The 72089-nt window shown below is 41.3% G+C and overlaps 1 protein-coding gene and 1 pseudogene across 1 annotated transcript; both read right to left on the reverse strand.

Annotated features, from left to right (window-relative positions):
• Positions 1 to 37625: 37625 nt before the first annotated feature.
• Positions 37626 to 54622, reverse strand: LOC107826417 (fatty acyl-CoA reductase 3-like; annotated as a pseudogene).
• LOC107819278 (fatty acyl-CoA reductase 3-like) lies at positions 46244 to 48630 on the reverse strand. The gene is made up of 6 exons (XM_075238676.1): positions 47909 to 48630; positions 47663 to 47824; positions 47489 to 47570; positions 47095 to 47364; positions 46805 to 46932; positions 46244 to 46686 (listed from the first exon to the last, which is right to left on the reverse strand). The coding sequence occupies exons 1-6, from the start codon at positions 47929 to 47931 to the stop codon at positions 46539 to 46541; spliced, it is 813 nt and encodes a 270-aa protein (XP_075094777.1). The 5' UTR covers positions 47932 to 48630; the 3' UTR covers positions 46244 to 46538.
• Positions 54623 to 72089: the final 17467 nt, after the last annotated feature.

Genomic DNA, 72089 nt, shown 5'->3' on the forward strand with positions numbered 1-72089 from the left:
CACCTGGTCCTGACTGAGTATAGTGGTCATACCCGTAACCCTGTAACTGAGGTGGCGGAGGCCTAGGTGGCCGTCCGAAGTACTGGGTCCTATAACTACCCTGAGATTGCTCCTGAGACCTGGGAAATCTCATCCTCTTACGTTGCCCTTGCTCAGCCCTCTCTGTACCCTGCTGCCGACGCCTACCCCTTTCTATATTCTGGGCGAATGCCTGAATCTGGGAGATATCCATACTATCCTGTAATGCAGCGGTGGCACATGCCTCGGTTAACTCTGGGGCTAACCCTGCTATAAACCTGTGAATCCTGTCCCGCATAGTAGAAACTATGGATGGTGCATATCTGGCCAATGAGTCAAAACGGAGACTATACTCTCGAACACTCATATTACCCTGCTTGAGGGCTAGAAACTAATCGACTCGAGCCTGTCGGATCTCCCGCGGTAAGTACTGGTCAAGGAAAGCATCTGAAAAATTCTCCCAAATAGCTGGAGGTGTATCACGTCCCCTGGACCTCTCCCATCCCTCATACCAAAGGATGGCTATATCTCGGAGTCGAAAAGCTGCTAGCTCAACTGCCTCTTTCTCTGTGGCATGCATAACATGAAAGATCCTGTGAAGCTGATCTATGAAATCCTGCGGGTCCTCCCTCTGATCTGTCCCCGTGAACTCTGGGGGACTCAAAGCAATAAACTCTCGGACCCTTGAACTCCCAGACCCCTCAGAAGTTCCTGCACTAGCTGATGCCCTAGCATGTTGCTGGGTAGCTACCAACTGTGTCAACAAATGCACCGCACTCCTTAAGTCCTGATCTGATGGAAGTGGAGGGGGAACTGGATGTGCGGTTTCCCTAGGAATCTCCGTAGTTGGTGGAGGAGCCGGTAATGGCTGAGTAGGGGTCTCCCCTTGAGCCTCAGACTGGGCCCCATCTACTGGGGGTACCCTGTTGGTCCCCTCACCTACTACTGTATCTCTCCTCTGGCTAGCCGTAGTCTTCCTAGTCACCGTCATCTGTGCATGCAAACACCAACACATAAGTTTAATTCAAATTTCCTATAACTCAGTTCTATAGCACGATTTAGATTTCAAAGAAGTGTAACCAACTCCTAAATGCCCTGTAGTTCCTTGCTTATATAATGTGGTGCACAACACATCTATAAACAAGACCCTACTAGACACGGCTTGTAGACTCCCTAGGACAGAACTGCTCTGATACCAAGTTTGTCACGCCCCGAACCTAGGAGCGAGACAAGCACCCCGTGCCTCACCTAACCTGGCGTACCAAATTGCGACTAAGGGACTCTGAACACATAATGTCATACTTTGGCCATGGGGCCACCTTGCAAGACAATTTGCGAAGCAAAATATAAAACTGAATGGAAACTAGCACTAACTAAATATCAATATAAAGCTAGGCCGACAAGGCCGTCATAGCTACTACAGCTGACAAACCACCAATTTATACAAACCCAACATAATGCACTAACCAACAGGATATGCCTACAAGCCTCTACTGATAGATGTACTGTGATCGGAACAGGGCCCCGACCTACCCATAACATATATACAGATATACATAAGATGTACACAAAACTCTAGTCCTGGCAACTCCGAAAGACGTGGAGCTTACCGATCAGGCGGAACTCGGAAAACACCTACTGAGGAGGTCTACCCGTCTGTTTGTCTGAACCTGCACGCATGAAATGCAGCGCCCCCAAAAAAGGGACGTCAGTACGAAATAATGTACCGAGTATGTAAGGCAATAAAATAACTGAAATCTGAAACTTAACTGATAATATGATAACTGAAATTAACTGGGAGTCAAAGATGATCTGGAGATATACTTACCTGCTGATACTGACTCAACTCCTTCAATATAGTAAGTAAAATAATTGTACGGCCTTATAAGGCTCGGTATATATAACTGCTCTGCCATAGTAGGCTCGTTTATAGGCGCTCGGCCATACTAGGCTATGTATCTCGACCATGCTGGGCTCGCTCATAGGCGCTCGGCCACAGTAGGCTCGGTATATAACTTTCCATCTGATCAGAGGTTGCCCAATAGGGGCCTGCCCATCGATTATAGCTCGATGGTAATGAAAATACTGTAATATTGTATATATAGGCTTGCTGCTCTCTTGACTGGAAGAAGACAATACTAAAATTGAATATAGAGTCTCGATAAGGAATAATATTGTAACTTATGAGACTAGAATAGTGTGAATAAATTCATGAATATGAACTTCTCTTTTGTCTCATTACTAACACATGTAGCTACGAGATCATGCCAAAATGAAGGAAGGCTTAGCCTTAACATACCTTATCACAATCTTTTCAATCACCAAGTTGAACTCACCTCTTCGCACCTTAATCTACAAGAATGATAATAATACTATCGTTAAGTTACGAAAGGTACAACTATCGCACAACGAACGACAAACCTATTTTGTATTAAAACGGGCAGCATCTCCCCTATAATATGCCCTTCCTCCAACTTCAAGATAACACCAACAATACAAGGACAGAACAATAACAACATATATACATCATTTTCCAGCCATATATACACCATCAAATACTACAAAACAGCCCAACACACCCCAATCTCTTCGTACACAAAACGACCACCGTAGTAGTGTCAAACGACCCGAAAATGTTATGACGAACGACCAGCCAACCACCCTACATTTATATGGTGTTTATAAACCCCCTTCCTCCTCCAAAACTCCACAAAATAGTAATAAAACACGCAGCCCAACAGCAACACAAAACAGTCCACAAAACAGTCCGCTACAAGTGAATAACTCGAACTCACGGCTTCCGATCACCATCCCGTGAGTTCTTACAAGTATAGAACGACTTACCATGAATTTACAGAAGAAAAAATGGATGAAAGAGAGCAGTAAACTCACCTTATTTGTTGGATAACTCAGCTCCTATCTTGGTTCTTCAAACTCTAAGTTTTACCTCCAATTGGAACTTGAAAGGGAGAGAAAATCAATTAGGGTTTGTGGGAAATTTTTGGGAGGATTCTTTGCAGAGCTTATGTCTGGTTATTATGCTCTATTTTAAGTCTAATATATGAAGAAAATAGGCCCTTAAAAGGCCTCTTTGGACGACCCGAAATGGCCCATTTTTGGGCTTTCATTTAAGCAAGTAGGTGACACACCTACTTGTCACCTAGCAGCTTGCGCAGTATCGCAAAAATGCACATATCTCTCTACTCCAATGTCGTATTGACAAATGGTTTAATGCGTTGGAAAATAGACTCATAGATCTTTAATTTGATGTGTGGAACACACCATAACTCTAAGTATATTGGGAGAAAATTGCAGTTACATTTGACCCAAAGTTTCAGTAAAACTTATGAATGTAACTTGTGATGACTTTCATCGACTTTTGTTCCACAACTCGCTTGACTTAAAAACATAACACACGGATGTAATACGACTAATATAAATCATAACATAATCTCTTTATCATGTTAATCACCCTAGTCTCACCCCAAAGGTACATGTTATAACATTCCCAACTTGTCGACTTTCGATGAAACATTGTTTTATTTAATTGCTTTAGCTTCTGGACTGTCCAACCCTCTTTGTACTTGTTGTTCATGATCTTCAATATTTGTAACCTCAGAGGTAACATGATTAACTTACTTTATATACTTTTAAATATTATCTCATTTTTTTGTCCTACATTAGTTTGCTTACGACGCATTTTTACATACGAAAATATAGGGTGTAACAGTTAGATCGTTTGGGCTGCTGAGGTTATTGGGCAAGGGGTCTATTTGGACCTTAATGGTCTGAAATTAATCCTAATTTTGGGCCAGATTTTTTTAAAATAGGAAATTAAGGGAAAATAATTTAATAAAAATAGTGAAATAAATTATAAAAATGATATTTATGCCAATTAATACTTTAAAACAATAGTAGAATATTATAAAAATATAAGATATTATTGTGACCTTGAATAAAATGACGAATGCAATAAAATTGCAAGATACAGGCTATAATTGCAAGATTATGCAAATGGCCTAAAAATACTAATGTAATTATAAAGAATAGAGTAAAATATCTGAAGCAAGTATTATATATGCAAAATAATAATTTTATGTAATTAAGTCATCACCAAAATAATTTAAAGGAGTAATTAATAAATATTCAAGTAATTTAAATGCAGAAAAATTAATTTTATAGCTCTGAAAATTATGGAAAATTATAGAAAAATGCTTGTATGGATTTGTAGCTAAATAATGATGCGAAAAAATGATGTTTTGAAAGTATATATATTATTTGAGAAAACTATGAGGGCAAAATTGGGTAACAACAACTGCCCCTCTTTACCCGGGAATGATGAAAGAATTATCGGGTAAAGAAAATGATGACCAATTTTGGCCGAATAGAATGAGGAATGACGTGATTTGAAAAAATGGAGGCCGTACCCTGGTTCCTGAGTTGCCTACATATCCCTGGTGTTACAGGAATCAGGCCATGTGTAGTTCCGGAGCCAACGACGAACGAAACCGATGGAGTTGTTATAAGAATGGTCGTATGTTTCGGAAAGGGTTCCCTTGGATAAGATAGTATCAGATGAATTGTACGGAGTCATGAGTGTGAATATGAAACGTTAAGAATGTATCACAGAGCGAGTATCTGAAAAGTCAAAGAGTAAAAGGTGGGCAATTGCCAGTGGTCGGTTACGTTTAAAATAATTGAAGGATGTGAACGTTGTGACCAGAAACTAGAGCAAAGATTGCTCCCGTTTGGAAGAATGGTTACTTCCCGAGTTACCTGCAAAATTTAAAACACGGTGCATGCGAATATATATATGGATTATTGTGAAAATTTAAACATGATGCAAATTTTCTTCGGACCATGAAGGTTGTCTTTGGACGGTGAGGATGATATACTTAGACCATGACATCCTGGGCCATGAAGCGTGTGATAAGGGATTCGTAGGCCATGAAATGATGTCCTCGGGCTATGAGGATGGTGCCTCTGGACTATGACGCCTTTTAATAATGGTGTGCAATTTTGAGAGATCCTCAGGCCATGGAATGGTCTCTCCCGGCTATGAGGATGATGCCTTCGGACTATGACGCCTTTGGACAAAATGGCGATGTTTCAGCCCATGAAATGCAAAGATATGATGCTTGGTCATATGCGAGGTCGAGATAAGACAAGTCTTGCGTAATATGAGGGCAGCGCTTAGCCCTAGGTAAACAAAGAGATAGCGTTGTGGAGATAGTATTTAATGTTATGCAAGGAAAAGGTAATGCTTAGTCTTATGCCAAAAAGGGGGGACCAATGCTTAGTCTCGTGCGGGGAACGGCAATACTTGGCCTTACACAATTGGGGAGGTAATGTTTAGCATTATATGAGAAGAGGAGACAATGTTAGTCTCATGGAGGAAAGGCAATGCTTAGCCTTATGCGATTAGGGAGGCAATGCTTAGCCTCCTGTGATAAGAGAAGACAATGCTTAGTCTCATGCAGGAAAGGCAATGCTTAGCCTTATGCAATTAGGAAGGCAATGCTTAGCCTCATGCAATAAGAGGAGACAAGTCTTAGTCTCATGCAGGAAAGGCAGTGCTTAGCCTTATGCAAGAAGAGGAGACAATGCTTAGTCTTATGCAAGAAGAGGAGACATTGCTTAGTCTCATGCAGGAAAGGCGGTGCTTAGCTTTATGCAATTAGGGAGGCAATTCTTAGCCTCATGCAAGAAGAGGAGACAACGCTTAGTCTCATGCAGAAAAGGCAGTGCTTAGCCTTATGCAATTAGGGAGGAAATGCTTAGCCTCATGCAAGAAGAGGAGAAAGGCTTAGTCTCACGTAGGAAAGGCAGTGCTTAGCCTTATGCAATTAGGGAGGCAATGTTTAGCCTCATACAAGAAAGGAGGTAGAGCTTAATCTCAAGCAAATGATGAGAAGGCGGTGAGAACGTAAAGTATTTCTTAGCTGGAGGTGTTTGCGTTAGGTAATTTGTCGTCATGAAGGTAGTGACTTGATTTATATACGGATAATGTTGTTTTATCGTGCCTACATCCAAAGAAAAATTGTGAGTTTTGTGGGTGGGAAGGTTGGTTCGTGCTTTTATCTTCTTGCTCGGCCTTTTCTCCTGTCTTGGGATCCTCTTTGAGTTACCCTGGGTGACATCTGGCTGTCATAGAAACAAAATTTTCAAAAAATATGCAAAATATAGTAGTATGCGACATCAAATAATTTAGATGAACCGGTGACTGTGACACATTTTAGAGACATTACGACCTCCTTGACTTAGTTTTTAAATGCATACATCTCACAATACTTTTGGTTGTTCCGCATATGACGAAGTTGGCTGAACTTGCGATCTTGCCCTAGTTTTTTATCGTAGGGAAAATGAAGATTTTATTAAGATGTGACCGAACCCACAGTGATGCCTACGTATCCCCTTTTAAACAGGAATCAGGTCAAGCGTAGTTCAGTTACATCAAATGAAGAAATGTAAACAATCCTAAACATAGTATCTCTTGACTGCGTCTGAGTTGCTAGATTTTGGCCAAATCTCTCCGTCCATTTCTGCAAGTATGAGTGCTCCTCCTGTTAGTACTCGATGGACCATGTAGGGACCTTGCCAGTTGGGTGAGAACTTCCCCTTGGCTTAGTCCTGATGTGGGAAGATCTGCTTTAGCACTAACTATCTCGTTGTGAATTGTCTTGGTCTAACATTTTTGTTGAAAGCTCTTGCCATTCTATTCTGGTAGAGTTGACTGTGACATACCGCATTCATTCTTTTTCCATCGATGAGAGCCAGTTGTTCATATTGGCTCTGTACCCATTCTGCGACGCTGAGCTCAGCTTCTTGTATGATTCTTAGAGAAGGAATTTCTACTTCGGCAGGGATAACCGCTTCCGTACCGTAGACCAACAGGTAAGGGGTTGCCCAGTTGTTGTGCGAACCGTGGTACGATACCCGAGCATTTTCCCTAGTATTTTCTTAATGTTTTGTTGGCGGCTTCTACAGCTCCATTCATCTGCGGCATGTATGTCGTGGAATTCTTATGCTTGATCATGAAAGTTTTACACATGGCCTTCATTAAATAACTGTTGAGATTGGCGGCAATGTCGGTGATGATTGACTCTGGTACTCTGAATCGACAAACAATGCCATCCCGAACAAAATCTGCGACGACCTTCTTAGTTACAGCTTTGTAAGATGTGGCTTCAACCCACTTTGTGAAATAGTCTATGGCCACTAGAATGAACCTATGCCCATTTGAAGCAGCGGGTTCGATTGGACCGATGACATCCATGCCCCAAGCGGAGAAAGGCCAGGGTGTTCTTGTTAGATTGAGTTCATTGGGTGGCACTTGTATCATATCAGTATGTATCTGGCATTGGTGACACTTCTGGACATACTTGATGCAGTCTGTTTCCATATTCATACAGAAATATCCTACTCTTAGTATTTTCTTGGCTACGACAAAGCCATTCATGTGTGGTCCGCAGGTTCCGGCATGTATTTTCTCGAGCAATCTGGATGCTTCCTTGGCATCAATACACCGTAATAATCCTAGGTCTAGAGTCCTTCTGTACAAAATTCCTCCACTTTGAAATAAATGGTTGGCTAACCTTCGGAGTGTGCACTTCTGGGTATGAGTTGCGTGCTCTGGGTACTCTCCCTTTTCCAAGTATTCTTTGATGTCATGGAACCACAGATTTCCGTCACTTTCTTCTTCAACATGAGCACGATAAGCCGGTTGTTTATGAATTCCTATTGGGATAGGGTCGATGAAATTCTTGTTTGGGTGTTGTATCATGGAAGATAAAGTGGCCAATGCATCTGCGAACTCATTTTGGATCCTCGGAACATGTTTGAACTCTATCTTCGTAAACCTCTTGATCAGCTCTTGTACATAGTACATATATGGTAATATTTTGGTGTTTTTGGTAGCCCATTCTCCTAAAACCTGTTGCACCAAATGATCGGAATCTCCAATCACCAGCAACTCCTGAACATTCATGTCAATGTCCAACCTGAGTCCCAAGATGCAAGCCTCATATTCTACCATAGTGTTGGTACATGGAAACCTGAGTTTTGCAGATACCGGATAGTGTTGGCCAGTTTCTGATACTAATACAGCTCCGATACCCACTTTTTTGAAGTTTGCAGCTCTGTCGAAGAGCATTCTCCAATCATCATATGCTTCAGTGATATCTTCTCCTACGAATGATACCTCTTCATCAGGGGAATACGTTTTCAACGATTCGTATTTTCCGACTACAGGATTTTTTGCCAAATGATCTGCCAACGCTTACCCTTTGACCACCTTCTGAGTTACATAGATGTTGTCGAATTCGCTTAGCAATATCTACCATTTTGCTAATTTTCCCGTAGGCATGGGTTTCTGGAAGATGTATTTCATCGGATCCATCCTTGATATGAGATATGTGGTGTATGCACATAAATAATACCTCCACTTTTGAGTTATCCATGTCAAAGTGCAGCAGGTGTGCTCCAGCAAAGAGTACCGGGCATCGTAAGGTGTGAATTTCTTACTCAGATAATATATTTCTTTCTCCTTTCTTCTAGTCTCATTATGTTGTCCCCAGAACGCAACCAAAAGCTCCATCTAGTATGGACAAATAAAGTAGCAAAAGTCTTCCTGGTTCTGGTGGGACCAGAACAGGTGGTTTAGACAAATAATCCTTGATTTTGTCGAAGGCTTTCTGACATTCCTCAGTCCAGCTTGTTGCAACATCTTTCTTCAGCATTTTGAAGATCGGCTCATAGATCACGGTTGATTGTGCTATGAAACAAATGATGTAGTTGAGTCGCCCTAAGAAGCTCATCACATCTTTCTTATTCTTTGGCGGTGGCAAGTCCTGGATAGCTTTGACAGGTCCAATTCAATCCCTCGACGACTGACGATGAATCCTAGCAATTTTCTGGCAGGGACTCCGAAGGCACACTTTGCACGATTCAGTTTCAGATTGTACCTACGAAGCCGATCAAAGAATTTCCTCAAGTCTGCTATATGATCTGTGCTTCTTTTGGATTTGATGATGACGTCATCCACGTACACCTCTATTTCCTTGTGTATCATGTCGTAGAAAATGGTTGTCGTAGCTCTTATGTAAGTGGCTCCAGCATTCTTCAAACCAAACGACATCATTTTATAGCATTATATTCCCCATGGTGTGATAGAGGCTATCTTTTTGGCATCCTCTTCATCCATACAGATCTGATGATACCCCGTAAAGTAATCCACAAAGGACTGGCGTTCATGCTTGGCACAGTTGTCGATCAGTATGTGTATATTGGGCAATGTGAAATCATCTTTGGGACTCGCCCTGTTTAGATCTTAGTAATCAACACACACTCTGACTTTCCCATCTTTCTTCGGAACCGGCACAATGTTGGCCAACCAAGTCAGATATTCAACCACTCTGAGAACCTTGGCTTTGATTTGCTTGGTGACCTCCTCTTTTATCTTCAAACTCATATTCGGCTTGAATTTTTTGAGCTTCTGTTTTACTGGTGGACACATGGGATCGGTAGGTTGCTTGTGAGACACTATGGACGTGCTCAAACCAGTCATATCATCGTAGGACCATGCAAAGATATCTGCATACTCTTTTAGGAATCGTACATACTCTTCTTTCTCTGATGGTGATAGGTGAATGCTTATACGTGTTTCCTTGACCATTTCAGAGTCTCCTAAGTTAACTGTCTCAGTCTCGTCAAAATTAAATTTAGGCTTGTTTTCAAAGTTTTCCACTTCTTTGATAATTTCCTTAGGTATTATGTCGTCTTCCAGATCCTCTGAATCACTATCCTTATGTTGCATTGCCTCATTATATGTCACAGTCGTAGGTTCATCGATAACCCGAGCAATTATTTAAAAACAAAATACGTTCACAACAAAATATTGAAAATGTCTTAGATGCTCAAAAAATTACTTTAAAATAATTGATGCTAATTGCCAGGCTACCCAGGAACTCGACGGGCCCGGATGGTGCAGCAGTCCAATTCTTGAGAACAACTCCTTTTTTAACGGTCTGAATGGTATGGTCTTCCTCCTCCTCCTCCTCAACTATCGCACTGCAATCCATGTCTTTGTCATCCAAAAACAGCTTCCTTATGCCAACTAAGGCTTCATCTTCCTCAGACTCCCATATCATGCCAGCTTGATAAATTGTCTGGTGCAAATGTGGTACCGGTTATTCCAGCAGATAATAAGGACCGCACCATGGTGGAGACCAATCCTGGCACTCTTGCCAAGTATATTCGTACCCAAGTCCGAAAGTTGTACCGTGATGCTTCGGCTGTACCGGTTTGTTGATCCCTTAGAGATTCTTGTCAAGACCCTTGCCAGGTTCATACCATGTCTATAGCAGTAGGCTTTCTATCTTGTTGCTCCAATATTTGTCCTTTTCAATTATGTTGACGTGCTCAATGCGATGGTATGTTTCTCTACCTAACTTCTTCATATTCTCGATGAACAAAACAGTCTGATTGGTATAAATGGGATTACTTCCGTCTTCGTGGATGATCACCTCCTGGTGGTTCCATTCAAACTTCACGACCTAATGCAGAGTAGAGGCCACTACCCCAGCGACATGTATCCAAGGTTGTCCCAACAATAGGTTGTAGGTAGCAGATATATCCAGCACTTGAAACTTAACATCAAACCATGTTGGGCCCATCTGTAGGCTGAGGTTGATTTCTCCGATTATGGTTCTTTGAGATCCATCAAACGCCTTTACATTCAAGCTTCCTGCTTGTATCTCGTGCATGCCTTTACCCAAACTCTTCAGAGTGGTCAGTGGACATATATTGAGACTCGAACCCCCATCTATCAGGACCTTGGCAATGAATTTATCCTCAAATTGCACTGTGATATGTAGTGCCCTGTTATGACTTAGTCCTTCTAGTGGAAGCTCGCCTTCATGAAAGGTGATTTTGTGGCTTTCTAGTACCCGCCCGACCATGTTGGCCATTTCCCCACTAGTGATGTTGGTGGGTACATAGGCTTCACTCAACACCTTCATCAGGGCATCCTGTGTGTCTCAGAGTTTTGTAGCAGTGACAAGATAGATATCTGAGCGGGAGTTTTGTTCAAATGGTCAACCACGGAGTATTCTCTCGCTTGTACTTTTCTCCAAAGGTCGTCAGGACCAGTCTCAACAACATGCGGCTTAGATGCAGCTTCTTTGCTTGTGCCTCCCGAGTGCTCTTATGTATAAACCCTGCCAGTTCTGGTCATGCCTTGTGATGTAGCTGTTTCTTCCATTTTTGCTTTTCCTTTCCTTCTCGCTTCCGCAACATAATCCCACGGCATAACATCAGACTTGTAAGATGGCGTGGGTGATACCATCACAGTGAAGGGTGTGGTTACCTCAACTTCAAACGGTGCTGGTACGGTTATCTCGACCTCAAGCGGTGCTTGGGTTTGTATCACAATGGGTGTGAGGGTGACTGGAGATGTTTTAAGATCATCCCCCTCCCGAATGAGTCCAATTGACCCTTCTGGATCCCATTCCTCATCGGTCTCTATCACATTCACTCCCTCACCTTTGTGATCCGGGAGAGGATTATTATGAACATTGGATGCAACTTCTTTTGCCTGTATGACCTTGGTGTCTATCAATGCCTGAATCTTGTCCTTCAGAGTGCGACACTCATCAATGGTATGGCCCTTCATGCCTGAGTGATAGGAACATGTCTTGTTTGGGTTAATCCACTAAGAAGAGTTTTCCATAGCAATGGCGGGAATGGGAGTGACATAACCAACAGCCTTCAGTTTCTCATACAGTTGGTCTATAGGTTTAGCGATTGGAGGGTATTCTATGGGTGGTCTGCGGTCAAAGTTTGGTCTTGGTTTTTGGTAATTTTGGCGAGTATGTGGTGGTGAGTGATAATATGTGGGTTGGGTGTTATAGGCGTGGTAGGTGGTGGCAAGTTGTTGGTATCTGGGGGGTGAGGGCTGGTATGTGGGTGGAGGTGTTTGGTATGTGAGAGGAGACTTAGGACCCTGGGTCACCATCAAAGTACCCACTTCTTTCTTCTTAGATATACCTCCTGACTGCAAAGCTTTATTTGTGGCCTGTAATGCTTCGAAATTCGTCACCATTCCACTCTTGATCCCTTCTTCTATTCTTTCTCCCAGCTTGATGATGTTAGAGAATTTATGGTTTTCAATAACCATCAGCCTTTTATAGTATTGTAGGTTTGGGCTCTGACGAAGAACTTATTCATTTGTTCTTCTTCAAGCGCTGGCCTTACCTTTGCAGTTTCAGATCTCCACCGAGTAGCATACTCGCGGAAAGTTTATGTTGGTTTCTTTTTGAGATTTTGAATGTAGAAAACATTTGGTGTGTTTTCTGTGTTGAACCTGAATCTATCCATGAAATCTGACGCTATGCTCACCCAATTAACCCACTTCTTCGGGTTCTGACTGAAGTACCAAGACAAAGAATCTCCTGTGAGGCTTCTCATGAACAACTTCATACAAATTCGTTCATCTTTGCCCACTCGCACAAGTTTATCACAATATGTTCTTAGATGTACCTTCGGATCACCAGTTCCATCCAACATTTCAAACTTGGGAGGTTTGTAACCTTCTGGCAGTTCCACATCTGGTTGAATGCACAAGTCCTCATAATTCAAACCTTCAATGCCCTTACCACCTTCGACGCTCTGAACTCTGCTAGTGAGCTTCTTGAGTTCTTCCGCCATGTTCTTGATGAGCAGGTCCTTCTCAGTTGATTCCAGTATATATAGGGTTTGTTGTGGGGTGTAGGGTAAAGTTTCCACATATATGGGATTGCTTTGGTGAACTCCGGGAATCTGGGCATAAGGGTGGTCACTGGTTGAGTTTTGGGGATCAGGCGTATGTTGTGGTGCATTTTGGGTAATGTGATAAGTGATGGTTTGCGGGTATTGAGTCAGATGATGGTGGTGTTGTTGAGGAGTAAGTACTGGTAGAGGGTTGTGGTTCTGAGGAGGTGTGGTGTATTGATGTGGTGCGGGAGGATTCGGTGGTGGATTTTGGTTTTGCGTGTTTTTGGGTGGTGCCGGGTTTTGGGCATTTGGATTTTGTTGGTTGATATCAGGGATGTTTAGGGTGAGGGAAAGATTTGCCAAGTTTCGGACCTGCTCAAGTTCTCCTTGTAGCTCCAGGATTTTTTGTTCCAGGCGTAAGAACAATTTGTTCTGTGCTGGAGTACTTCGGCCATCTAAAGTTTCAACGTTTTCTGCTATAGTAGCATTGTCTTTTCTGATACCGCTCAAATCATCCATTTTTACTTTCCCTTTGCTTCTGCCTTTAAGATCACTTGGTGGAAGAGGAGGTGGAGGACTTCTGGATCTAGTGTGATATGCAGATAATGCCAGTATGCACAAACCAACCTTGGGGAATGGGAATAATCAAAAGAAAGAAAAAGCAAAAGGTAACCAGGTCAGTAAGGGATATTTGAAAGAATGCTTGCAGTATTTAAACATGTTCTGTAAAATAATGCGATAATTCGCGTCCTAATTGGGGACCTCATTGTGCCCGAGGTAAGCCTAAGCAACACACAGACTTGGAGAAAATTGTTGCCAATATTGCATCATTTCATTAATGTGAAAACGAGCCAAACTTTTACTAAATTGATTATAATAATGAAGTTACTAATGGCGTTTAGCCTTATTATAATCGAAATCTAAACTAAGCTAGAAAATAGTAAAGAACATCATTCGCTAAATCTATTTGGTCCCTGAGGGACCTTCTCCATGCTTGGTAAGCCTTCGCTAGATACCCTCCTTCATTGCCATCCGTGTTCTGAAAATCTGAAAGCCTCTTCCTCGTCTTTCCCTCAAACTCCATCAAACCTAGCTCCAAATATTCCAATTTCTCGGTGGACTTAGTGGCGATTTCCTTCCATTCATTAATTGCCTCCATGTCCACTTTGTATTGTTCCAGGTGCCTAGATTCAGACTCGAAGACCCTTTTGCGTAACCTTCTATACCTGACATGTGCCTCATCAGCAACATCAATGATCCTATTTTCCAAATTGACCCCTGGCTTGACGTCTCCCGCTATATCATCTACTAACCATGATGGATAGAAATACACATGACCGATATGGTACCTGTCTGGCTCGATAGTCTCTTTTTCCACGATGACCTTCTGGTTCCACATATGTTGCGCCTCGAACTTGAAAGGAATGATGTTCCCTTTGAAATCTTCCTTGTACTGGACCATGTTGGAAACCCGAGGTGTGACCTGTATTCTTCCTGCTTGTCTCATTACCCTTATAGAAGAATAAGGATAAATTTCCCGCAATCCGATCAATACCAAATGAGTAGTATCCCTCGACCTGATGATGAACTCACTGCTAGGAAACCACTCAAACATCCAATGTACCTTCTCGTCTGTCAGATTGCTTAAGAAACGCACCCAATTTACAGCACTTCCGAGCTGTGCGAACCTATATGGGATGAATGTCATTTTCTTTGGATAGTGGTTGGCTATGTATTCATTCAATGGCCGTCGCAGAATATCTTGATGATATTCTCCCTTCTGAAAGTGTTCCAATAACCAGACTTGTAATAATAGATTACAACCTTCAAAATGGCTGAACCCCTGCTTGCACCGATCTAGAGCGTGGTACAGTTCAGCTAGGATCATACGGATGATGGTGTAGGTTTTCCCTTTGATGCGTTTCATTAAAGTTCTTGCAACCATAGCTAAACGAGTTTGAATCCTTCCCCCTTTCATTGGAAATATCAACAAACCCAAAAAGCAAATGATGAATACATAAACTCGGCGGTGCGTCCAACCTAAGGAGGTAATGAAAAGTTCCTCATGATGAAGACGATATGAATTACTTGGCCGTAACGCTCATAAAGGAATTCAAATGCGATGTATGACTTCTTCAAACAAAGTAACTCATCATTTTTCTTGAAACCTAGCATTTTTAGAAAACTGCGATTTTCTGGAACTAATAACCCTGGACTATCCCATGGCAGCTTAGCGAAACCTCCTATTTCTTCTAAGAGAGGAGCCATTTCTATGTCACCAAAGCGGAAGACGGCCCTTTTCTCATCCCAAAACATAGTAGCGGCGCTATGTTGATAATTGGCACGAGTGGAGTATGATGTGAAGCTTGCTTTATGCAGAGATAATAACACATTGCCAAGTATTTGCATGATAAATATGTAAAAACAGTAAATACGGTATTAAGGTAAGACATGAAAACATAACAAAGAAAGGTAAAGAAAGAAGTTAGTTTGTGGAATATATGCGAAAATGTAACAAATCAAGTAAGGGAGTAGGGGTGGGAGAGACATGATATAGCAGTCTTTTAAACAAAATAAAGAGCAGTCATAACAAATAATGGCGAACCGGAAAGAGATGTGCTTGTTATAACAAATTTAAACAAATAAGGGTGGAGCAGGGAAGGGATGTGCATTTTATAACAAAGAAAATAATCCACATAAGCCAAGTTCATTATGGTAAGAGCCTAAGTATTTTTCCAGCAGAGTCGCCATGCTGTTGCCCCCTGTTTTTCTCGCGAAAGTGGGTTTCGATGTGTTGACAACTCTTTTGGATGGGAGATAGAGTGCTAAAATAATAAGCATCGTCACCTAACGGTTTTTGAGGTGCGTTAGGGCACCTATTATGTAGATAACTATGTTTGACTAGTCAACGCCACCAAAGATCGGGTAAGGGCTCAAATTACCTCAAAGAGAAGGTGTTAGGCTCTCTTTGAGGTCCACAACTGTGGGTCCCGGCCGAACTTAAGATTATGTGGATTCAAAATAGGCAAGATAAACAAAGAGAGTAAGGGTCAAAGAAATTTATTATAACACAATGAGAAATAAGGATTACAAGGATATAACTATGACGGCCTATATTAGACGGATAAATGTATAAAAAAAGAGGGGGGGGGTCCTAAGTTTTTTAGCCTAAAGGATTACTCCGTGCAACATAAATAATACTTCGAAACTCCCTTAAGGTAGGGAATTACTCATATTATTCCGCGGGCACAGACTATCATCTCCTGCTACCCGATTATTATGTTAAAGTTGTTTACTTAAGCGCTCTAATTCAATTCTAAGTCCTATCCTATGCGTGCACTGCATGTCCCGTATCTATGATCCAGGAGGCATTGGACCTCTATTTAGGGTGGTTCTAGACTTTACTTAGGCTTCTCAGAATGATAAAACTAGGCGACATACAAAACAAATTGGACTTCATGTAAGGACAATTAAGGGATCAAGTTAGCCTCCACACTTAAACAACAAATGCACGCAAAACAGGTTTTCACATTAGGCGTTATACAGTTTCGTAACTAAGGCGAATTAAAGTCATTAAGCCCTATAGACATGGTTTCTATGTGACCTTGGATTCAAACGTGCAGGCAGTTTCAGATGCAAGGTTCCACTTTAAACTTATAGATATGATTTCCAAAAGACTATACAGTTTAGGGGTATCTAGTATTGCAATTACAGGTTATAAATGATTTAACCTATAGACATGATCTCTAGGTGATTTACGCAGTGGTTGGCAGTGATAACCATTGGAAATAGTCAGAATTACTCAGTTTGTCCCTATAGGCATGCTTTCTAATAGTGGCACGGCTAAGCAATGAAACAATATTTGGGAAGTTCAGCATTAACACTTTAAAACGAGTAGTAATACCTTATAGGCAGGATTTCCAATGATTAACGATTGCAGCTGATATGTTTTTTTATACTTAGCCCCTATAGGCATGTTTTCTAGGTGAGCAGTTTGATAATAATAGCAAATCAACCAATTAAAGTCCTATAGGCAGGATTTCTAGATGAAGATCAGTAGAACCTAAGCTGTATAATCCTATAGGCATGGTATCTAATGAATATACTGCAGTTACGCAAATTGAAAGAATGGTCATCGACATTTTTATTTCCTATAGGCATGCTGTCTAGCAGTAGACATAGGAATAAATAAAGTACTTGTGCTTTGATAGTAGGCAAGTTGTGTGAGTGTGTGATTTTCCTAATGTCATGAATTCTACCAGTGCACATGGAAATTGAATGGCATATATATAGTAGGTTGGACAACAAGTAGACCATACGAACCCTATAGGCATGTTTTCTACCCTTTCATGCAAAATATTAGAGTATATCCATTTCCCCGATTTCACTAACACCCCCAATAGTTTATTACAAAATTATTACAGACCCAATGATAAATGTAATTACAACATATTATACAAGCAATAGCAGTAGGCATACAGCAGGCCAAAAAGGAGATACCTAGTATTGCATGGGCCTTCAACAAATGCTTTCTTCACAAATAGCATGCCCAGATCCCAATAGGGGGATATATTCATCATCACAGCCTTGAAACCATCGAGTAACTCAAATCAAACCAAATAGCCACAAGTTGATCATATGAACGAAATATTGAATCATACAAAAACCACTTAAACAAGCCAATTTGCATATTCATCAGATAGAATGAGGAAAGAACTGAGTGTCAAAGACTGCTAAGCTATCAGTAGTAAAGAGGGTGGCCAAAGAACCCCAAGTCATAGTGTGTCAGAGTTCACAAGGGTCTCAAATGGACCCCGAGGAGTGCTCACACTAGGGAGGTCAATAGAGAAAGTCTTAGTGTCCTTGGCTTTTAGCCGGCCAAGAGTGATAGATTCAGAATAGTGTAGGCAACAAATAAGAGTGAGAGAATAATAGTTAAGGGACAGAATATGAAGAGATGCACTTGTATTTTAGAAAGCAGAGATAGCAAAGTTGTCTAAAACACACAAACGTTAAGAAGGTCAACAAGACTTAGAGGCAGATGGCTATTATAGGTTCAACACTTAGCAAGAGATAACACATTGGTAGAAAGCACATTGGGAGTTAGAGGAGAAGCAAATTTCCTGAGATCACAAGGTTAACATACAAAGGTGCATAATACCAAACAGGTCTAGGTAAGGCACTAACTTAAAAGGTTAAAGCCTAAGGGTCCAAATCATGCTGAATATCCTCCACAACACCAGAAAGTAGACATGCCAATTTATCACTAAGACAAACAGTAAGCCAAAGACATGTTGAGTGACACAATAGCAGGGGAGCAAGTCACAGATTTATAACACATTATAGATGTGAGGCAGTCATTGCAGGAATTCAAAGTAGAGTAGGAAAGCAAACTCATGTCAAACAGTAATGTAGACATTCAAGTACCAATACATTAGGCTAAATGAACTTAAGAGAGTCTAAATTATTCAAGTGAAGCATATTCAAATAACATATCTCAAAAACTGGAGATTTTAAGTAAAAGGCCAAATGCTAAAGAGGTTCAAATCAGAATACGAGTGCAATGCTAGTAAAGTTACACATAGACATGGTCTAAGAGCACATTTAGGTCATGAAATTCAGAGGCGTGAATATGCAAGACACAAACACAGAAGAATGAAACCGTAAAGCCAAACGACTTACCAGTTATTAGTTGAATAAAAAAACAACACGAAAGCACAAATTCCACAGTGCTCTGAATGCCAACAGAGAGCGAGAACCCAGATTCTTAGTGCGTCAGAGTTCCCAAGGGCCTCAAATGAACCCCGAGAAGTGCTCGCACCAAGAAAAGTTGAAAATCGAATCCCGTTGGCCTTGGATTTCAGCCGGCCAAGAATCAAAGTATAGAACAAGAGAATTGGAGAACAATAGAGTAATCGCTTTGATTTTTAGTGGATCCGTGTGATTAAAGTCTGTCTCAAAGGGGAAAGATGAGGGGTTTATATAGTAGTAAGAATCAAGCAAACAAACAAGGAAAACAATCAATCAAACATCAATATGGAAAAAAAGTACCACAAGCTATCAGTAATGGAACGGGTAAAAGGAATAGTATAAAATTCTGAACCCTAATTCGAGATAAATCAAGGAATCGACCAAAGGTTTTAGTGAATCAGCTTCATATCGCCTTGCCATGAATGTATATAGACATAATATCATCCAAATACCGAAGGGTGAAGCTGATCTCCCTTGATTCATAGATGGCTATTTGCCAAAAAATGGGGCAAATGTTAAGTAATTTCACAATCTTGTAAGTAATACTGAGGTAACACATAAAAGGTAAGAAAATCACAGAAGGAATCCATGATTGAGATGGATTCGGAGAAGATTGAGAGGGTGGCTAGGGTTTCGGTGGGAGGGAGGAGTGTTTGAGGGCGGCTGATGAAGAGAAAGTGGGGATTAGGGTTTGGGTAAGGGGATATAAGGAAGTGGTGAGGAGTGTTGTGAGCCGTTGATCATTTTTTATCAACGGCTCGGATTTGAGAAGAGTTGGATCGGTTTTTGGACTAGGTTAGGTCATTTGGGATGCTGAGGTTATTGGGCCAGGGGTCTATTTGGACCTTAATGGTCCGAAATTAATCCTACTTTTGGGCCAGATTTGTTTTTTAGATAGGAAATTAAGGGAAAATAATTTAATGAAAATAGTTAAATAAATTATAAAAATGTTATTTATGCCAATTAATACTTTAAAATAATAGTAGAAGATTATGAAAATGTAAGATATTATTTTGACCTTGAATAAAATGACGAATGCAATAAAATTGCAAGATATAGGCTATTATTGTAAGATTGTGCAAATGGCCTAAAAATACTAATGTAATTATAAAAAATAAAGTAAAATATCTGAAGGAAGTTTTATAGATGAAAAATAATAATTTTAGGTAATTACGTCATCAAAAAAATAATTGAAAGGAGTAATTAATACATATTCAAGTAATTTAAATGCAGAAAAATCAATTTTAAAGCTCTAAAAATTATGAAAAATTATAGGAAAATGCATGTATGGATTTGTAACTAAATAATGATGCGAAAAAATGATGTTTTGAAAGTATATATATTATTTGAGAAAAATATGCGGGCAAAATTGGGTAACAACACTCCCCATTGCAATTGGCTTTTGGTAAGGAGCCAAATATTTCCCATCTTAGAATCTTTGGTTGTGCAGAATATGTTTCAATTTCTCCACCACAACGCACAAAGTTGAGTCCCCATAGAAGGTTGGGGATATATGTTGGGTATGAATCTCCTTCTATTATAAAATATCTGGAGCTTATGACTGGAGATTTATTTACGACAAGATTTTCTGATTGTCATTTTGATGAATTAGTATACCCTACATTAAGGGGAGAAAATAAGCAGCTGAGAAAGGAGATAGATTGGAATGTATTATCACTATCTCATTTAGATCCTCGAATAAATCAATGTGAACAAGAGGTTCAAAAGATAATTCATTTCTACGTCAATATATATATATCAAGAGGAACCAATATTAGCACAAATTCTCCTGTTTTACTAACTTAGAAATTTCATCAAACGCCTTATATGTGTAAAGCCTCATAGCCCTTAGTAATTGGTCTTTTCTTCACCAAGTTCTCATTCTACTACTTCTAGGCGATTCTACAATCCCAAATAAATATAACTAACACCATTTCTCATCACCCAAATATTTACAACAATCGTGATTCAACAATCCAAAGCCCTAGCATAGTTCTTATGGTTCTCTTTATCAAACCCATTTACTATTCTCCCAAAAACTCATCAATTCATAGTTATAAATTATTAGGGAGTAGAAACATTACCTTATCCAAGTTTACTCCTCTTGAATTCAAGTTATAGGGTTTCCTTTCTCAACAATGGTGTCTCAACCGAATATCTAATGAGTGGAAGGATTTACCCATGTTAATAAGGTGTTAGAGAATTAAAATTAACATAGAATCATCGTTAGAACTTACCTTGGATGATGGAAGGACCTTGGGGAAGTTAGGTTCTTGAGAGCTTCCCTTTCTAGAGTAGGTTTTCGTGTTTGGTGTATGGGGGAATGAGGTAGGGCTTTTAAATAAGTGAACACGTCCCAAAATTGAGGAGGAAAAAAAATAGCTCGGGTAAGCATCGTCGGCGCGAGGCATTGTATGGGACGCCAAAATAACTGTGCAAGGCACCATTAGAGGCACCAAAACTACAGTCCCTTGCACTGTCTGGGGCACTGAGTTATTATTGCCTTGCACTGTCTATGGCCATAATATAGATCTCCCATAAATATAGTCAATTCTATTAAATTTTATACACCTCACTCTCGGTCTTGATTTTAAAACAATTGTTTCCACCCATACCCATCCCGATAGTACTTCACATGTCTAAAAGGTCACATTAATACTCATTTAATGCATTCACAACTAATCCGGATTTACGGGGTGTTACATTATCTCCCCATTGGGATCATTCATCCTCGAATGATTGTCCTGATTGTAACTGTTGCTTCCTCTAGACCTTAAACGGGACTGATAGAAATATGTGAACACTGTATTGTCAGGAACACATGTATACTAAACTAAATGGATACATGATCACTGATGTGCTGAGATACTGAACTGAATAGCTACTAAACTGAATGGCTACTGAAGTGATTGAACACTGAGCTGATTGTATACTGAAAGACATGGAGATTATAATATAAGTTATGAATGAGAAGGATAGCTACCTTCGACATTTCTCCAAAATACCTGCCAGCTAATAGATCATAACGCTAGCTTCATAGGGAATCATAATATGCATAACATGAAATATATATATGAATACTGGTCTATTATGGATACCTGAATTCTGAACTAACATGGATATATGAATATTGAATTGGCACGAATATTTGAGTACTGAATTGATATGAATATCTAAGCACTGAACTAACATCAATATCTGAGTACTAAGATGGCATGAATATCTTAGTACTGGACTGGCATATGTATCTGAGTTCTGAACTGACATGAATTTTATAACTCGAAACGTAAATGTCGTGATAGGAGATCTGAATACTGGAAACTTGAATGTTATAACATGACATGTGAGATACTGGGTGTACAACTGACAATTTTTGGTGGCAACGCTAACTCATAATCTACTTGCCCAATCATCTGTATGATCCAATACGGCCTGATGTATATGGGACTGAGCTTTCCTTTCTTCCCAAATCTTATAACACCTTTCTTAGATGAAACTTTCAGAAACACCCAATCATCAACTTGAAACTATAGGTCTCTATGTTGCATGTTCGAATAGGACCTTTGGCGACTCTGAGTTGTCTTCAAATGCTCTTAAATCAACTTGACTTTCTCCATAGACTGATTGACAAAATCTGGTCCCAAGAACTCTGCCTCACCAACTTCGAACCAACCAATTTTCAATCTACACCTTCGCCCATACAAATCATACTTTTAAAATGAGCAAGATAATCCTATTATAAGGTCCATATTTACCATCTCTACTAAAGGATATGTATATTCTGTGGTAAAACACTTGGATTTGTGTTGGTCGACTTTCACTTGTTGACAATTCGGACACTTGGCCACAAAGTCTATGACGTTCCTTTTTCATGTCGTTTTACTAATAAATCTCCTTGAGATAATGATACATCTTTGGGGAACCTAGGTGGATAGAATACCTGGAATTATGGGCTACTAACATGTTCCTCCTTCTCTAAGTCCATTTATGTCTGGACACACAATCAGGCTTGGTACCTCAAAGTACCATCATCTCCCCCTTATTCAAAAGCCATTGTCTTATGCCTGTGAATCCCCTCTTTTAACTACACCAAGTAGGGATCATCAAATTGTTTTGCCTTCACTTCGGCTACTAAGGAGGAGCAAGTCCTGTTCTGGACAACAACTCCACTATCTTTGTTGTCCGAAAGTCAAACTCCTACCTTGGCTAAGCGGTGAATGTATTTCACTAGAGTTCTCTTGTATGCCTCAATCATGAGCTATACTTCCCATACTTGATTATCTTTTTAAGGTACTTCCTAAAAACACTTATAGTATTGATGCGAGCTAAGTCTTTGACTAGTACACCAAAGATTAGAGTCTCATGAACATTCTACTAACTTCGTGTTTCTTACACACGCTAGGCACATTCCTGGTGGTAATTATATCATTTTTCGTATCCATGTTAAATTTTCGGGTTTCAAATCTCCAACTGGACTTACTGATGATTTTCACAACTCCTCTTTAGGCCAAAGGTTAAGGTCTTGTACTTGCAGATCCTTTTCTTTTGTTAGGATCCGAACAACTTTTCTTATCTTCTGTAATTCTTTGCACTTTACGTCAATGAAGACTCACCTTCCGACTTGCTTTTGAGAAATCTTTATTACTAGAAAAACTAAATTACTTACATAACCATAAAGCTAATGTATTCACAACTATCATATACAATCTTTCTGATTTAACTCTGCTTACACTGTCAAACTTGGGTAAACCTCTTTTCGGTAATTCTTAAAGGCTATTCTTCTATAGTTTGTTCTCTTACTGCATAACTAATTTTATTTTCTTCCACTATCACTGTAATTCAGATTTAACTTAAAATCTTTGGGTCCTAACATGCATTCGGTGTTTCAAACTGTTTTTAACTCACTAGTGTTAACCTGGCTAGGTGAATCAAATCATACCTCTACTAGCTTTGGTGAAATTGCTAATTCACTGTATCAACTCAAACTTACTTACTATTCTTTTACTAACCACATGCTAACATCATATTCTCTTATTCTTCTTTGAATAACTAAAGGGAAGCATAAGGTTATTTCTAACTTTCCTCACCATCCGACCCTATTCAACGGTCACATGCTATCTTTCTTTTGTACTATGTACATGGATCACATTGAGCTCACAACATTTAGAATGAAAGTCATGAACGAGTTATGAAGCTAGATAATAGAAGTTCTACAACTATTCAAGGAACTAAGCTTAACTATATTTCCTAAGGCAAGTAGTAAGGTCGTAAAAGAAATGTAGTGTAGGGAGAATCATTAACATTCCCAAACATAGAGAGTTAGCCTCACATACCTTAGCTCTAGCCCTTTTTAAGAGTATCACGATGTTCGTCGCCTCTTTCAACGATAATCTACGTCAATATATATATCAAGAGGAACCAATATTAGCACAAATTCTCCTGTTTTAGTAACTTAGAAATTTCATCAAACGCCTTATGTGTGTAAAGCCTCATAGCCCTTAGTAATTAGTCTTTTCTTCACCAAGTTCTCATTCTACTACTTCTAGGCAATTCTACAATCCCAAATAGATGTAACTAATACCACTTCTCATCACCCAAATATTTACAACAATCATTATTCAACAATCCAAAACTCTAGCATAGTTCTTATGGTTTTCTTTATCAAACCCATTTACCATTCTCCCAAAAACTCATCAATTCATAGTTATAAATGATTAGGGAGTAGAAGTATTACCTTTTCGAAGTTCACTCCTCTTGAATTTGAGTTCTAGGGTTTCCTTTCTCAACAGTGGTGTCTCGGCCGAATATCTAATGAGTGAAAGGATTTACCCATGTTAATAAGGTGTTGGAGAATTGAAATTAACTTTGAATCATCGTTTGAACTTACCTTGGATAATGGAAGGACCTTTGGGAAGTTAGGTTCTTGAGAGCTTCCCTTTCTAGATTAGGTTTTCGTGTTTGGGGTTTGGGGGGGACGATGTAGGGCTTTTAAATAAGTGAACACGTCCCAAAATTGAGGAAAAAAACAAAATAGCCCGGGTAAACATCGTCGGCACGAGGCATCCTCTGGGGCGCCAAAATAACTGTGCAAGGCGCCATCAGAGGCCCCAAAATTATAGTGCCTTGCACTGTCTGGGGCACTGAGTTTTCATTGCCTTGCGATGTCTCTGGCCATAAGATGGACCTCTCATAAACATAGTCGATTCTATTAAATTTTATGCACCTCACTCTCGGTCTTGATTTTAAAATAATTGTTTCCACCCATACTCATCCCAATAGGACTTCACATGTCTAAAAGGTCACATTAATACTCATTGAACGTATCCACAACTAATCTAGATTTATGGGGTGTTACAAATTAGAGTTGATATCCTGGTAGGACAATCAATTAAAGCAAATGAGTTTAAACCACGCTTGAAACGTGGTAAACCAATCGGTTCTAAGGATAAATATCCTCAGAAAAGAAAAGGTACAAATGATCAAAGTGATCATAATACGGAGGTAGTGGATCAAGAAAAATACAGAGATATAACAAAGTATAAGACCTCAAGGGAGATTTAGGTACCTGAAAATGATGAGAATGGAGAGATCTCAATAAGTTATGTCTCAACGGGAAAAAGAAAGAACCGAAATAACATTGTTATTGATAATTTTTTTGCTTATAATGTCGTTGTTGAAATAATGCAACAAGATGAGGATCTTGAACCAAAATCTGTCGATGAATGTAGACAGAGAAATAATTGGCCAAAATGGAAAGGCGCTATCCAATCTGAGTTGGATTCACTTGCGAAACGTAAAGTTTTTGGGTATGTAGTCCAAACACCTAATGGTGTTAAACCTGTTGGCTATAAATGGGTCTTTGTACGTAAAAGGAATGAGAAAAATGAGGTGCAAAGATATAAGGCACGCCTTGTTGCATGGGGATTTTCACAAAGGCATGGTATCGATTATGAAGAGATGTATTCTCCTGTTATGGATGCTATAACGTTCTGTTATCTCATTAGAATTTGATGTCCATGAAAAACTTGACATGCATTTATGTCTCACTTGATAATGATATATACATGAAAATTTTTGAGGGATTTAAAATTCCTGACGCACATAATTCAAAGTCCCGGGAAATATTTTCAATCAAATTGCAAAAATCTTTGTATGGTTTAAAGCAATCAGGAAGAATATGGTATAACTGCCTTAATGAGTATTTATTAAAGGAATATATAAATTATGCCATTTTTCCATGTGCTTTTATAAAGAAAACAACTACAGAACTCCAAAAGGCAATTGATTATTTAAAGAAGGAATTTGAGATGAAAGATCTCGGAAAGACAAAATTATGTCTTGGTTTGCAAATTGAACATTTGGCAAACGAGACTTTTGTTCATCAATCTGCCTACATAGAAAAGGTATTGAAACGGTTTTACGTGGATGGAACACATCCATTAAGTACTCTGATGATTGTTCGATCACTTGATGTGAATAGGGACCCGTTCCAACCTCAAGAAAAGAATGAAGAGATTCTTGGTCATGAAGTACCATATCTTAGTACAATTGGTGCACTAATATATCTTGCTAACACTACAAGGTCTGACATAACTTTTGCAGTTAATGTCTTAGCAAGATATAGCTCTACTCAAACAAGGAGACATTGAAATGGAATCAAACACATATTGTGGTATCTAAAAGGAACTACCGATATGGGATTATTTTACAGCAATGATTGCAATCCCGATCTTGTTGGTTATATCGATGGTGGGTATTTATCTGACCCACACCAGGATCGATCTCAAACAGGCTATGTGTTTATATGTGGAGGCACTGTCATATCTTGGCGATCAACTAAGCAATCAATTGTGGCTACTTCATCTAATTTGTAATGACCCGGCAGGTCATTTTGAGAGTAATATCCCTGATCCCCAATTTACTGTTTCCCCCATATCTTTTTCTGCTTAGGTGACTTGCCGGGAGGTTTTGTTTTTTGGTTGGGAGTGTTTTGGGACACTTAGTCCCTAAATAGAGGTTTAAGCCTTAGAATTTGGACCGTAGTCGGAACTGTGTGAAGACGACTCCGGAATGGAATTCCATTAGCTCCGTTAGGTGATTTTGGATTTAGGGGCGTATCCGGATTGCGTTTTGGAGGTCCATAGCTCATTTAGGCTTGAAATGGCGAAAGTTGAATTTTTGGAGATTTGGACTGGTAGTGGAAATTTTGATATCGGAGTCGGATTTCGATTTCGGAAGTTGGAGTGGGTCCGTAATATTGAATATGACTTGTGTGCAAAATTTGGGATCAATCGGACGTGGTTTGGTTAGTTTCGGCACCGGTTGTCGAATTTGGAAGTTTCAAGTTCTTTAAGTTTGAATCGGAGGATGATTTGTTAATTTAGCATTGTTTGATGTGGTTTGAGGGCTCAACTAAGCTCGTATGGTATTTTAGGATTGGTTGGTATGTTTAGTTGAGGTCCTGGGGGTCTCGGGTGAGTTTCGGGTGGTTAACGGACTTGGAATGGAAGTTGAGAAATTTCTGAAGTTTTGTCTTTTGCTGGTATGATCGCACCTGCGAGGGTATTAGCTGCTGGTGCGAGGCCGCATGTGCGGTAGGTTGAGCGCATGTGCGGAAGGAGTGGAGATCAGTAGAGGTCGCAGGTACGATGGTTTCTCTGCACCTGTGATAGCGCAGATGCGGACCAGTGGTCGCAGAAGCGGAGGTAGCCAAGGTTAGTCATTTTCGCAGGTGCGCCCACATTTTTTGCACCAGCGGGCGCACAGGTGCAAGCCCAGGCTCCGCATGTGCGGAAATGCCTGGGCAGTGTTTAAAACCGAAGGGCTTCGTGATTTTTGTCAATTTGGACTTTGCAAACTCAGTTTAGGGTAACTTTTGAGAGCATTTTCGAGGCATTTCTTGAGGTAAGTCCATTGTGTTTATTTTTGATCAATAATCTTGCTTCCCCATTTATTTTTCCACCTAGTTAGTGTGTATTTAAGGTGGAATTTGGGAGTTTGAGGCTATGGATTTGGAAAGTTTGATTTTTGGAATTGAAGGACCATTTGGTGTTGTATTTTAGTAAATTTGATATGGTTAGACTCGTGAGTGAATGGGCTTTCGAATTTTGTGACTTTTAACCTATTTCGAGACGTGGTCCCGGGTCGACCTTTTGGGGCGAATTTCGAAATTTTTGTTAAAATATTGATTTCATTAATTAGATGAGTCTATTATGGTTGTATTTATGATATGTAATTACCTTTGGCTAGATTTGGGCCATTCGGAATCGGATATTCGTGGGAAAGGCATTCTTATCGATTGGTTGAGCTTGGTTTGAGGTAAGTGGCTTGCCTAACCTTGTTTGGGGGAACTCCCCGTAGGATTTGTACTGATTTGATATATGAGCGCCGTGTACGTGAGGTGACGAGTACGTACACGGGTTAATTGTGTAAAACCCTAATTTTTCTACTAACTAATAACCTGATTTCTATCTTATTTGAGTTTCATCAGCTTGTGTAATATCCTGCTAGATTAGAATAACATGCCTACTTGCCTTAACTATTTATTTGAACTACGTGCAACATGTTTAGTGAATTTACCTGTCTTTCCTTAACGGGTACTTAGGTTGAACTGTAGGATTTCATGTCGTAACTATTGAATTCTATTGTTTCATTGTATATTTACTTATCGACTTCGGAACGGTATTCCGGGAGATCCCTCTGTACTGCATATTTACTTTGGGATTATGGAACGGTATTCCGGGAGATCCCCCTGTACTGCATATTTACTTTGGGACTACGAAACAGTATTCCGAGAGATCCCCCCTATCTTGTATATTTACTTTGGGACTACAGAACAGTATTCCGGGAGATCCCCCTACACAATTACGTTTGGGACTATGAGACGGTATCTCGGGAGATCCCCTGTTGTATTTTGTGTACTGAGCTGTTACCTTGTATGAATTCTTTCTTGTTAAATTTCAGTCTATTTTACTAGGATATTTCATTCTTGCCTTACCTTATTATTAATTATACCAGTAGGGTCCTGACCTGACCTCGTCACTACTCGACCGAGGTTAGGCTTGGCACTTACTGGGTACCGATTGTGGTGTACTCATGCTACTCTTCTGCACATGTTTTTCTTGTGCAGATCCAGGTGCTCCTTATCAGCTAGACTATCAGTGAGCCGGGACAGCTTTGGAGCCTTCACAGTATATCTGTCGCGATCGCAAACCTCGGAGACCCCTTCTACTCTTCCCCATGTCCATTATCTTCTGTATTTTCTTTTGATAGACTCTGATGTATAGAGACACTAGATTTTCCTTCTGTAGTTTGTGATTCACATATTCCAGGTTTTGGGATTGTTGTGTATTTTTGAACAGTTAGTTGTTAACATTATATTTTCATTTTATTATTTCGCAAATGTTAGGCTTACCTAGTCGTATAGACTAGGTGCCGTCACGACGTCATACAGAGGGGAAATTTGGGTTGTGACAAGTTGGTATCAGATCTTTAGGTTCATAGGTGTCATGAGTCACAAGCCAGTTTATTAGAGCCTCACGGATCGGTACATAGACGTCTGTACTTATCTTCAGGAGGCTATGGAACTGTTAGGAAAATTTCACTACTCTGATTCCTTGTCGTGCAAAAATTGTTGACTTCAAAAAATTCTAAACTTCTGTATTCTATTCTCTCACAGATAGTGAGGACACGTACAAGCGGATCTGATGACCAGGCACACGCACCCCCTGCTAGAGCCGCGAGAGGCCGGGGCCGGGGTAGAGGCCAAGGACGTCCACGTGGTGCAGCCAGAGCACCCGCACGAGCTTCTATAGAGGAGCCCCCAGTAGCTCCAACTGGAAGGCAGATGCCTGAGGCACCTATTCCTACACCAGCCCTCCAGGAGACTCTAGCCCAGTTTCTGAGCATGTTCAGCACCTTAGCTCAGGCTGGATTGATTCCACTTGCCACTGCCACATCTCAGGACGGGGGAGGAGCACAAACTCCCATTACCGGTACTCCAGAGCAACGGGTTTAGGTCGACCAGGTTCCAGAGATTGTACCAATGCAGCCGATAGCTCCAGCTCAACCCGAGGTTAGGGCAGCAACTTTTGAGGTGGAGCAGCTCAGACTTGAGAGGTACAAGAAGTACCACCCGCATACTTTCAGCGGATTGGCTACAGATGACGCTCAGGGTTTTCTGGAGGAGTGTCATCGTATTCTCCGTACTATGGGCATAGCGGAGACGAGCGGGGTTTCTTTTACTACATTCCAGCTTAGAGGAGCAGCCTATCAGTGGTGGCGTGCTTATAAGTTGAGTAGTCCAGCTGAGGCAACATCACTTACATGGACTCAGTTATCGGACATGTTTTTGAGAGAGTATTTCCCTAAGAGCCTCAGGGACTCATAGCGCGCAGAGTTTGAGCAGCTGCATCAGGGTGCTATGACTATATCAAAGTATGCAATTCACTTCAATGATTTGGCCCGACATGCACCGGCCTTGGTTGCCACAGTTCGAGAGAGGGTTCGACGGTTTATTGAGGGACTCCACCATAACATCCGGATTAGTATGGATAGGGAGTTGGAGATGAATATTTCTTATCAGGAGGTGGTGAGTATTGCCAGGAGATTGGAGGGCATGATTGTCCTGGATAGAGAGGCGAGGGAGGCCAAGAGGTCTCGAGAGACTGGTTATTATTCTGGAGTTCGTGTCCCAGCAGCTCGCTATGATAGGGGTTATGAGAGCCGCCCCATTCATTCAGCTCTTCCAACCGCCAATGGTGTTCCAACCCTTCTAGGCCCCGGGAGCCTTATTATGCACCGTCAATATCTAGTGTGCCTCTTGCATGGGATGTTCCTAGCGGCCAGTCCAGCAGACCTGGCCCGAGCAAGTCGCAATAGCCACGCCCTCCCAGGGCTTGTTTTGAGTGTGGCGACACTCTCCATATGGTGAGGGATTGCCCCAAATTTAGGAAGGGTGTACCTCCACAGACTTCTCAGCCACAACGCGCTCCACCGGGTCCTCAGGCTATGATTACAGCACCAGCTGCCACCCTACCTGCTCAGCCAGCCCGAGGTGGAGGTCGGGGAGGTAGAGGTCACCCTAGAGGGGGTGGCCAGGCCGGATATTATGCCCTTATTGCTCGTACAGAGGAAGTCGCTTATGATTCTATCATTACAGGTATTGTCCCGGTCTATCATAGAGATGCGTCGGTATTATTTGATCCAGGCTCTACATATTCTTATGTGTCCTTTTATTTTGCCCCGTATTTGGGCGTATCTCGGGATTCTTTGAGTTCCCTTATTTATGTGTCTACTCCTACGGGAGATTCTCTTGTTGTGGACCGCGTGTATCAGTCGTGTTTGATTGCTCTTAGTGATTTTGAGACCAGAGCCGATTTATTATTGCTCAGCATGATGGACTTTGATATTATTTTAGGCATGGACTGGTTGTCGCCCCATTATGTTATTCTTGATTTTCACACTAAAATTGTGATGCTGTTTATGCTAGGTTTACCACGGTTAGAGTGGAGAGGTACCTTAGAGTATACTCCCAGCAGAGTTATTTCATTTCTTAAAGCTCAACGAATGATTGAGAAGGGGTGTGACGCGTATCTAGCTTATGTGAGAGATGTCAGTATTGATACCCCTACAGTTGAGTCAGTTCCAGTAGTGAGGTACTTTCCAGATGTGTTCCCAGCTGATCTTCCGGGCATGCCGCCCGACAGAGATATTGATTTTGGCATTGATTTGTTGCCGGGCACTCAGCCCATCTCTATTTCTCCATATCGTATGGCTCATCCTAAGTTAAAGGAGTTGAAGGAGCAGTTACAGGAATTGCTTGATAAGGGCTTCATTCGGCCCAGTGTGTCACCTTGGGGTGCTCCTGTCTTATTTGTGAAGAAGAAGGATGGTTATATGCAGATGTGTATTGATTACCGCTAGTTGAACAATGTCACAGTAAAGAACAGGTATCCATTGTCTCGTATTGATGACTTATTTGATCAATTATAGGGTGCCCGAGTATTTTCCAAGATTGACTTACGTTCAAGATATCATCAGTTGAAGATTCGGGAGCCAGATATCCCAAAGACTGCTTTCAGGACTAGATATGGTCACTATGGGTTTCTTGTTATGTCTTTTGGGCTGACCAATGCCCCAATAGCTTTTATGCACTTGATGTACAGTGTGTTCCGGCCTTATCTTGACTCATTTGTTATTGTGTTTATTGATGACATCCTGGTGTACTCTCGGACTTGGGAAGATCATGAGCAGCACCTGAGGACTTCACTTCAGACATTGAGACAAAAGAAGTTATATGCAAAATTTTCAAAGTGTGAGTTTTGGCTAGACTTAGTGGCATTCTTGGGTCATATAGTATCGAGTGAGGGGATCCAGGTGGATCCGAAGAAGATTGAAGTAGTGCATAGTTGGCCCAGACTGTCCTCAGCTACAGAGATCCAGAGTTTTCTTGGTCTGGCGGGGTATTACCGTCGCTTTGTAGAGGGATTCTCATCTATTGCAGCACCTATGACCAGGCTGACCCAGAAGGGTGCTCCGTTCAGGTAGATAGAGGAATGTGAGGAGAGATTTCAGAAGCTCAAGACAACTTTGACTACAGCCCCAGTATTGGTATTGCCTACAACTTTGGGGTCTTATACTGAATATTGTGATGCATCGCGAATTGGTCTCGACACGGTGTTGATGCAGGACAGTAGGGTGATTGCCTACGTGACCAGACAACTGAAGGTGCATGAAAAGAACTATCCTGTCCACGACCTTGAGCTACCAGCTATTGTTCATGCCTTGAAGATTTGGTAGCAGTATTTGTATGGTATTCCTTGTGAGATTTACACCTATCACCGGAGTTTGCAGCATCTGTTTAAGCAGAAGGATCTTAATTTGCGTCAGAGGAGGTGGTTGGAGCTGCTTAAGGATCATGATATCACCATTTACCACCCTGGGAAGGCCAATGTGGTGGCTGATGCTTTGAGTCGCCGAGTAGAGAGTTTGGGGAGCTTAGCATATCTACCAGCAGTAGAGAGGCCAATGGTGTTGGATGTTCAGGCCTTAGCCAGCCAGTTTGTGAGATTGGATATTTCTGAGCTGAGTCGAGTATTGGCTTGTGTGGTCTCTCAGTCTTCCCTTTATGATCGTGTCAGGGAGCGTCAGTATGATGACCCCCATCTGCTTGTCCTTAAGGACACGTTCCAGCACGGTGATGTTAAGGAGGTCACTATTGGAGATGATAGTTCATTGAGGATGCAGGGCAGGCTATGTGTGCCCAATGTAGATGGTTTGTGTGAGTTGATTCTTCGGGAGGCTCACAGCTCGCGGTATTGAGGCAACGAAGATGTATCAGGACCTGAGGCAGCATTATTGGTGGAGGAGGATGAAGAAGGACATAGTAGAATATGTGGCTAGATGTCTAAATTGCTAGCAGGTGAAGTATGAGCATCAGTGACCAGGTGGGTTGTTTCAGAAGATAGAGATTCCAGAGTGGAAATGGGAGCGGATCACTATGGACTTTGTTGTTGGTCTCCCATGGACTCAGCGGAAGTTTGATGTAGTTTGAGTGATTCTAGACAGGCTGACCAAGTCAGCTAATTTCATTCCTGTGATGACTACCTATTCTTCCGAGCAGTTGGCTCGAATTTATATCCGCGAGATCGTCAGGCTTCATGGCGTACCGGTATCTATCATCTCTGTCTGGGGTACGCAGTTTACATCACGATTATGGAGAGTCGTACAGCAGGAGTTGGGTACTAGAGTGGAGCTGAGCACAACATTTCACCCTCAGACGGACGGACGGTCCGAGCGCACTATTTAGATACTGGAGGATATGCTCCGTGCTTGTGTGATAGATTTTGGGGGTGCTTGGGACCAGTTCTTTCCACTTGCAGAGTTTGCTTACAACAACATTTATCAGTCCAGCATTTAGATGGCACCATCTGAGACTCTATATGGTAGGCAGTGTCGGTCCCCAGTGGGTTGGTTCGAGCCGAGCGAGGCTAGGTTATTGGGTACGGGCTTGGTCCAGGATGCCTAGAAAAAGGTTAAGGTGATTTGGGATATACTTCGCACAGCTTAGTCCAGACAAAAGAGTTACGCGGACCGAAAGGTTGGCGATGTTGCATTCATGGTTGGAGAGCGGGTCTTACTCCGGGTTTCGCCTATGAAGGGCGTTGTGAGGTTTGGAAAGAAGGGCAAGCTGAGCCCAAGGTTCATTGGTACTTTTGAGGTGTTGCGGCAGGTTGGGGAGGTTGCTTATGAGCTTGCCTTACCTCCCAGCCTAGTAGGAGTTCATCCGGTATTTCATGTTTCGATGCTCCAAAAGTATCACGGTGATCCGGCTCATGTATTAGATTTAACTCGGTCCAGTTGGACAATGATCTATCATATGTTGAAGAGCCAGTGGCTATTTTAGACAAGCAGGTCAGAAAGCTAAGGTCAAAGAACATTGCTTCTGTGAATGTTCAGCGAAGGGGATAACTGGTAAAGGAGGTGACTTGGGAGACCGAGTAGGATATGCGCAGCCGTTATCCTCATCTTTTCACCACTTCAGGTATGCCTCTATGCTCGTTCGAGGACAAACGATTGTTTTGAGAGGGGGAAGATGTAACGACCCCGCCGGTCATTTTGAGAGTAATAGCCCCGATCCCCTATTTACTGTTTCCCCATATCGTTTTCTGCTTAGGTGACTTGCCGGGAGATTTTGTTTTTTGGTTTCGGAGTGTTTTGGTACACTTAGTACCTAAATGGAGGTTTAAGCCTTAGGATTTGGACCGTAGTCAGAATTATGTGAAGATGACTCCGGAATAGAATTTTGTTGGGTCCATTAGTTCCGTTAGGTGATTTTGTGTTTAGGGGCGTGTCCAGATTGTGTTTTGGAGGTCTGTAGCTCATTTAGGCTTGAAATGGCGAAAGTTAAATTTTTGGAGATTTGGACTGGTAGTGAAAATTTTGATATCGGGGTCGGATTCCGATTTCGGAAGTTGGAGTAGGTCCGTAATATTGAATATGACTTGTGTGCAAAATTTGGGATCAATCGGACGCGGTTTGGTTGGTTTCGGTACCGGTTGTCGAATTTTGAAGTTTCAAGTTCTTTAAGTTTGAATCAGAGGATGATTTGTGATTTTAGCGTTGTTTGGTGTGGTTTGAGGGCTCAACTAAGTTCGTATGGTATTTTAGGATTGGTTGGTATGTTTGGTTGAGGTCCCGGGGGCCTCGGGTGAGTTTCGGGTGGTTAACCGACTTGGAATGGAAGTTGAGAAATTTCTGAAGTTTGGTCTTTTGCTGGTATGATCGCACCTACGAGGGTATTAGCCGCAGATGCGAGGCCACATGTGTGGTAGGTTGAGCGCATGTGCGGAATGGATGGAGATAAGCAGAGGTCGTAGGTGCGATGGTTTCTCCGCACCTGCGATAGCGCAGATGCGGACCAGTGGTCGCAGAAGCGGAGGCAGCCAAGGTTAGTCGTTTTCGCAGGTGCGCCCACATTTTTAACACCAGCGGGCGCGCAGGTGCGAGCCCAGGCTCCGCATGAGCGGAAATGCCTGGGAAGTGTTTAAAACCAAATGGCTTCGTGATTTTTGTCATTTTGGACTTTGCAAACTCGGTTTAGGGCGATATTTGAGAGCATTTTCGAGGCATTTCTTGAGGTAAGTCCCTTGTGTTTATTTTTGATCAATAATATTGCTTCCCCATTTATTTTTTCACCTAGTTAGTGTGTATTTAAGATGAAATTTGGGAGTTTGAGGCTATGGATTTGAAAAGTTTGATTTGTAGATTTGAAGGACCATTTGGTGTCGGATTTTAGTAAATTTGATATGGTTAGACTCGTGAGTGAATGGCTTTTTGGATTTTGTGACTTTTATCTGATACCGAGACGTAGGCCCGGGTCGACTTTTTGGGGCAAATTTTAGAAGTTTTGTAAAATATTGATTTCATTAATTAGATGGGTCTATTATGGTTGTATTTATGATATGTAATTACTTTTGGTTAGATTTGGGCCATTCAGAACCGGATATTCGTGGGAAAGACATTCTTACCGATTGATTGAGCTTGGTTCGAGGTAAGTGGCTTGCCTAACCTTATTGGGGGGGAGGGGGAACTCCCCGTAGGATTTGTACTGATTTGATGTATGAGCGTCGTGTACGTGAGGTGCAGAGTACGTACACGGGCTAATTGTGTAAAAACCTGATTTTTCTACTAAGTAATAACCTGATTTCTTTCTTATTTGAGTTTCATCAGCATGTGTAGTATCCTGCTAGATTAGAATAACATACCTACTTGCCTTAACTATTTACTTGAACTACGTGCAGCATGTTTAGTGAATTTACCTGTCTTTCCTTAACGGGTACTTAGGTTGAACTATAGGATTTCGTGTCGTAACTATTGAATTCTATTGTTTCGCAGCATATTTACTTTGGAACTACGGAACGGTAATCCGGGGAGATCCCCTTGTACTGTATTTTTACTTTGGGACTACGGAACGGTATTCCGGGAGATCCCCTTGTACTGCATATTTACTTTGGGACTACGGAACGGTATTCCGGGAGATCCCCATGTACTGTATAGTTACTTTGGGACTACGGAACGGTATTCTGGGAGATCCCCTCTGTCTTGCATATTTACTTTGGGACTACGGAACGGTATTTCGGGAGATCCCCCTGCACATTTACGTTTGGGACTACGAGACGGTATCTCGAGAGATCCCCTGTTGTATTATGTGTACTGAGTTGTTACCTTCTATGAATTCTTTTTTGTTAAAATTCAGTCTTTATTTTACTACGATATTTCATTTTTGCCTTGCCTTATTATTAATTATACCAGTAGGGTCCTGACCTGACCTCGTAACTACTTGACCGAGGTTAGGCTTGGCACTTACTGGGTACCAATTATGGTGTACTCATGCTTCTCTTCTGCACATGTTTTTTGTGTGCAGATCCAAGTTCTCCTTATCAGCCGCACTATCAGTGAGCCGGGACAGCTTTGGAGACTTCAAGGCATATCTGTCGCATCCGCAGACCTTGATAGACTCTAATGTATAGAGACACTAGATTTGTCTTCTGTAGTTTGTGATTCACGATGTTTCGAGTTTTGGGATTGCTGTGTATTTTTAAATAGTTAGTTGTTAAAATTATATTTTCATTTCATTATTCCGCAAATATTAGGCTTACCTAGTTGTAGAGACTAGGTGCCGTCACGATATCATACGGATGGGAAATTTGGGTCGTGACATAATCATGCTGAGATAATTGCTATTCATGAAGCAAGTCGAGAATGTGTATGATTGAGGTCTATAATACATCTTATTAGAGACAAATGTAGTTTGACGTGTAACAAACTACCCACAATTTTGTATGAAGACAATGCAACATGCATAGCCCAATTCAAGGGAGGATTCACAAAAGGAGATAGGACAAAGCACATTTCACCATAGTTATTTTTCACACCTAATCTTCAAAAGAATGGTGATATCAATGTTCAACAAGTTCGTTCAAATGATAATTTGGCTGATATGTTCACTAAGGCATTTCCAACCTCAACATTTGAAAAGCTGATATACAAGATTGGAATGCGTCGTCTTTGAGATATTAAGTGATGTTTTCTTCAGGGGGAGTAACTACGCGCTGCACTCTTGTTTCCTTAACCAAGGTTTTGTCCCACTGGCTTTTCTTGGTAAGGTTTTTAACGAGGCAGCAAGTAATGCGTATTACATATAACTATGTACTATTTTCAAGTAAAATCTTAGTAAAGCATATTTATTTTACATGGACATCCAAGGGGGAGTGTTGTGAATAATTTAAGATAGTGGATGCCCATGTTGCTATGGAGACTTTTTAGGCTTATAAATAGCCTTGTATTCTGATGGAATGCAAGATCACTCTTTAGGCTTATAAATAGCCTTGTATTCTGATGGAAAAATTGCACACATAAGAGAAAGAAAGAAAAAAGTTCTCTCATCCCTTATATAATTTCTATTCTTGTTACTTTATTTGATACATTGATTTTATTTTATAACATCCTTCAATTTCTTTACATTTAATAATGACAATATATTCTTGAACTGACGTAGTCACTTACAAAACTACATAATGGAATTTAAGCAGCGCAAACACAGCTTTATACGGTAAGCAAAATAGCTAGCATATTAGCCTCCTTTATTTAGAATCAATACTGTTTCTGGAACTAACGTAGTTACTTAAAAAACTACAAAATGGAATTTAAGCAGCAACACAGCTTTAAGCAGAGTGGCATACTAGCCTTCTTTATTCGCGTAATTCTTCCTTCTTAGAAAATGTACTTCACTAATCCGGGAATATGAATTTCCTTGAAGTATTGTTCCCACTGAATAGTTGTTGGATCAAAATTAAACGTATCATCTGCATTACTTTCTCTTGTTATCATTTGCAACATTTCAACATTGGAATCATTGAAACTGATAAAACAACAGCGGTAATTTGGTATTAGAATATCAATTAAGCACTAAGTTTGATTATTAATAAATACTTAAAAACTGTTAACTATTTGGATGTGTTAATATAAAAAATACTCACACTCCTTTGAAGAACAGGTAGGGCTTGTAGAGTTCAGCTAGTCGAATGGCACGATTGATCTTTCTTTCTAAGTTTGAATGCAAGGTTTTAAAATATTGGCAAAGTATCAAGTTTGCCAACTTTAATATCTGAAACATGTTAAAATATAAACTTAACCAGTGGTAGACTATTAATGCTGAAGTGCATGCCAATATTCATGTATATAAACACACCTCTATATTCTTTTTTGTACGTATCTCTCTTGCCTAAGTTTCAGAGTTTTTTGTAAGAAGATATTATTATGAAAACTAACCATTAATAATGACTTGTAGTGGATTGCTATGTATTTGTGAAGGCTAGCCATGCTATCCAGTAAATGAAATTTCTTCACTTTGACCGGCTTCCCTCTTTCATCAATCCACGGATTCTTCTTGAAGTGATCAACGAAAACTTGTACAATATCACCCATATTTAGTTGATTACTCCTAGAGGAGCTAATATGGTAAACAGTTGTATGGGAAGAACGGTTTCTATGGGCTACCATAGCCGCGATGATTGAGTTCACTACCATATCAGCTGGAATCTAGGCAAGATAACATTAAGGAAGTTAAATACTTGGGAACCCCAAGTGTAGATGAGCTAATTAAGACCAGCTCAGTTGGGCATTTCAATATAACATAAGGTATACACAGTACATGTACACATACCATATCTATTATCGATTCTTTATCTCCCATCGTAATAGTCTGTTTTCCTTTACCATAGCCAACAATGAAGGTGTCCGTGGTTCTGTGGGAAGGAAGAATCAGATTCGCTTCGCTAAGACTTATTCTTCTTTGCATAAATGGGGATGTGTGTGTGCATATATGTATATATTATACCTCATTCCTTCAATCCATCCTGGGAATGGTTCCTTGTAGGTGCTTAATATAACTGTTGGCCTTAGGATTATGAGTTGGAGGTCCTCCTTTAAGTGTCCTAAAAGCATCTCTCCCATTGCTTTTGTGAAGGTGTATGGGTTTGGCCATCCATGCATCTTTGCCCTGAACAATCATAGTTCTCGTGAAAGGTGGGATAAATCTTCAAAAGAAAAGTGAGACTGATTTTATGAAACAACGTTTAATTACCTCTCAATACCTAGAACTCTCATAGCTAAAGTTACTTATTTTTCAGTGGCATTCCTAGCTTGAAGGTCCTTTAGTTTCTCCTCTACCAACTTATGCTCTGCGTCTATGTCTAAGTGAGATCCTCCATTAAGCGTCTCACCATAGTGCAATGGCTTCTCTTGTATCAATCCTTCCTTTACCCCACAAACATAGGCTGGATTAAAGAATCATGAGTCTTGTCATGGGCTGCTTTCCATCATCGACCCATGACCCCTTGGACGCGCCCCGTGACGTCCCGGCAAGCCTCCCAATGCCTAGCGCCACGGTCGGCCCCGTGGTCTCGGCAGCGCCAAGTGACAAGCGAGCATGCGCCTCTGTCGCCCCACCGATAATCAATGCCAGCGCCCAGCGGCTGGCCAATGCCATCAGTGCCGCGCGCACCGACAATGCCGCGCGCACAAATCATCATGTTGCCATCAGCACCGCACACCCAGACAGTGCCCCGCGTGCAGACCCAATGCCAAGCACCAGCGCCCAGCCGCTGGCAGATCCAAATAGTGCCGCACGCGCCCACAGTAATGCGCGCGCAGACCCTGCTGCTCAAGACAAAGTTGCTGCCATCGGACTTGCTTCCATAGAAGACTAAGTCCTTTTCATTGTAATTATAGAGTAGTTTTACTTCATTCATTTTCAGTGTGCTTCTACAGCTTTCTTAGGTCAACTCATGTAACTTTGGTTTATTTTTTTAAGCATTATTAAGGGGGACCAAAGCATTCAAACATTCAAGCATTCAAACAATTCTCTGTACTGGTGTCTCTCCCCCCCGACACCGCATTTCATCTTGTAATAGCTTTCATCATCATCAATACAATCATCAGTTGCTCATTTTCCGCTGCTCAATTGCTCATGACATTGGCTTTCCCGTACGGCACTGACAATCTAGTCTAGCGTACGGCGAGGGCCTCAGTTGGCGCATAGCAACCGCACTGACATCGGTTGCTTAGCCTTACGACGCCCTTCCAAGGAACCTCAGGAAGGCACCCGTAACAGTTGGTATCAGAGCCTAGGCTCGACATCGGACGAGGGAACTCATTGGCATCATCATCACCATTTCTGACCAAGGTGAATCACGGGGATCGCATCACGACCCTAGAAGAGACGGTTGACGCATTACGGCCCATCGTGGATACGTTGCCTGATCTAAAAACCAGCCTAGTGCAAAGGTTGGACGACCTGGACCGCAGAATGCGGCAGGCCGAAAATGACATAGCAAACATCAGTCAAGACTCTGAGGAAGACCGGCAAACGGCTGCCGTCGAGGCAACCAAAATTCATGGCCAATTCGAGGACCTCCAACAGGAGCGTGCCGAGGATTTAGCCCATCGGGAACTAGAGGCAGACAGACTGACAGTCATGCAGCAAACCATAGACAACTTGACAGGCCAGCTCAATGTTGTCAATGCTGCCCTTCAAAGCCTGCTCAAAGGAGGCGAAAACCACATCAGGGGTGCCATGAACATTGCCCCCATGCCACAAAAGCTGAAAATTCCTGAGCCCAAGCCATACAACGGAGCCCGGGATGCTAAAGAAGTGGAAAACTTCATCTTCGACATCGAACAATACTTCGATGCTGTTGGACATTTGGAAGAATCCAAAAAGGTAGCAACTGCTGCCATGTATCTTCAAGGCGATGCAAAACTCTGGTGGCGAGTCAAATACGAAGCCATCAGGGCCGGTGAAGATACTCTCCAGACATGGACAGAACTGAAGGCCGCCATACGCCTGCAGTTCTTCCCCGAAAATGTGGAATACAATGCACGAAGAAAGTTGCGTGAACTCCGCCACACCAGGTCGGTGCGGGACTACATGCGTGAATTCTCCGCACTCATGCTAAACATACGGGATATGGGGGACAAAGACAAACTGTTCGCGTTCATAGAAGGTTTGAAACCTCATGCTCGTATGGAACTGCAAAGACAACGGGTAGATACCCTGCCCAAGGCCATTCAAGCTGCAGAGTGCCTTGGGGATTATCAGTTGGAAACTCAGAAGGATAGGCCCCAGCCGCCTATCCGAGGGGGATACAATGGGAGCCAACCTAGCAACGGTGGTCCCAACAGAAATGGAGGAGATCGAGGTGCATCCAAATCCAAGACTCCTTCCTCAAGCAGTAACACTACTGCATCAGTCAACAACCATCAGGGGAGAAAGCCCCCATCAGAATGCCGTCATTGCGGCGGGGAACATTGGAACAATCAATGACCCAATACACAAGTCAATGCTCAACAAACTGTTGACGATGACGGGACAGATACCGACGACTCAGACGGCGCCGATCAAGTAGGTGCCTTCAACGCATTTGTCGGCTCCATTCATGATACCTTGGCGGGAACCAGTACTGGCAACCCCAAGAAGAAAGCATTCCCAATCGACAAGAAAGGGAAAGGAAAGGCGAACGAGAGGCCTCCCACATCACAAAAGAGGACCTTAATGTTCGTTGACATGAAAGTAAACGGCAGACCTATTCGGGCATTGATAGACACGGGTGCTAGCCACAACTACCTGGCCTCAACTCAGGTGCAACGCCTCGGTCTAGCATTGCAAAAATGCAAGGGTCGTGTCAAGGCTATCAACTCTCCATCTCAGCAAGTGAGTGGAATAGCCAAAGAAGCGCCAATCCAGCTTGGCCCATACAAGGGAATATTCGACCTACGCATAGCTATCATCGATGACTTCGAACTGATAGTGGGATTGGAATTTCTCAGGCAGACCAACACCATCCCAGTACCATATGCCAACATGCTCCTAATGATGGGAGACAACGGGGCCAAACCCCACACCATACCGTGCATATCCAAGAAGATGGCCGCTGGAAACATCACGGCCATGCAGTTTAAGGAGGGAACCAACAGACCTGAACCCACAGTTCCGGCTGCCCTCAACATCATCAAACAGGCATCACATCATCGGGGTCCAACAGCTCATGGCGCCCCTCATTGTGTGAAGACTTGCCAAGCATTCCCAAAGGCCAAGTCGGATCACCCAGCACAAGCGGGACTCTTGGAGCCGCTACCTGTCCCACAGAGACCTTGGGAAAGCATTTCCCTGAATTTCATCACAGGATTACCCAAGGTCGGAAATCATGCAACCATCATGGTGGTAGTAGACCTATTTTCCAAGTATGCTACCTTCATCGCAGCCCCACAGAACATGTCGGCAGAAGAAACAGCTCGACTCTTCTTCTCCCATATTGTCAAACATTGGGGTATGCCCAGCAACATCATCAGTGACTGCGACCCACGCTTCACTAGCAAGTTTTGGACCCAACTCTTCAGTTGCCTCGGATCCAAATTGAGTTACAACTCAAACTATCATCATCAGCAAACACATGATCAAACAGACCGGTTCAATGACATGCTGGAGGAATATCTCCGCCAATTTGCTACCGGGTCACAAACACATTGGGTGAAGCTTCTGGATGCTGCTCAGCTGTGTTTCAATTCACAAAAGTGCGCCCATACAAACAAAAGCGCTTTTGAAATTGTTACCGGACAGCAACCGCTACTCCCACATAATGTGAATGCACCAACCATACCATCATCTCATCGAGCTGCCAGTTTCTCTACAGAATGGGAACAAACTTTGAAGATAGTGCGGAGCTATCTTGTCAGGGCCCAAGACAGGGCAACGAGGTATGCCGAACAAAACCGTCACTTTGCCCAACATCAAGCAGGGGACAAAGTGATGGTAAAAACCCCGAGGCGGAACTTGTTTGCAAAGAGGACCCAAGATCCTCGCCTATTGCCAAGCTACATCGGGCCTTTTTCCATTGAAAGGCGCATCGGGAAATCCACATACCAGCTGAACACACCAGCCTGGTGGAAAATCCATCCAGTCTTCCATGTCAGCCGCCTCAGGCCACTTCAGAAATGCATGGAAGATCATTCAGAAAGACATCTCACAGCACCGAGGGGAACAGACCTCCCAGCCATCAAGAGCCTGACCAACCATCATCATCCTGCAGGTAAGGCTCCGAGGACGTCGCCAACTCAGGTGGGGGAGAATGTCATGGGCTGCTTTCCATCATCGACCCATGACCCCTTGGACGCATCCCGTGGCGTCCCGGCAAGCCTCCCAACGCCTAGCGCCACGGTCGGCCCCGTGGTCTCGGCAGCGCCAAGTGACAAGCGAGCATGCGCCTCTGTCGCCCCACCGATAATCAATGCCAGCGCCCAGCGGCTGGCCAATGCCATCAGTGCCGCGCGCACCGACAATGCCGCGCGCACAAATCATCCTGTTGCCATCAGCACCGCACACCCAGACAGTGCCCCGCACGCAGACCCAATGCCAAGCACCAGCGCCCAGCCGCTGGCAGATCCAAATAGTGCCGCACGCGCCCACAGCAATGCGCGCGCAGACCCTGCTGCTCAAGACAAAGTTGCTGCCATCGGACTTGCTTCCATAGAAGATTAAGTCCTTTTCATTGTAATTATAGAGTAGTTTTACTTCATTCATTTTCAGTGTGCTTCTACAGCTTTCTTAGGTCAACTCATGTAACTTTGGTTTATTTTTTTTAAGCATTATTAAGGGGGACCAAAGCATTCAAACATTCAAGCATTCAAATAATTCTCTGTACTGGTGTCTCTCCCCCCCGACACCGCATTTCATCTTGTAATAACTTTCATCATCATCAATACAATCATCAGTTGCTCATTTTCCGCTGCTCAATTGCTCACGACATTGGCTTTCCCGTACGGCACTGACAATCTAGTCTAGCGTACGGCGAGGGCCTCAGTTGGCGCATAGCAACCACACTGACATCGGTTGCTTAGCCTTACGACGCCCTTCCAAGGAACCTCAGGAAGGCGCCGCGTAACAGTCTTTATGCTAAAGTCAATACGCCCAAATTCATGATTAGTAAAATTGGTTAAATAATATGGAGCTGACCTGTGCTAATATGGAGAAGCATATTTACGTTTGAGCACTGTTTGGAAAACTTAAGAATATTCAAGGCACCCAGTGTATTGATCCTTATTGCAGTATCATATCTGCAATTAAGCATGGAGTAGGTTATTCTTTTTCTTTTATTTTTTTAAGGTAAAAGATTGTTACTTCTATTAGTACCTTTCATCAAAACTAGTTGTAGCAGCTGAGTTTACAAATAAGTCGATTTCTCTGCGCATCTCATCTTTCAGCTCAGAATTTATCCTCAAATTATCACAAGCTATATCACCAGCAACTGGGAAAACTCTGTCTTCTATAAGGGAGGGTAGGTCGGCACCCAACTTTTCCCTTAGAATTCTGAACAGATCCGTCTTTATGACCTGCACTTAAAACATATTCTTTAACTGATCACATCGAGCTTTGAACTCTGATAATCTTGAATTCTCATGGACTAGAGTTGTAGTCTAATGTGATGACTACGATCATATATATATATATATAGTAGTTTAGTAGTTTGGTAGTACCTCATTGTTAAAACGTTCTTTAGCTGAAATTGAATCTGGAGCTCTAATTAGCAAGTAGAGCTTCTTCACATTTGGCTGGACGCGGAGTATCTTCTCAATGAGAACTACATTAATATATATATATATATATATATATATATATATATATATATATATAACAAAAGCACTGTTAGTGCAACCTATATATAGTAGAGAGAATTTGATTTTTTTTTCATAAATTCACGGATTCATGATGTAAATGAGTATGAAATCATGAAATATAATCAATATAGGATAAGGAACACTTACCCTAATATTTTCCCGTAAAAATCCCCCAAGAACCATGCTCCAAAAATCCAAAACGAAATGAAGGAAATGACCATTTTTGGTCCTTAAGTTTCTGTCCATCCGTCACTAAAAGTTCATTTTCCGTCACTAAAAGTCTATTTTCCGTCACTAAAAGTCCACACAAAAATTTGCTTGTACCAGCCTTCATTCAATCGATCATAACTTTATGTACAAATGTCCAAATGATGAATGATTTAACTTTCTGGAAACTAGAATCAAAAGACTACAACTTTCATGTTTTGATAATTTTCTGATTCCTTATGAATTGCGAGATATAAGTTTTCTAAGTTGGCTCCACACACCAGAAATTTCTGGCGAACAGCTCTACAACAGAAATTTCCAACAACCCTCTTTGTCCGATATCCATTCCGTTTACCTTCCGAAATCCACCCGAAACCCTCAGGACCTTAACCAAATATACCAACATGTCCTAAAATACAATACGAACTTAGTTGAGGCTTTAAACCACGCCAAACAACGCCGAAATTATGAATCGCACATCAAATCGAATTATGAGTTTTCAAATCTTCCAACTTCTATATTTTGCGCCGAAACGTATCAAATCAATTTCGATTGACCTCAAATTTTGCACACAAGTCATAAATGACATAACGGAGCTATAAAAATTTTCAGAACTGGATTCCGATCCCGATATCACAAAGTCAACCATCGGTCAAACTTCCCAAAAATTCATCTTTCGCCATTTCAAGCATAATTCCTCTACAGACCACCAAATAATTTTTTGAAAACGCCTCTAAGTCCATAATCACCATACGGAGCTATTGACATCATCAAAATTCTATTCCGGAGTCGTTTACTCAAAAGTCAACTCTCCGGTCAACTCTTTCCATTTTAGCTTCTAAATAAGGATTGTTCTTTTAATTTAATTCCGAATCTTTAGTAAATCAAACTCGACCACACCCACGGGTCATAATACATATTGTGAAGCTGCTCGAGACCTTAAGCCACTGAACTGGCGTTAATTCTGAAAGAGAAGTAAAGCGAATGATGTGTGACAGAGCTAACATGCGCAGGTGGGTGTTACTATCACTGCCGTTGATGATACTCGTCTGTTTATTGCGGAAGGGAATTCAAAAAAAATAAATATAAAAAGAATTTAAGAGGATTCAACACTTAATATATATACATGAAAAGAAAATTAACCTTATATATACTGTGTAATTTTTGGCGAAGGGAGCTGAAACCCCTTCCGCTACCTTGCTCTGCCACGGGTGCCATTGATATATGGTACTGTTTAATTTTTATTGTGGATACATATATATGTACAAGAAAAAACACAATCTTTGAGTTCAGTTTGCTGGTGGCAATAGTTATCAATCATTTTTGTGAAATAGCAAAAATAGTCCTTCAATTTCTTTACATATAATAATGCCAATATTTTCTTGATGGAATTTAAGCAGCGCAAACACAGATTTCTACGGTAAGCAAAGTAGCATATTAGCCTCCTTTATTTAGAATCAATACTGTTTCTGGAACTAACGTAGTTACTTAAAAAACTACAAAATGGAATTTAAGCAGCAACACAGCTTTAAGCAGAGTGGCATACTAGCCTTCTTTATTCGCGTAATTCTTCCTTCTTAGAAAATGTACTTCACTAATCCGGGAATATGAATTTCCTTGAAGTATTGTTCCCACTGAATAGTTGTTGGATCAAAATTAAACGTATCATCTGCATTACTTTCTCTTGTTATCATTTGCAACATTTCAACATTGGAATCATTGAAACTGATAAAACAACAGCGGTAATTTGGTATTAGAATATCAATTAAGCACTAAGTTTGATTATTAATAAATACTTAAAAACTGTTAACTATTTGGATGTGTTAATATAAAAAATACTCACATTCCTTTGAAGAACAGGTAGGGCTTGTAGAGTTCAGCTAGTCGAATGGCACGATTGATCTTTCTTTCTAAGTTTGAATGCAAGGTTTTAAAATATTGGCAAAGTATCAAGTTTGCCAACTTTATTATCTGAAACATGTTAAAATATAAACTTAACCAGTGGTAGACTATTAATGCTGAAGTGCATGCCAATATTCATGTATATAAATACCTCTATATTCTTTTTTGTACGTATCTCTCTTGCCTAAGTTTCAGAGTTTTTTGTAAGAAGATATTATTATGAAAACTAACCATTAATAATGACTTGTAGTGGATTGCTATGTATTTGTGAAGGCTAGCCATGCTATCCAGTAAATGAAATTTCTTCACTTTGACCGGCTTCCCTCTTTCATCAATCCACGGATTCTTCTTGAAGTGATCAACGAAAACTTGTACAATATCACCCATATTTAGTTGATTACTCCTAGAGGAGCTAATATGGTAAACAGTTGTATGGGAAGAACGGTTTCTATGGGCTACCATAGCCGCGATGATTGAGTTCACTACCATATCAGCTGGAATCTAGGCAAGATAACATTAAGGAAGTTAAATACTTGGGAACCCCAAGTGTAGATGAGCTAATTAAGACCAGCTCAGTTGGGCATTTCAATATAACATAAGGTATACACAGTACATGTACACATACCATATCTATTATCGATTCTTTATCTCCCATCGTAATAGTCTGTTTTCCTTTACCATAGCCAACAATGAAGGTGTCCGTGGTTCTGTGGGAAGGAAGAATCAGATTCGCTTCGCTAAGACTTATTCTTCTTTGCATAAATGGGGATGTGTGTGTGCATATATGTATATATTATACCTCATTCCTTCAATCCATCCTGGGAATGGTTCCTTGTAGGTGCTTAATATAACTGTTGGCCTTAGGATTATGAGTTGGAGGTCCTCCTTTAAGTGTCCTAAAAGCATCTCTCCCATTGCTTTTGTGAAGGTGTATGGGTTTGGCCATCCATGCATCTTTGCCCTGAACAATCATAGTTCTCGTGAAAGGTGGGATAAATCGTCAAAAGAAAAGTGAGACTGATTTTATGAAACAACGTTTAATTACCTCTCAATACCTAGAACTCTCATAGCTAAAGTTACTTATTTTTCAGTGGCATTCCTAGCTTGAAGGTCCTTTAGTTTCTCCTCTACCAACTTATGCTCTGCGTCTATGTCTAAGTGAGATCCTCCATTAAGCGTCTCACCATAGTGTAATGACTTCTCTTGTATCAATCCTTCCTTTACCCCACAAACATAGGCTGGATTAAAGAATCATGAGTCTTGTCATGGGCTGCTTTCCATCATCGACCCATGACCCCTTGGACGCGCCCCGTGGCGTCCCGGCAAGCCTCCCAATGCCTAGCGTCATGGTCGGCCCCGTGGTCTCGGCAGCGCCAAGTGACAAGCGAGCATGCGCCTCTGTCGCCCCACCGATAATCAATGCCAGCGCCCAGCGGCTGGCCAATGCCATCAGTGCCGCGCGCACCGACAATGCCGCGCGCACAAATCATCCTGTTGCCATCAGCACCGCACACCCAGACAGTGCCCCGCGCGCAGACCCAATGCCAAGCACCAGCGCCCAGCCGCTGGCAGATCCAAATAGTGCCGCGCGCGCCCACAGCAATGCGCGCGCAGACCCTGCTGCTCAAGACAAAGTTGCTGCCATCGGACTTGCTTCCATAGAAGACTAAGTCCTTTTCATTGTAATTATAGAGTAGTTTTACTTCATTCATTTTCAGTGTGCTTCTACAGCTTTCTTAGGTCAACTCATGTAACTTTGGTTTATTTTTTTAAGCATTATTAAGGGGGACCAAAGCATTCAAACATTCAAGCATTCAAACAATTCTCTGTACTGGTGTCTCCCCCCCGACACCGCATTTCATCTTGTAATAGCTTTCATCATCATCGATACAATCATCAGTTACTCATTTTCCGCTGCTCAATTGCTCACGACATTGGCTTTCCCGTACGGCACTGACAATCTAGTTTAGCGTACGGCGAGGGCCTCAGTTGGCGCATAGCAACCGCACTGACATCGGTTGCTTAGCCTTACGACGCCCTTCCAAGGAACCTCAGGAAGGCGCCGCGTAACAGTTGGTATCAGAGCCTAGGCTCGACATCGGACGAGGGAACTCATTGGCATCATCATCACCATTTCTGACCATGGTGAATCACGGGGATCGCATCACGACCCTAGAAGAGACGGTTGACGCATTACGGCCCATCGTGGATACGTTGCCTGATCTAAAAACCAGCCTAGTGCAAAGGTTGGACGACCTGGACCGCAGAATGCGGCAGGCCGAAAATGACATAGCAAACATTAGTCAAGACTCTGAGGAAGACCGGCAAACGGCTGCCGTCGAGGCAACCAAAATTCATGGCCAATTCGAGGACCTCCAACAGGAGCGTGCCGAGGATTTAGCCCATCGGGAACTAGAGGCAGACAGACTGACAGTCATGCAGCAAACCATAGACAACTTGACAGGCCAGCTCAATGTTGTCAATGCTGCCCTTCAAAGCCTGCTCAAAGGAGGCGAAAACCACATCAGGGGTGCCATGAACATTGCCCCCATGCCACAAAAGCTGAAAATTCCTGAGCCCAAGCCATACAACGGAGCCCGGGATGCTAAAGAAGTGGAAAACTTCATCTTCGACATCGAACAATACTTCGATGCTGTTGGACATTTGGAAGAATCCAAAAAGGTAGCAACTGCTGCCATGTATCTTCAAGGCGATGCAAAACTCTGGTGGCGAGTCAAATACGAAGCCATCAGGGTCGGTGAAGATACTCTCCAGACATGGGCAGAACTGAAGGCCGCCATACGCCTGCAGTTCTTCCCCGAAAATGTGGAATACAATGCACGAAGAAAGTTGCGTGAACTCCGCCACACCAGGTCGGTGCGGGACTACATGCGTGAATTCTCCGCACTCATGCTAAACATACGGGATATGGGGGACAAAGACAAACTGTTCGCGTTCATAGAAGGTTTGAAACCTCATGCTCGTATGGAACTGCAAAGACAACGGGTAGATACCCTGCCCAAGGCCATTCAAGCTGCAGAGTGCCTTGGGGATTATCAGTTGGAAACTCAGAAGGATAGGCCCCAGCCGCCTGTCCGAGGGGGATACAATGGGAGCCAACCTAGCAACGGTGGTCCCAACAGAAACGGAGGAGATCGAGGTGCATCCAAATCCAAGACTCCTTCCTCAAGCAGTAACATTACTGCATCAGTCAACAACCATCAGGGGAGAAAGCCCCCATCAGAATGCCGTCATTGCGGCGGGGAACATTGGAACAATCAATGACCCAATACACAAGTCAATGCTCAACAAACTGTTGACGATGACGGGACAGATACCGACGACTCAGACGGCGCCGATCAAGTAGGTGCCTTCAACGCATTTGTCGGCTCCATTCATGATACCTTGGCGGGAACCAGTACTGGCAACCCCAAGAAGAAAGCATTCCCAATCGACAAGAAAGGGAAAGGAAAGGCGAACGAGAGGCCTCCCACATCACAAAAGAGGACCTTAATGTTCGTTGACATGAAAGTAAACGGCAGACCTATTCGGGCATTGATAGACACGGGTGCTAGCCACAACTACCTGGCCTCAACTCAGGTGCAACGCCTCGGTCTAGCATTGCAAAAATGCAAGGGTCGTGTCAAGGCTATCAACTCTCCATCTCAGCAAGTGAGTGGAATAGCCAAAGAAGCGCCAATCCAGCTTGGCCTATACAAGGGAATATTCGACCTACGCATAGCTATCATCGATGACTTCGAACTGATAGTGGGATTGGAATTCCTCAGGCAGACCAACACCATCCCAGTACCATATGCCAACATGCTCCTAATGATGGGAGACAACGGGGCCAAACCCCACACCATACCGTGCATATCCAAGAAGATGGCCGCTGGAAACATCACGGCCATGCAGTTTAAGGAGGGAACCAACAGACCTGAACCCACAGTTCCGGCTGCCCTCAACATCATCAAACAGGCATCACATCATCGGGGTCCAACAGCTCATGGCGCCCCTCATTGTGTGAAGACTTGCCAAGCATTCCCAAAGGCCAAGTCGGATCACCCAGCACAAGCGGGACTCTTGGAGCCGCTACCTGTCCCACAGAGACCTTGGGAAAGCATTTCCCTGAATTTCATCACAGGATTACCCAAGGTCGGAAATCATGCAACCATCATGGTGGTAGTAGACCTGTTTTCCAAGTATGCTACCTTCATCGCAGCCCCACAGAACATGTCGGCAGAAGAAACAGCTCGACTCTTCTTCTCCCATGTTGTCAAACATTGGGGTATGCCCAGCAACATCATCAGTGACTGCGACCCACGCTTCACTAGCAAGTTTTGGACCCAACTCTTCAGTTGCCTCGGATCCAAATTGAGTTACAACTCAAACCATCATCATCAGCAAACACATGATCAAACAGACCGGTTCAATGACATGCTGGAGGAATATCTCTGCCAATTTGCTACCGGGTCACAAATACATTGGGTGAAGCTTCTGGATGCTGCTCAGCTGTGTTTCAATTCACAAAAGTGCGCCCATACAAACAAAAGCGCTTTTGAAATTGTTACCGGACAGCAACCGCTACTCCCGCATAATGTGAATGCACCAATCATACCATCATCTCATCGAGCTGCCAGTTTCTCTACAGAATGGGAACAAACTTTGAAGATAGTGCGGAGCTATCTTGTCAGGGGCCAAGACAGGGCAACGAGGCATGCCGAACAAAACCGTCACTTTGCCCAACATCAAGCAGGGGACAAAGTGATGGTAAAAACCCCGAGGCAGAACTTGTTTGCAAAGAGGACCCAAGATCCTCGCCTATTGCCAAGCTACATCGGGCCTTTTTCCATTGAAAGGCGCATCGGGAAATCCACATACCAGCTGAACACACCAGCCTGGTGGAAAATCCATCCAGTCTTCCATGTCAGCCGCCTCAGGCCACTTCAGAAATGCATGGAAGATCATTCAGAAAGACATCTCACAGCACCGAGGGGAACAGACCTCCCAGCCATCAAGAGCCTGACCAACCATCATCATCCTGCAGGTAAGGCTCCGAGGACGTCGCCAACTCAGGTGGGGGAGAATGTCATGGGCTGCTTTCCATCATCGACCCATGACCCCTTGGACGCGTCCCGTGGCGTCCCGGCAAGCCTCCCAACGCCTAGCGCCACGGTCGGCCCCGTGGTCTCGGCAGCGCCAAGTGACAAGCGAGCATGCGCCTTTGTCGCCCCACCGATAATCAATGCCAGCGCCCAGCGGCCGGCCAATGCCATCAGTGCCGCGCGCACCGACAATGCCGCGCGCACAAATCATCCTGTTGCCATCAGCACCGCACACCCAGACAGTGCCCCGCGCGCAGACCCAATGCCAAGCACCAGCGCCCAGCCGCTGGCAGATCCAAATAGTGCCGCACGCGCCCACAGCAATGCGCGCGCAGACCCTGCTGCTCAAGACAAAGTTGCTGCCATCGGACTTGCTTCCATAGAAGACTAAGTCCTTTTCATTGTAATTATAGAGTAGTTTTACTTCATTCATTTTCAGTGTGCTTCTACAGCTTTCTTAGGTCAACTCATGTAACTTTGGTTTATTTTTTTAAGCATTATTAAGGGGGACCAAAGCATTCAAACATTCAAGCATTCAAACAATTCTCTGTACTGGTGTCTCTCCCCCCCGACACCGCATTTCATCTTGTAATAGCTTTCATTATCATCAATACAATCATCAGTTGCTCATTTTCCGCTGCTCAATTGCTCACGACATTGGCTTTCCCGTACGGCACTGACAATCTAGTCTAGCGTACGGCGAGGGCCTCAGTTGGCGCATAGCAACCGCACTGACATCGGTTGCTTAGCCTTACGACGCCCTTCCAAGGAACCTCAGGAAGGCGCCGCGTAACAGTCTTTATGCTAAAGTCAATACGCCCAAATTCATGATTAGGAAAATTGGTTAAATAATATGGAGCTGACCTGTGCTAATATGGAGAAGCATATTTACGTTTGAGCACTGTTTGGAAAACTTAAGAATATTCAAGGCACCCAGTGTATTGATCCTTATTGCAGTATCATATCTGCAATTAAGCATGGAGTAGGTTATTCTTTTTCTTTTATTTTTTTAAGGTAAAAGATTGTTACTTCTATTAGTACCTTTCATCAAAACTAGTTGTAGCAGCTGAGTTTACAAATAAGTCGATTTCTCTGCGCATCTCATCTTTCAGCTCAGAATTTATCCTCAAATTATCACAAGCTATATCACCAGCAACTGGGAAAACTCTGTCTTCTATAAGGGAGGGTAGGTCGGCACCCAACTTTTCCCTTAGAATTCTGAACAGATCCGTCTTTATGACCTGCACTTAAAACATATTCTTTAACTGATCACATCGAGCTTTGAACTCTGATAATCTTGAATTCTCATGGACTAGAGTTGTAGTCTAATGTGATGACTACGATCATATATATATATATATAGTAGTTTGGTAGTACCTCATTGTTAAAACGTTCTTTAGCTGAAATTGAATCTGGAGCTCTAATTAGCAAGTAGAGCTTCTTCACATTTGGCTGGACGCGGAGTATCTTCTCAATGAGAACTACATTAATATATATATATATATATATATATATATATATATATATATATATAACAAAAGCACTGTTAGTGCAACCTATATATAGTAGAGAGAAAGTGATAGAGAAAGTACTCTTTGCTAGGTAGCCAGTTGCGCCAGTGATGAAAATGGTCTTGCCCTCCAGAAACTGATTAATGCAGCTCGATTCCATGTCCATTGGAAGTGAGGAAATTTATGGAGGTTAAATCTTTATGCAAAAGATAATATCACCTGGAGTTTTAGTTATTCAACCAGACTGCAAGCTAAGCTATCTATTCAGCAACAAATTTTAGCCCTGTCCAAATATATTAATTACCAGATGGCACATTATATAAGGACACATGAAACATTTCAAGCATTAATTAAGTATGAAAGATATCTAATTCCACATGGTGCAAATGAAGTTTCCAAATTTGGTGGAGATATTATTGATCAAGAAATTAGTGCTGTGAATGTGATTCATGAGCTGTTGCAATCTTTGGAAGAAAAGAGACGTAAGGAGGCGATGACATCTTTTAGTAAATAAAAAAGGCAGTCCAGTGCACTAATCTCCCGCTATGCGTGAGGTCCGGAGAAGTGTCGGACCACAAAGGTCTATTGTATGCGATCTTACCTTATATTTCTACCAGAGGCTGTTTCTACGGACCTCCTGGTCACATGGCAGCAACTTTTTAAATAGATTTGCTAGAATTATGAAAAGATGTTTTCAATAGACACATTATCAACAACATAAGGTACTCTATAGGTCAGATTTCTAGTTTAGGTGTTTAAATGAAAAATCATAACAACTTTAAGGGGTTGTCCATGTATTATGCCTTAAATAATAGTGCTCTAATTATAAAGTGATTATTTACATTTTACATGTCTTTTACAATTTTATAATTTAACACTTAAACAATACTTTTCTAAAATAATTTGGCCAAATAAAATATAAGCTAATCTCCTAAAGTACCTTCTTTTGGAACTTTGTGAGTAAATTTTATGGATGGTCATTTAGCTTTGTGTTCATTACCCTAAAGTCATTTTTTTTTTGGTTACATAAAAGTCATTCAACCTTGTGTTCATTACCCAAAAGTCACTTTTCTTTCTTATGTTACACAAAAATTATTTTATTATGCTCTAGTTATCACAATAGTCAATTTGATCAGATTTTATAAAACTCACACCTAAAAACTTGGCATTATAAATCCTCTCATTATGTAATACCTTATATATTATATACTATATAATATATTTTTACCTAGGTATTTTACTTATAGTTAAAATGGCTTTATATTATTTTATTATTATTTTATAATAAATTCGTACATTTAATTTTGTCGTAGAATATTCAAACATGAACATATATTGAAGCATAAAAACGACAAAAAATATTTATTTTTAATATTTATTTGAAATAATAAGAACGGATTTAGTTAACAAATGATAGTATTTTATAGTTAGTAAAACTTTCAAAAAAATTCAAGATATTTGTGCTTAATATTAAGTCTTTTAAAGCTTTTATCTGTTAATATTATTTTTAAAAATATTAATTTGATGTGTCAGTGTGCTAAATGTGGATATTTTCTTCATTTGATTAACGAATATAGCTTGACTGATAAATCTGTGAGATTTAATTTTATAAATTTTGTTTAAAATATTTTATTAGGTATGGTTAAGAATATTGACGTGAGATTTATTTATAGTAATATTACTAACAAATTTAATAATCCTACCTCTATATCTTGAAAATTAACGTTAAGAAAAAATTAAATGTCAAATATATTATAAAAATAATAAATCATATAATATTAAGTTATTTTAATTATAAGTAAAATATTTAGGTAAAAATATATTATACAGTATATATAATATAAAAGGTATTACATAAATCGGAGCATTTATAATGTCAAGGGTATAATGGACTTTTCAGGTAAAAGTTGTATAAATCAAAGTGACTATTGTGATAACTAGAGCATAGTAAAATAATTTTTGTGTAACAAAAGAAAGAAAAATAACTTTTGGGTAATGAACACAAAGTTGAATGACTTTTATGTAACAAAAAAAGAAAAATGACTTTAGAGTAATGAACACAAAGTTGAATGACCACCCACAAAATTTACTCGAACTTTGTTTGACAAAAATTTGCTAAAAATATCTACTATTTTATGGAAAGAAAAATAGTAGAAAATCAAGGAAGGAATATTTTCTAAAGCTGAGTATGAAAAAATGGGTGTACTATAATAATAAAGAAGAATATGGTCGATCGCCTGTGAAAAAAGAAGATGGAGGGAAGAAAAAACTTAATTTTCAAAATAGTAAAAACATTAACTTAATATGAGATAACCTAAGGCAATAAAACAGAACTCTCTACGTTCAAAATTTTTAATCTACATACATCTCAACAAAATAAACTCATCACTTATAATGGATAAAAAATTCAACAAAAATTAAATCTCAATATCTCATGAGATGAAAAGTACTGCATGCATGTGCCCACGTAATAAATTTATGTAAACCAAGTGGGATTCTTTCAACAAAGCTCTCTTTTATTCTTTCTAACTAATATATAATTGCAAAGTTCCTAAAAAGCTTACTACTACATTATTAAATCCGCTCAGATTACATTATCAACCTTGTGAAAATTTATTAGAGTGCAAAACTTCACAAACGAACCCCATGTTAAGCTTAAACCAGCGTCCTAATTTTATTTTATTTTTTTTCATTTCAAAAGAAATGCTAATTTTAAAGGACAACATAGTGCACAATGCATCCCGCAAGCGCCGCACCCCAAAGGATGTGATGTAGACAGCATACTCTAATGCAAGGATTAGTAGCTATATCCACGGCTCGAACCCGTGACCTATAGTTTGTCACTTCAAAAATTAAAATAAAAAATTTGTTTTAAACCAGCAAAACTTAAGAATCAAAATGAGTTCAAATCAGAACAAGGAAACAAGAATGAACCTTTAACTTAACGATATATGAAGTTAGACACTTTGCGAAAGATGCCAAGAATCTCAACGCGGGAAGCTTTTTTTTTTTGTGTGGGGTTTAGATCCGAAATATCCTCAGACTTAAATAGGGAGCAAGGAAGAAAGACAACCATTGATCAAAAATATTAATTTCATGGCTATCCTTCACTCATACTTCAATTCTCTTCGTTAATGCTTCGACAAGAGTGGGAGAAAATTTGGTATATGAAGCCTCAGAAAATGATAGAGACCAAAAGTTGGTAAAGAAAGGTTGTTCATATCTCAAAAATACTCTAGGTATCTGAATTTAAGAAGATAATGTTTTTTTTTGTTGCGATTTTCTCAATAAATATGTAAACTAAGAAAAAAACAATGAAATTAAATTGATCGAATAAGTGAAAAAATGAGGTAATTAGGAAAAGGATGGTTAAATATTGGGTTTGTAAACATGGCGGTCGCGATGGTAGTGATTGTGGTGGTTGTGATAATAGTGATTGGTGTGATGATTGTAAATGGTGGCTTGTAAAGGTGATGGCTAAAATATGGCCATTGACGACAGTGGTGGTTGAGAATAGTGGTTGAGAATAGTGGTTGTGAACGGTGGTAGTCGATAGTGGTAGGCAACGACGGTATCGATGGATGGAGTTGCAAAAATCCTTAAATATGGATAGTGTATATGCCAAAATATGTCCTAAGGATATTCAGCGTAATACGGCATTAAGAAAAGAGTTGGTCGAGCTCGACCAGGAAGAAGCAAGATTCCTGGCCGAGATGTCAACCATAACCGAGGTCGAGCATCGTGTAAAGAACAGTAACGGCTAGTTTTTAAAATAAGATATTAAAGAGTGAATATTCCCTGCATTTGTACTATTATGGTTAACTAGGGATATATGTCAAAGATATAAGGGAAAAAGAAAAGGGAATAGGGGCATGTAATATTCATTTTGATAAGAACACTATTCAGGAGAAGATTCTCTCTCTCTTGAAAGAATACAAAGATTACCTTTTTATCAAGATTCTTGCTCATATTATTCCACATCTTTTCACTAGATCCGATGATTGATCAAGTAAATCTTGGATCAATCTGTCATTCATCATTGTCGGGAGAAACATTCATCAAATCCATCTATTATTGGGTGAATCATTTCTCATATTTACTTAAATGTCATTTATTATTATTTATTACTAGTTGCACCTCCATTATTACTCACACTTTAAGAATATTTTATACTTATTATCATCAATATTTTACGGGATTTGTCCCCATCTCCCACACGTTTTCAAGACTTGCATCTAGAGTTATTATATTTAACTAGATTTAACTCATTATTACATTAATTTAATATATTAGCCGAAAGTTACACTTTTTGGATAAATAATTTGGTGCCGTCTGTGAGGATTTTCTAGTTAAATCTTTTAGTTTCTTCTAGATCTACAATCGACACTGGTTACTAACGTAAAGAAAAAAAACAAAGCAAGAACCTTTTTCTCTCTACATGCATAGATCTAATATGGCAGGTAACAGAGAAGAAAAAACGAGAATAATGAGTGACCTCCCAATCAACCTCATGAACATCATCCACGAGATCTCTGAAGCAGTGGACGAGGACACGACGCCCAATGCCTATCCTAGGCGAGGTGGATCATCCCTTCCCCACCGCAGCATCACAAAATCTCTTGGTAAGACAACCTCCACATACGTGGGAGAGAAGGTGCCACCAACGATAAAGAATCTCCTTGACGCTTGGCTAACTGATACACTGACCAGCGTCCATAAGCCCGTTCGGGACGCGGTCGCAGAAAATGCGAGAACCTGTGTTACGCCACCAGTGGATGAGCAAATGATCAACCTCCGCCTCCCACGAGGACAGGTATGACTCACAATGTTGTTAATAATGCAGGTGACGATGCTCTCACCGCCATTCTGAAAAGAATGGAGGAAAGGGAGAATGAGAATAAGGAACTTCGGGACCAAATGAAAGAACACCAAGAAAGGGTCGATAAAATACTGAGCGCTCCTAAGCTATTGCCGAAGAGAGATGTCGATCGGTTTGTCGAGCAACCGTACAGTGATAGTGCTGCCCCACATTCCATACCAAAGACCTTTAAAATGTCCTTATTTGAAAATATACCATGGCACAAGCGACCCCGAGGATCATGTGACCCACTACGTCACCCGCCATGAAAGGCAATGACCTCGCCAAGGAACAAGTATCCTCCATTATGCTAAAACAATTCGGCAAAACCCTCACGGAAGGCGCATTAATCTGGTATTCGCAACTGCCTGCACGTTCCATCGAAACCTTTGAGGAAATGGCTGATAAGTTCGTAACGGCCCATGCTGGGGCCAAGAAGGCTGAGGCAAGAGTAAATGACATCTTCACTATCAAACAGTCTTCGGGAGAGGGGCTGGGGGACTTCCTCGCCCGTTTTAACCGAGTAAGAATGACCTTGCCCAATGTATCGGAAGGAATGGCGGTAGCAGCTTTTCAAAAAGGGCTGAGCAGAAATGGTTCAAGGGCGACAAGAATATTATTAAGTCAACTTATGAAGTATCCCCCAACGACTTGGGACGAAATACATAATGCATATCATGCCAAAGTCCGAGCAGACGAAGACGACCCATCGACTGACCTCGGTACAAGTGGAATCCAGAAAAGATCAAAGAAATGATATCAGAAGAGACCTTGTGGCCTTACGACCAAACCGGGAACGATATCTCCCATATGTCAGAGCTACAGCTGTGTCCTCATCCCGCCATGAAGAAGGCCAACCACGATAAAGAATAGGGACTCACCAGAATGAGAGAGGTATGCCCCATTTACTATCCGCTTAGAATTTTTGCGTGTCACCTATAGAGATAGACTACGCCTTGGAGAAGCTCAGACCAAAGGTGAAGTGGCCACAAAAGATGAGGTCAGACCCGAATACCAGAAAATCAGACGCCCTCTACGAGTTCCATCAAGAGTGAGGACACAAAACCAAAGATTGCATCGCCCTAAGATAGGAGGTCATAAATATGCTACGACACGGACACCTCAAAGAATTGTTGAGCAATTGGGGAAGGACCAACTTTGCTAGGGGGCGTGAACAACATCAAGGGCTGCCGAAACCGCCCTCGCCAACCCGCATCATCCACATGATCATCGGTGGAGGGGACGACGATTCCATAAATAGTGTAAAGTTTACCACAACCCACAACCTCAAACGGTCGATCACCCACGAACGGTAATAAACTTGAAGAAAGTATCATCTTCGATAAGTCATATACCAACGGTTTCGCTTTACCTCACTATGATGCTCTCGTTATTACTTTATAAATTTTAGATACCGGCATAAGACGGATTATGGTAGATGATGGGAGCGGCGCGTGTATTATCCATCCTCGAGTACTCGCACAAATGAAACTCGAGGACAAGATAGTGCCACATTGTATCACACTAACAGGCTTTAACAATGCAGTTGAGTGAACATCTGGCGAGATCACACTCCCCGTCCTAGCGAGTGGTGTCACTCTGGAGACCACATTCCACATCATGGACTAGGACACAGCATACAACGCTATAATAGGACGACCATGGATACACACTATGAGAGCTATCCCCTCCAACTTGTACCAAGTCGTCAAATTCCCAACTCCATTGGGAATATTCAGTATACGAGGGGAGAAACGCACGTCCCAGGAATGCTACTGCATCGCCCTAGACTGTACTGCCACCCAACAAACAAAGGATAAACAAAAAGAGGCATAGCAATCAACAGGGTGGAGGTCGGTATGCGATGACAACGAGGACGTCATCAGAGACCTCGATATGGTCTAGGCCGCAGGATTGACCGTAGAGGACCTCGACCTCGTTCAATTAGACAGCAACGACCATGGCAAGAAAGCTCACATCGGTTGCAAACTTCAGGAATCAAGTAAGTTTTGTGAATTTTTAACTGCTAACGCAGACTTATTTGGTTTTAGCCATGCAGATATGCTAGGTATCCCAAAGGAGATCGCCACACACAAATTGAACGTCGATCCACTCTACCCCCCGGTGAGACAAGTTAGGCATAAGTTCAACTCCACAATTAATGATGTAGTACGCGAAGAAGTGGAAACATTGTTGGAAAATGGCTCCATCATTGAGTCGAAGTACCCCCAATGGGTTGCCAACTAGTCATGGTTAAAAGGAAGAACGGCAAGTGGCGGATGTGTGTTGATTTCACTGACGTGAACAACGCTTGCCCCAAGGATTCATTTCCATTACCTCATATCGACCAAACTCATCGACGCAACAGCCGGGCATGAGCTACTAAGTTTCTTATATGCCTACTCGGGCTATAATCAGATCCTTATAGAGGAAGAGGACCAGGAAAAGACCACCTTCATCACCCACGAGGGGACGTACTGCTACAGGGTCATGCCCTTCGGACTGAAAAATGCGGGAGCAACTTACCAAAAGATATAAACTTATCTTTGCAAATATAATTTTGTTGCACACAGTAGCTCCATCTATTCTCCGCAGACGAGCAAGAAATATTTAAAGTACAATTGTGGCGGTTGCAGCTTAACAAAAAGAAGGCAGTTTTGAACATTAGAAATTCAAACCAAAACTTTAGATTAGGTGGAAAACATTGAACTGCCTATAAAAAGAAATTTAGGCCAAATAGATAAGTGGACTCTTAAAATTATCATCACTTTCCATTTGGATATTTGAACAACTTGTTTGGATGGTTTTTATCAATTCTATCGTATTGTATTGTTATCCAAAAACAGTATTTGTTTGATTTTGTTTATTTAAAATTGGTTGTATTGTATTGTTAAATTCATTGTTCAGGAACAAAGAAAAGTCCCACTTCGGTCGTCATGACTTTTCCCTTAAAAAGCATTTTACATAAACCCGAGCTATCGGGCAGGATGGCCAAATGGTCGAACTGAGCGAGCACGATATTACATATCGGCCGCGAATGGCAATAAATTCATAGGTCCTCGCAGACTTTGTCACCGACTTCAGTGTAAAAATAAGGCCCGAAGTCAAAAAAGAAGTTGTCCACGCTTCTCCCCAAACATAAGACCTCTAGGTCTTGTACATCGATTGCGCGACTAACGCATCAGGATCTAGGCTGGGACTCGTACTCGAAGTCCCAACAGGCGAAGTGATTTGCCAGTCCATAAGATGCCCGGACATGACTAACAACGAGACCGAGTATGAAGCAGTAATTGTAGGACTGAGACTAGCAATCAAATATGGAGCGAAGTGGCTCAGATTGCACTTCGATTCTCAACTTGTGGTCAACCAAGTCATAAGGACTTTCCAAATCAAGGAGCAAAGGTTAAAAAAGTACCAGACTGAAATCTGCAAGCTACTACCCGAGTTCGATGAATATCAACTCGATCGGATCCCCTGAGCACAGAACACCGAGACGGACGGACTCGCCAAATTAGCCGCAGCCACCAAAAACATTACAACCGGAGAAAGAAATGTGGCCCACCTCCTCAACTCGTTAATAGATCAAATCAAGGTAAGAACCATAAACCTGACTTGGGATTGGCACAACCATATTATTACATAGCTGCAGGACGGCGTACTCCCTAATGATAAAAAAGAGGCCAAGAAGCTGTGAATGCAAGCATCCAGATACAACATCATTCATAACGACCTGTACAAAAGGACATATAGCGGCCCTCTAGCGAAATGTTTAGGCCCAAATCAGACGCAGCGCGTCCTTGAAGAAGTACACGAAGGCCATTATGGAGCTCATTCCGGCAATCGAGCTTTAGTCAGATGCCTCATACGGTTAGGATATTACTGGCCCACCATGAAAAAAGAGGCCACGGATTTCGTGAAAAAATGCGAGCAATGCCATAAGTGTGCCCCAATGATCCACCAAGCAGGCGAACACCTACACTCAGTAACTTCCCCTTGGCCGTTCATCAAATGGGGAATGGACATCGTACACTCAGTAACTTCCCCGGCAGGACGAGGTAACGTACGATTTCTTTTGGTTTTAGCTGACTATTTCTCTAAATGGGTGGAAGCAGGAGCATTCGCCCAAATACGCGAACAAGAAATGATCACCTTCATATGGAAAAACACCATATGTCGTTTCGGTCTCCCCAAAGAAATAAGCTGCAACAACGAACCCCAATTTACGGAAGGAAGGTCGCCGACTTTTTTGAAAAATGGCACATCAAAAGAATACTCTCAACGCCTTACCACCCCGCGGGCAACGGGCAAGCGGAATCCTCCAATAAGTCAATACTGAAGATCGTGAAGAAGAAACTCGAAGACGCCAAGGGACTGTGGCCGAAAATATTACCAGAAGTACTCTGGGCCTACCAAACAACGCCAAAGACGAGCACAGCAGAAACACCACAATCGTTAGTCTATGGGACTAATGCAGTAATACCGGTTGAGGTTAGGGAGCCCAGCTTAAGATACTCCTATGAAAGCGAACCCCAAAATGATGACAGTAGAATACAGGAACTCGGCGAAGCCGAGGAACGAAGAGATATGGCCTACATAAGGATAATCGCCCAAAAACAACAAGCAGAACGCTATTATAACAAAAAGGCAAAGATCGGGCCACTCAAAGTTGGGGACTACGTGCTTAAAGTCAAAACACAAGCAAGCAAAGACTCGCAGGAAGGCAAACTAGGAACAAACTAGGACGACCCATACAAAATCACGGCAACAGCAAACAAATGGTCATTCACACTAGAAACAATGGAAGGAAGGCGACTACCAAACAACTGGAATATTACACACCTCAAGTACTTCAACTTTTAAAGGATGATGTCCCTAAAGTCGTACTATTTTTCCTCACTCGAGTTTTGTCCCAATTGGGTTTTCTCAAGGAGGTTTTTAATGAGGCGATGATGGGGATACTTCAGGATTGAAGTGCGCACAAACAGAGGCACTAGACAGCTAGTTCATTGCTCGACCTCTGAATATTTTTCCAGCTCGACCAATGAAGGGACTATATAGACTGGGACTAGGACTGAAATGCCAGCCAGCACCCGAAAAATATGTAAATATCTCCAAGTATATGAACAAAATGCAAACACATGAAGCTTATTTATGTTCGAAGTTTATTTCTGTTCTCTCCAAGGATAGGTTACATTCGACCTCGTTCGAATTACACCTACTTGGCCCTCAGCCATAACTGAATATAGGTTACATTTGACCTTGTTCGAATTTACACCTACTCGGCCCTCGACAATAATTGAATATAGGTTACATTCGACCTAGTTCGAATTAACACCTAATTGGCCCTCGGTCATAACTAAATATAAGTTATATTCGACCTCGCTCGAATCAACACCTAATCGGCCCTCGACCATAAATAAACATGCGATGTGTTCGACCTCGTTCGAACCAACACCTACTGGACCTCGGCCATAATCAAACCTAGGTTTTGTTTCAACCTCCTTCAACCTAATTGAACAAAATTATTATGGCTAAGGCAACCAAGCAACAAAGTCAAAAAAGTATACATACCTGAACAGAAGAAAAAGAATCAGGTACGAATAACAGAACTAGCATTTCATACTTAGAATATTTTTTACAAAGGCTCTAAAACACGCCCACAAAAAATACACAAGTCTGCGGCTAAGCAAAAAAAGAAGGAAAGAAAAAACAACTAATCGTCGCCTGGCCCAGCAACGCCATCAGCTTGATCGCCTAGGCCATCTCCATCTGCCTCTTCACTATCGCCATCGCCATCGGGATACTTATCCTCATACCAGACGTCTTGTTCAATCCGATCCACGCCTCCACCCTCCTCGACATCACCGGCTTCTAGTGTAACGGGATCATAGCCACAAGCAACTCGAGTTGTACGTACCTTAACACGAGCATCCTTGAAGTCGGCCTCTGAAATAGTTTCTGCCCCCATCAGATCTCTAAATATATCCAACTGGGCCTCGACGTGAATCCATTCCTCATACACATCCCGCGGAACATCAGGAAAAGCAGAAGTATGGGAAGAAGACGGTCGAGCCAATAAATGTGCCATCTCGACTCAAGAGCAGCAACTCGATCACAAAGGCCTGAAGCCTCATTTTCTAGCTCCCCTATCCATTCATCAAGCAGCTCCTCTCTGAGCCTGGCCATCTCCAGAGCACTCTCCCGCTCAAAATGAAGAATGTGGATCACGATCTCTAAAGCCTCCATTTTCCTCGTAGCCCCCAACAGGGCCAACTCTGCCTTCTCTAAATTTGTTACCTTCTCAGCGACCTCGCCACTCAGAGCGTCTGCTTTGAGTTGACACTCCTCGAGCTCGGCGCGCAATGAGACCACCTGGGCTTGAAGATCACTACATTGAGCCCCGACCCCCTTGCTCACCTCAAGCTCTTCTTCTTTGTCCCTTAACACCCCCTCAATAATGTTGCATTTTTCGATGACTCTTACCAACTCGTCATCCTTCTCCTTCAGTTCATCTCGGAGAGCCTGGAAATTGCCGCTCTCACCGAACCGTCTGCAGATCTCGCGGTGCTTATTCAATATTCACGATATTTTCGCTCCATCTTCTGAAAAATAGCCTTACGCCTATTTCACGACCCAAAATTCCCACCTTCGGGGCCGTGATGGCGCCTAACATTTTACTTGCTAGACAATCCAACGTTAGAATAATTTTAATCATTTTTTTTAACAATTTAATTTAATTAATAATAAAGAAACTAATAATTGGAATAAAATCTAAAATAAAATAAGTAAACCATAATAATAGCGATGTCTAAATACCATCCTAGAATTCGTGTCACAAGTGCACGAGCTACTAGAATGATACAAATAAGGGTCTGAATGAAAATAAAGTTGTCTGACAGAAATAAACATCTAAAATAAAGTAGATGGGGACTTCAGAGCTGCGAACGTCGTGAAGCTATACCTCAAGTCTCATGTGGATAGCTGAATCCGAGCAAATCTATTGTACGTCGTTAGGACCAACTCAGGTATTTGCACAAGAAGTGCAGAGTGTAGTATGAGTACAACCGACCCCATGTACCCAGTAAGTGTCGAGCCTAACCTCGACGAAGTAGTGACGAGGCTAAGGCAGGTCACTTACATTAACCTGTACACAATAATAATAATAATAACAACAATATAGGAGAATATGAATGGAAATTAAACCGGTAAATCATATCAACAATCAAGCCAACTCGGCAGTCATAACCAATTATTACTTAAATCATTTTTTGTTGCGGCGTGCAACCCGATCCCACAATATATTCAGATTCAATTTCGTTGTTACGTGCAACCCGATCCCACAATATATTTATTTTTATTTAATTCTGTCGTGGCGTGCAACCCGATCCTCAATATATCTTTTCAATCAATTCTATTGCGGCGTGCAACCCAATCCTCCAATATATTCACTTTCAATCAATTCTCTTGCGGCGTGCAACCCGCTACTCCAATATATTCACTTTCATTTCTGTTGCGGCGTGCAACCCGCTCCTCAATAATATAATTTATCAATTCTTATAAAAGAAATTATTCCAATAAATGCAACAATTAATATGTAATTATAATACAGCAAGCATATAATAATTATGATTTATTTAGAAACAAGTGATGACAAGTAGCAATTAATTGTGTAAATTAAGGAGAAAATAGGCAATTTAATATTTAGTATGCTAAATGTCAAGTAACAATTAAGTCACATAAATCAAATAAGCATGTAGCAAATATAGCATGGATTCAAGGCATAATATTGAGTAAGGAATATGAGATAAATAATTAATATAATAATTAATTTATGATTTAAAATAATTTATGGTTTTCATATAAATGTGAAAACAATCAATTTGACGACGTATAGGCACTCGTCACCTCGCCTATACATCGTTACACATGAAATTCATGTAACAATAATTCAAGGGTTTTATTCTCTCAAGTCAAGGTTAACCACGACGCTTACCTTGCTTCGCAAGCAAATTCAAAATTCCAATAAACCTTTGCCTCGCGAATTGATGTCTGAAAGCTGCAAATCTAGTCACAAACAATTCAATATTCTCAACACAAATCGTAGGAATTAATTTCATGTGAAATTACTAATTTTCCGGATTAAAATCCGAAATTCATTTCAAAAATCAACAGTGGGACCACGTCTCGAATCCTGGAAAAACTCACGAAATCCGAACACCCGTTCCGATACGAGTTCAACCATACAAAAATTATTGAATTCTGACATCGGATTGGCTTTCAAATCTTAAATTTTCGTTTTTAGAAGATTTTATAAAAATCTGATTTTTCTTCCATAAATTCACGGATTCATGATATAAATGAGTATGGAATCATGAAATATAACTAATTTCGGATAAAGAATATTACCCAACTCAAAATCATGAAAAATGCCTCTGAAATCGCCCAAAATCGAGGTCTAAAACTCTAAAAATAAACAAAAATGTCGGACTCTGGACATATATATTTTGTCCAGGCAAGTCGCATTTGTGAGATGCGACTTGTCTCAAAATTTTCAAGCCAAAAATTGCGGTACCAACCTTCAATCAATCGATCGTAACTTTCTGTACAAATATCCAAATGATGAATGGTTTATCTTTTTGGAAACTAGAATCAAAGAGTTACATCTTTCATGTTTTGATAATTTCCAGATTACTCATAAATTGTGAGATATAAGCTTCAAAAATCAGCCATATGCATCAGAAATTTCTGGCGATGTACACTGCCAGGCAAACAAAAACTGCATTACCAGCCTTCAGTCAATCGATCATAACATTCTATACAAATGGCCAAATGATAAATGGTTTATCTTTCTGGAAACTAGAATCAAAGGGCTACAACTTTTTTGTTTTGATAATTTCCAGATTCCTTGTATATTGCGAGATATAAGCTTCCAAAGTCAGCTCTGAGCATCAAAAATTTCACACACTGCTGTAAAAAAATATTAGTTAAAAATGACCTGAAAATGGTCTAAACCACTCTAAAACTCACTCGAGCCCCTCGGGATCCCGTCCTAACATACCAACAAGTCTCAAAATATATTATGAACCTACTGGAGGTCTCAAATCACACATAACAATGGCGAAACTACAAATCGCGCGTCGATTCGTACTTATAAGTTTATGAAATTTTCAATTCTATAACTCGCGCCGAAACATGCCAAATCAATTCGAAATGAACTCAAATTTTGCATGCAAGACATAAATGACATAGTGGAGTTGTTCCAATTTCAAAAATCAAATTTCAACCCCGATATCAATAAAGTCAACTCTCCGTCAAACTTTTCAAAAATCTTCTATTTTTCAACTTCGCCAAAATGTGTCGAATTGTCCTACGGACTTTCAAATCCAAATCCGAACATGCGCCTAAGTCCGAAATCACCATACGAATCTATTGGAATCATCAAAATTCCACTCCGGAGTCGTTTTCCTCAAAAGTGAAATCTCCGGTCAAACTTTAGAAATTCAAGCTTTATAAAATCAAACCTTTTATTTTTTTCAAAAACTAACGGAAAACGTACCTACGTACCTCGGAATAACTTCAAATTTTGTACATAAGTCATAAATATTGTTACAAAGCTGATCGAACTCTCGGAATCTAAATTAGGACCCGGTATCAACAAAAACCCAATTATGACTAAATTTAGGAATTCTTAAATCTTTAAATTTCTAGTTTCCGTTAAATCGATAATTTGAGCTAGGACCTTCGAATTCGATTCTGGGCATATGCCCAAGTCCCAAATCACGATACGGACCTACCGGAACTGTCAAAATACTGATCCGGATTTGTTGGCTCAAAACGTTGACCGAAGTCAACTCAGTTGAGTTTTAAAGCTCTATTTCATATTTTGATCAATTTTTCATATAAAAACTTTTCGGAAAAATTTACGAATTGTGCACGCAAATCAAGGAATGCTGAATAGTACTTTTCGAGGTCATAGAACATATAAATGAATATTTAAAATTAAAGATGATATATTGGGTCATCACAACCTCTCCTCTCGTCGGGCGCTCTCAATCTCCAAGATCACAGTCTGAAAGAAAGAGAAACATAAAACGAAGAGTAAGAACGAAGCTTTGAAGTCTACATAAAGAAACGAAGAGGGATCGAAAAACTTACCCTAAGATTGAGGTCGGCTATGCTCCTAGATAAAGTGACATCCTTCAGCTTTTCAAGGGTTTTACCCTCCACGTCAGAACAGAGGGTACCAAGAGAATGGACCACATCCTCCGTGTCAACCAGCAAATTCTGATCCATAGGGATCGCAATAGTCTGCGTGGTCCTCTCCAATATCACCTCAAGTCGGGTAAGTCCCCACCTCCTCGGCATTCATATCAAAGCCTGTCTCATAACCTTCCTCGGCTATACATTTTCCTTTTATGTCGATCCTCGAAGAAGGATCCTCGGCCGGTCGCGAGACCGATGGCTCATCTTGCCGCAAGTCGTCAGGGACTCTCGCCGATGGCCCTTCAAATTCAATCACGGTCTTAGGGAGAGACGTGCCCTCTTCGGCTTCAGATGATGGCGGAATCACGAGCGGTAATTCGGCATCATCTTCAAGATTTATGGTCGTCGTTTCTCGGATGACGAAATCCACTATCATCGGATTCACCACCCGGACAGCTCCTTCGCCGACATCCATTGATCTCCTCTTGCAGGGAAGCAAGTTGCCACTATTCGGTGACGATTCCTCTTCATCATCCCTGTCTACTAGATGATGCAAAGGGGAAGTCGGGAGTTCTGCTACAGATGTAGTTGACGATCGAGCAGACCTAGCAGCGGTAGAAGAAGGAACAGAAGCAGACAACCGGGCAGGCCTAGTCGCGGTCATAACTGGAACAGACTCCGAAGAAGAAGTACGAGCCTTCCTTTTACGAAATGAAGGAGCAGGAGCCCTCGGTCTACTCGAAGATCCTCGAGCTGAAAAAGAAAGATTAAAAGATAGTCACTTCCTATACAAAACTATAGCGAGCAAGCAACTATGAGGTCAAACAGTATAGACATATATATATAGATAGATATATGAACTCACCGGTTAAGGAAGACATAGGCCCGAACTTCTTAAAAAAGGTCGGTCGTTCACGAATCCCTATTGTGCGAGGCAGAATCTGGCTGACCCAGCCATGAATGTCCCCGACCAAATAAGGGGGCATAGTCTCGGCTACACGAAGAAGGGACGGAATATCAAACTATGACTAAAGCAAGAAGAACAAACACTTGACAAAAAAGGGATACTTACGAGCATAATTCCAAGTCTTAGGGAATCCGCGCGCGTTGGCCACCGCGTCCTCGGTCTTGAAGAAAATGTAGTTGAGCCAGAAAGTAGTTGTCACCACTTCCTCGGTGGCTAAGGTACAACATCGTCCCCCTATAGAAACTCGGGGCGAAGAGATGCATCAGATGGCGGAGTGTGACCCCGACCCCGGCCAACTCCGCATATTTCGTCAATATGCGGATAAGCTTGTAGATGTATTGAGAGAGTTGGATCGGGAAAATGCCGTAATAGCGGCAAAATTACTCCGCCAATGAGAGACGAGGAAAGGAATAGCCAACGTAGAAAGGATACGCATAGAAAGCGCAATACCCGGGGCGGTGTATTTGTACCATATCGTGCCCCGCTGGGATTAGATCGATAGGGGCAGGAATTTTGAAATTTGCCCTAAGCTTAGTGAGATCGACCTCTTTCATCGTCGATTCAGAGATCTCAGGGTCGTCCCCAGGCATTTTCAAAAAGTCGGATCTAACTTTTTCACAACGAGGGATTATTTCCTCCACTGTAGAAAAATTCTCATCTTCAATGGCAATAGAAACACTATCGCCATGAGGAGGCATACGCACCGCCAAAGAGATAGGGTCAGTTGCCATGCTGGAATCAGAGGGTATGTTAACCATATTTTCGAGAGAAGATGTTTAAGTACATAAGTGTTGGAAGTAATTGGAATCACCAGAATCAGGGGAGTGGATACGCGATAACGAAGTAAAAGGAAGACAAAGATTCAATATGAAGAATAGAGAAGAAGACACAGAGACTCGATATTAAGAATATGCAAAACACAAACGAATGGTCTCATATCCTTATTTATAAGAGTCCAAGCGTCAGGACCAAGAGAATCAGGCCATCATTACCTAGCACAGGAATCAAAATGGCAGAGGCATGGGAAACGATGCAAAGCATTGGAAAAATACACCAAATGATGCATGATGTCATGACGTCATTCTGACACGATGCGACCCCAAAGGTTGCGGTTCACGAAAGATCATGTTGTCACCTCGTCTGAAACGCCACTACTCGACTCGCTCGCCTAATTTTGCCAACCACGATAAACAGAGTCCGCTCATCAAGGTCGCCTGGGGTCGGCATTAATGAGCGGAGGGACTAACTGTATAGGCCAAAAATTTTTCTAAGGATATTCAGCGTAATACAACATTAAGGAAAGAGTTAGTCTTAGCTCGACCAGGAAGTAGCAAGATTCGTGGTCGAGATGTCAACCATGATTGAGGTCGAGCATCGTGTAAAGAACAGTAACGGCTAGTTTTCAAAATAAAATATTAGAGAGAATATTCTCTGCATTTGTACTATTAGGGTTAAATAGGGATATGTGTCAAGGATATAAGGGAAAAACAAAAGGGAATAGAGGCATGTAATATTCATTTTGATAAGAACACTTTTTAGGAGAAGATTCTCTCTCTCTTTTGTAAGAATACAAAGATTATCTTTTTATCAAGATTCTTGCTCATATTATTCCATATCTTTCCACCAGATCTGAGGATTGATCAAGCAAATCTTGAATCTATCTGTCATTCATCATTGTCAGGAGAAACATTCGTCCAATCCATCCATTATTGGGTGAATCATTCCTCATATTTATTTAAATGTCATTTATTGCTAGTTACACCTCTATTATTACTCACACTTTAAGAATATTTTGTACTTATTATCATCAATCTTTTACTGGATATGTCCCCATCTCCCACACGTTTTCAAGACTTGCATCTAGAGTTATCGTATTTAACTAGATTTAACCCATTATTACAGAAATTTAATAGTTTAGCCGAAAGTTACACTTTTTGGTCAAACAGATAGATGTGCTAAAAATATTAAAACTTTATTATAGGCCTTTTTAATACCAATTCGTATAATTTCTTTTTCTTGAATTATTTTTCTCAAATTATTAGGTTTGTTTGAATAATGAAAATTTACTAAGGTGTTTAAAAGAAGCTTAGAGAAAAGAAGAGGTCTTTCCGCCCTTGTGTCTTTACATCAACATTTGAATGAATATTGAATACGGGTAAGTACATATAATCATACACGTTCAAAGTGTAGCTAATTAGATTCACCCAACAGCCTTGATGTATACACTTGATGGATATAATCCTTAATGTTTGGAAATTGGCAAAAAAACAGATATTTTTGGTCCTCAAACCTAAAACTAAATTTTCTTAAAAAAAAATACTTTTTTTATGTATTACTTCGGCATTGGTATAGTATATTTTTTTCTCAAAATATGTCCTATTCAATTTTTTATAATAATACAAATTCATAATATATCCCTTAAGTATATACTTCAAGGACCAAAATAAAGATCATTTTCTCGAAGCTGAGCTGACATAGATCATAACTTATTTGATCAAACATCCAAGTACTGTTTATTTTTCGGTGCAAAATACAAAATTGGCTGGTCGGACGAAATTAGTTGTATTCGTTAATTTAAAAGT

Source organism: Nicotiana tabacum, chromosome 19 (assembly GCF_000715075.1).
Source record: "Nicotiana tabacum cultivar K326 chromosome 19, ASM71507v2, whole genome shotgun sequence".
Lineage (NCBI taxonomy): Eukaryota > Viridiplantae > Streptophyta > Magnoliopsida > Solanales > Solanaceae > Nicotiana > Nicotiana tabacum.

What these genes read in the sequence shown, in the direction of transcription:
- LOC107819278 (XM_075238676.1), bottom strand. Translation starts at nt 47,931, where the DNA reads ATGAGAGTTCTAGGTATTGAGAG. An exon ending in AGAGTTCTAGGTATTGAGAG is followed by an intron (nt 47,825 to 47,908) that starts GTAATTAAACGT and finishes ATGATTGTTCAG; the next exon opens with GGCAAAGATGCATGGATGGC. An exon ending in ACTACAAGTCATTATTAATG is followed by an intron (nt 46,933 to 47,094) that starts GTTAGTTTTCAT and finishes AACATGTTTCAG; the next exon opens with ATAATAAAGTTGGCAAACTT.